Source organism: Triticum dicoccoides, chromosome 1B (genome assembly GCF_002162155.2).
Source record: "Triticum dicoccoides isolate Atlit2015 ecotype Zavitan chromosome 1B, WEW_v2.0, whole genome shotgun sequence".
Taxonomy (NCBI): domain Eukaryota; kingdom Viridiplantae; phylum Streptophyta; class Magnoliopsida; order Poales; family Poaceae; genus Triticum; species Triticum dicoccoides.
In genome coordinates this window covers 710,954,020-711,026,108 of record NC_041381.1, presented here as the reverse complement: position 1 = coordinate 711,026,108, position 72,089 = coordinate 710,954,020, and the positions used below count along the sequence as shown (strand labels likewise).

At 44.3% G+C, this 72,089-nt stretch overlaps 2 protein-coding genes across 4 annotated transcripts; both read left to right on the top strand.

Moving 5' to 3' along the window:
- Positions 1–30,670: 30,670 nt before the first annotated feature.
- LOC119349892 (rho GDP-dissociation inhibitor 1-like) lies at positions 30,671–35,009 on the top strand. 3 transcript variants are annotated; one of them, XR_005169570.1, is made up of 6 exons: positions 30,671–31,092; positions 31,273–31,375; positions 31,773–31,991; positions 34,170–34,294; positions 34,453–34,585; positions 34,707–35,009. XR_005169570.1 is itself a non-coding variant. In XM_037617995.1 (6 exons), the coding sequence occupies exons 1-5, from the start codon at positions 30,673–30,675 to the stop codon at positions 34,525–34,527; spliced, it is 942 nt and encodes a 313-aa protein (XP_037473892.1). In that variant the 5' UTR covers positions 30,671–30,672; the 3' UTR covers positions 34,528–34,561; positions 34,707–35,009. The 3 variants fall into 3 exon arrangements, 2 of the variants coding, with proteins under 2 accessions (XP_037473892.1, XP_037473891.1); XM_037617995.1 differs by having other exon boundaries at positions 34,453–34,561; XM_037617994.1 differs by having other exon boundaries at positions 34,453–35,009.
- Positions 35,010–37,724: 2,715 nt separating this feature from the next.
- LOC119349891 (histone deacetylase HDT2-like) lies at positions 37,725–40,494 on the top strand. The gene is made up of 9 exons (XM_037617993.1): positions 37,725–37,838; positions 38,298–38,368; positions 38,507–38,721; positions 38,823–38,896; positions 39,025–39,221; positions 39,555–39,632; positions 39,714–39,813; positions 39,930–40,053; positions 40,141–40,494. The coding sequence occupies exons 1-9, from the start codon at positions 37,826–37,828 to the stop codon at positions 40,199–40,201; spliced, it is 933 nt and encodes a 310-aa protein (XP_037473890.1). The 5' UTR covers positions 37,725–37,825; the 3' UTR covers positions 40,202–40,494.
- Positions 40,495–72,089: the final 31,595 nt, after the last annotated feature.

The window sequence follows — 72,089 nt, the reverse complement described above, 5'->3', positions numbered from 1 at the left end:
TTGCTACTAAATACTTTGCTGCAGATACTAAGTTATCCAGGTGTGATTGAATTGACAACTCAACTGCTAATACTTCAGAATATTCTTTGGCTCTCCTTGTGTCGAATCAATGAATTTGGGTTGAATACTCTACCCTCTAAAATTGTTGTGATCCCCTATACTTTTGGGTTATCAAGACTATTTTCTGGCACTGTTGCCAGGGAGCATAGCTCTATTCTTTGAGTCACTTGGGATTTATATCTTTTGATCACTATGAATAACTTGAAAGATCAAAGAACTAATATTTTTCCTCAACTACGAGGGGAGGTAAGGAACTGCCATCTAGCTCTACACTAGGCTCTCCTTCAGTTTTGAGTAAGCTTGCGACACCTAAACCTGCTACTGCTATGAATTCTGATATGTCGCATGTTATTGATGATGTCACTTCTGTTATGCATGATACTTATGATGAAACTACTTCTGTGCTTGATACTACCGTGCCATTAGGTGAATTTCTTGATGAACAACTTGCTAGAGCTAGGGAGAATGAAATTATTGAAACTGATAATATTGATGATAGTGATGATGAAGGTTCTCCCCCTAAATATGAATTGACTATTGTTCTTGAGGGTTATGTTATGGACGAAGAAACTGCTAGAGATTTTCTTGCTTGCAATGATAGATCAGATCTTAAGAAATTATTAGCTATAAACTGAAACAAAAGACTCTGAATGCTAGAATGAAATATGACCCTGCTTTTTCTACTTCACCTATCTTTGTTACTGATAAGAATTATGAATTCTCTGTTGATCCTGAGATAAATACTTTAGTTGAATCTGATCCTTTCTATGGCACTGAATCTAAAACTGTTGTGGCACATCTTACCAAGTCGAATGATATAGCCACCCTGTTTACTAATGATGAGAAGTCCCGTTATTATTATATCCTTAAGATATTTCCGTTCTCATTAAAGGGTGATGCTAAAACTTGGTTTAATTCTCTTGATCCTGGTTGTGTGCGTAGTCCCCAGGATATGATCTATTACTTCTCTGCTAAATATTTCCCTGCTCATAAGAAACAAGCTGCCTTGCGGGAAATATATAATTTTGTGCAAATCGAAGAAGAGAGTCTCCCACAAGCTTGGGGAGGCTTCTCCGATTACTTAATGCTTTGCCTGATCATCCTCTTAAGAAAAATGAAATACTTGATATGTTTTATAATGGACTAACCGATGCTTCCAAGGACCACTTGGATAGTTGTGTTGGTTGTGTTTTCAGGGAAAGAACAGTCGACCAAGCTGAATTGTTATTGAATAATATGTTGACTAATGAAAATAATTGGACTCTTCCTGAGCCAGTTCCTGAGCCAATTGAGCCAACTCCTGAGCCTATTCCTAAACCAACTCCGAAGAAGAGGGGTGTTCTATTTCTCAGTCCTGAAGATATGCAAGAGGCAAAGAAATCAATGAAAGAAAAAGGTATTAAAGTTGAAGATGTTAAAAATTTACCTCCTATTGAAGAAATACATGGTCTTAATATACCGCCTGTTGAACAAACACATCGTCTTGATAACCCGACACGGGTAGTGAAGGTAAATTCTCTCTATAGATATGATAAAGTTGAAATTTCGTCTACTAAGTTTCATAGCCAATGTTTGGATGAATTTGATGACTTTATGGATAAACAAGCAAATTTCAATGATTATGTTAGTAGACAGTTGAAAAATAATGCTTATATGATTGGACGCTTGAGTGATTATATGTCTAGAGTTAAGGGTGAACTTAAACTCACTAGTAAACATGTCTCTATGGTTACCACTCAAGCCGAACAAGTACTTAAGGCTCAGAATGAATTGCTTGATGAACTAAATAATAAACCTGACTTTGCTATTAGAGTGGCTACTAGAACTGGTAAAATGACTCAGGAACCTTTGTATCCTGAAGGCCACCCTAAGAGAATTGAACAAGATTCTCAGAAAAATAACCTAGATGCTCCTAGTTCTTCTAAAAGGAAGAAAAAGAAAAATGATAGGACTTTGCATGCTTCTAGTGATCCTAATGTAGAAACACATGAGAATCCTAATGATACTTCTATATCCGATGCTGAAACACAATCTGGAGATGAACATGAACCTAATGATAATGCTAATAATGATGTTCATGAAGATGCTCAACCTAGCAATAACAACGATATAGAAATTGAACCTGCTGTTGATCTTGATAACCCACAATCAAGAAATCAACGATATGATAAGAGAGACTTTGTTGCTAGGAAACATGGTAGGGAAAGAGAACCATGGGTTCAGAAACCCATGCCTTTTCCTCCTAACCCATCCAAGAAAAAGGATGATGAGGACTTTGAGCGCTTTGCTGAAATGATTAGACCTATTTTCTTACGCATGCGCTTGACTGATATGCTTAAAACAAACCCTTATGCTAAATACATGAAAGATATCATTACAAATAAAAGAAAAATACCTCAAGCTGAAATCTCCACCATGCTTGCCAACTATACCTTTAAGGGTGGAATACCTAAGAAACTTGGTGATCCTGGAGTACCCACTATATCATGCTCCATCAAAAGAAATTATGTTAAAACTGCCTTATGTAATCTAGGAGCCGGTGTCAGTGTTATGCCTCTTTCCTTATGCCGTAGACTTGAATTAAGTAAGTTGACACCTACTGAGATATCCTTGCAAATGGCTGATAAATCAACTGCTATACCTATCGGCATTTGTGAGGACGTGCCTGTTGTTGTTGCGAATGTTACTATCTTAACAGACTTTGTCATTCTTGATATTCCTGAGGACGACAGTATGTCGATTATCCTTGGTAGACCCTTTTTTAACACTGCAGGTGCTGTTATTGATTGCAACAAAGGCAATGTCACCTTTCATGTTAATGGAAATGAGCATACGGTACACTTTCCGAGGAAACAACCTCAAGTTCACAACATAAATTCTATTGGGAAAATTCCATTAATTATATTTGGAGGTTTTGAATTTCCTCTTCCTATTGCAAAGAAAAAGTATGATATTCTTATTATTGGGGATGTTCATATCCCCGTTGAGGTAACCTAGTGTCAACTCGAAATTTCTCCAGTTCCATGTTATTCGGAATGAGTTTATTAACAAGACTTGATCAACCTTGTTAGTGGATTCCTTTTGATGATCATGAGATGGATGAAACTAGAAGGCACAACCTTCTGTACCCTCTCTTTACTTCCTGTTACTTAGAATAAATAAAGTAGAAATAGTATATTTTGCCTATTTTCTGAATTATCTATGCAATAAAAAATATCCCGAAAATAAAAGTTCTCCAAATGCCATGCCAATTCAATATGATTTTTTCTGGAATATTTGAGAATATTTGGCACTAAGAACACAGCAGGGGGAGCAAGCACCTGGCCACGAGGGTCCAGGGCGCGCCCCCTGCCTCGTGGGCCCATGGTGGCTCCCCTCCACTTATTTCTGCACCCACACACTCCTTCTTCCTCCCAAAAAATCCCCATCCAGCTCAAGCACGAGTTCTAGCTCGTTTTGCTGCGATTTCTGATCTCCTTGCTCAAAGCTCCATTCACAAAACTGCTTTGGGAGATTGTTGCTTGGTATGTGACTCCTCCAATGATCTAATTAGTTTTTGTTCTAGTGCTTTATTCATTGCAAATTCTTGTTGCCTTGGTGACCCTGTTCTTGAGCTTGCATGTTAAATTTATGAGGTCCCAAGTAATACTAATGCATGATATAGGCTCTAAGCACTTATGGGAGTGGTTGCTATCAATTATATTGAGTTTGTTTCAGGTTTATTTTGAAGTTACTAAAAATTTCAGAAAATAATGAGGAGATTATTGAGGGGCTCTTCTAGCCAAGGCTCCAAGGATAAACAAGCTAAGGAGAAAGAAAAGGCCAAGTATAATCTTCCTCGCGTAGCGGAAGTAAGGCCTTGTGAGTGGCCATGTGATGATTTCGTGCGAGCAGTCTGGATTTATGGAGACTTTTATTCTTTGGCTGAAAATGCTGGCCTCACCGACTTCCTCCACGACCAGATCAAACAGTATCTCTTACTTACCAATACTTTCATGCAAAACTTTTATTATTATCCTAAGAATTCACCTCCTTCAGTATCTTTTCATTTATATGATGAGGCTAAGGAAATGTCATTATGTAATTTTTGCGCGGTTTGTAGAATACCCTTTGAGGATAGCTTAGATGAACCACATCATAAAGATGTGGATGGTTTTATTGACACTATTACTGTAGGGGAGTCGAGGAAAGGTTCCGATGCGAGAATCACTAGCATACACTTTCCTGTTTTATGCTACTTCTCCATATTTGCTAGTCGATGCTTAATTGGTCGTGGAAATAGTGGAAACTTCAATGTTCCTGACATTATTATTCTGCTCCATGCCTTATTCGGTGATAGCACTTTTAGTATGGGGGCCATTATTGCTAAACGGTTAAGACTAAACCGTACAAAGGGCCCCATCTTTGGAGGTATCTATGCTGCACGCCTTGCTAAACATTTCGAGATACCTATCAGGCATGTTGAGAAAGAGGAGACACTGCTGCCTCTTACCTTTTTAGATTATAGGAGCATGGTAGCGCATTGGTTTATTGTTTACAACGATGATAAGATGCTTCTGTATAACCTGAGATTTAATAAGAAACACAATGAGATTATTACCCTACCTGCACCTTCTTTGTTTGATTTAACTGCGGGTCATTACCTTGTCTTGTCTAAGGCAGTGTACGCGCATCAAGGCCAGACATCTGCTCCAGAGCCTGGGCCGGAACCACCACTGGACCCCTATTGTCCATCATCTTATCAGTGGGATCCGGAGGAGATCGCCAGCCAGTGGCAGTACGATGACACTCCTCAGTACACCGGGGAGAGTAGCCGTGATCCCTGGCCATAGACCAACTTAGGCCAAAAGCCTAAGCTTGGGGGAGTACATATTCCTCACCGACTTTACATTCATGTTTACACACTCATTCTAGTGTCGGTGCTCATACTCTTTCATTGTACTACCCATGCTAGTTCAATTTCTTTTTCTAGTTTTCTTCTCGTGTGTTAGATAAACCTTAAAGAAAACTCAAAAAAAGTTAGTTTAATTTCCATGCTTGTATAAATAATTTAAAATAAAACCCCAAAAGATTTCTCGTTCTTCTTTTGCTTGTTAGGAGCTTTCCTGTGTAAATAGTTTTATTTCTTTTCTTTCCTTTGGGGGTCAAGAGTAGAAGACCATAATGAAAATGTTTAGTGGTTCTCATATGCATGTTTGTTGATTTAACCAAGAGCCCATATTACCTTGTCTTCTATCTTGAATTGAATGCTTGCAGATTCCAGCTTAGTCCAATGCACATGCACTGTTATTAGTATACACACCGTTCGGTCGTGCAAGTGAAAGGCAATAATGATGATATATGATGGGCTGATTGAGATGAGAGAAGCTGGTATGAACTCAACCTCTCTTGTTTTTGTAAATATGATGAGTTCATCGTTCCTGATTCAGTCTATTATGAATAAACATGTTTGCAATGACAATTAGAGATTATAGTTGCTTATGCCATGCTTAATTAGCTAAGAGCTTATAATGGTTTACCTTGCGTGCCAACATGCTATTAAAATGGTTGTGATGTGGTATAATAGGGTGGTATCCTCCTTTAAATGAATTGAGTGACTCGACTTGGCACATGTTCACGCATGTAGTTGAAACAAAAATCAACATAGCCTTCACGATATTTATGTTCATGGTGGATTATATCCTACTCATGCTTGCATTCGGTGTTGATTAATTTTAATGCATGTTCATGACTGTTGTCGCTCTCTCAGTTGGTCGCTTCCCAGTCTTTTGCTAGCCTTCACTTGTACTAAGCGGGAATACTGCTTGTGCATCCAAACTCCATAAACCCCAAAGTTATTCCATATGAGTCCACCATACCTTTCTATATGCGATATTTACCTGCCGTTCCAAGTAAATTTGCATGTGCCAAACTCCAAACCTTCAAATGAAATTCTGTTTTGTATGCTCGAGCAGCTCATGTATCAACTAGGGTTGTCTGTATCTTCCATGCTAGGTGGGTTATTCTCAAGAGGACTGGACTCCGCTCCTCATTCACGAGAAAATGGCTGGTAACTGGGTTGCCCAGTCCCATGATAAAAAAGATCAAAGCAAATCAAAATAATTAAACAAAACTCATTGTTGTTAGTTGGAGGCACTCGTTGTTTCGAGCAAGCCATGGATCGATGCTTAGTGGTGGTGGGGGAGTATAAACTTTACCATTCTATTTGGGAACTGCCTATAATGTATGTAGCATGGAAGATATGGAGATCTCATAGTTGTTATGTTGACAGTGAAAGTATACCGCTCAAAATGTTATTTATCTCTCTATTTGAAAATCGAGCTCTGGCACCTCTACAAATCCCTGCTTCCCTCTGCGAAGGGCCTATCTATTTACTTTTATGTTGAGTCATCACCCTCTTATTAAAAAGCACCCGCTAGAGAGCACACTATCATTTGCATGCATTACTATTAGTTTATATCGAGTATGACTTGACTGGATCTCTTTTACCATGAATTACAATGTTTAGTCAGTCCTTGATCTTTAAAGGTGCTCTGCATTTATGTTTTGCAATCTCAGAAAGGGCTAGCGAGATACCATCTTGCTATACCATCTTGCTATATCATATTATGATTGTTTTGAGAAAGTGTTGTCACCCGAGTTGTATTATTATTGCTTGCTAGCTGATTATGCCATTGATATGAGTAAACATGAGACCTAAGTGTTATTGTGAATGTGGTTAGTTATAACCTTCGCTGAAAATTTGAATGTTGGCTTTACATATTTACAACAACAAGAGCAAAATAGAGTTTGTAAAAGTTTTTCTTTATCACTTTCAGTTTGTCAACTGAATTGCTTGAGGACGATCAAAGGTTTAAGCTTGGGGGAGTTGATACGTCTCCAACGTATCTACTTTTCCAAACACTTTTGCCCTTGTTTTGGACTCTAATTTGCATGATTTGGATGGAACTAACCTGGACTCACACTGTTTTCAACAGAACTGCCATGGTGTTATTTTTGTACAGAAATAAAAGTTCTCGGAATGACCTGCAAATCCACGGAGATAACTTTTGGAAAATGTAAAAAATATTGGCGGAAGAATCAAGGCCAGGGGGCCCACACCCTGTCCACAAGGGTGGGGGATGCGCCCCCTGTCTCGTGGGCCCCATGATGCTCCACCGACCTCAACTCCAACTCCATATATGCCATTTCACGAAGAAAACAAATCAAAGAGGAAGTTTAATCGTGTTTTACGATACGGAGCCGCCGCCAAGCCCTAAAACCTCTTGGAAGGGCTGATCTGGAGTCCGTTCGGGGCTCTCGAGAGGGGGATTCATCGCCGTCGTCATCATCAACCATCCCCCATCACCAATTTCATGATGCTCACCGCCGTGCGTGAGTAATTCCATCGTAGGCTTGCTGGACAGTGATGGTTGGATGAGATTTACCATGTAATCAAGTTAGTTTTGTTAGGGTTTGATCCCTAGTATCCACTATGTTCTGAGATTGATGTTGCTATGACTTTGCTATGCTTAATGCTTGTCACTAGGGCCCGAGTGCCATGATTTCAGATCTGAACCTATTATGTTTTCATGAAGATATGTGAGTTCTTGATCCTATCTTGCAAGTCTATAGTCACCTGTTATGTGTTATGATCTGACAACCCCGAAGTGACAATAATCGGGATACTTCTCGGTGATGACCGTAGTTTGAGGAGTTCATGTATTCACCATGTGTTAATGCTTTGGTCCAGTAGTCTATTAAAAGAAGGCCTTAATATCCCTTAGTTTCCATTAGGACCCCGCTGCCACGGGAGGGTAGGACAAAAGATGTCGTGCAAGTTCTTTTCCATAAGCATGTATGACTATATTCGGAATACATGCCTACATTACATTGATGAACTGAAGCTAGTTCTGTGTCACCCTATGTTATAACTATTACATGATGAATTGCATCCGACATAATTATTCATCACTGATCCAATGCCTACGAGCTTTTCACATATTGTGCTTGGCTTATTTACTTTTCCGTTACTACTGTTACAATTACTGCAAAGCTGCTATCGTTACTTTTGTCACTATTACCATTACTATCATAATACTTTGCTACTAAATACTTTGCTGCAGATACTAAGTTATCCAGGTGTGGTTGAATTGACAACTCAACTGCTAATACTTTAGAATATTCTTTGGCTCCCCTTGTGTCGAATCAATAAATTTGGGTTGAATACTCTACCCTCGAAAACTGTTGCGATCCCCTATACTTGTGGGTTATCAGGATGCAAGTTTTAGATTGTGGAGACAAGCAGATCCCTATGTTGTGAGGAGAAGAACTGATGTGGACTACAGGTTTCACACCAAGGAACAACAGGACTTCTATGAGACTGTGGTCCTAGATAAGAAGCCCATTGTGTGTGACATGAAGTGGGTGGACTCGAAATACATTGATGCCAATGAAGACCATTTTCCAGGAGTGCATGAGAGCTTCAGACTCAATGGAGTTGACACATTTGTGGGTCAGAAATTGACCAAGTGGAATGATGAGCTTATCATGTATTTCCATTCAACAGCTCACTTCTACCCTGATGGCAAGATTGTTTGGATGTCTAAAGGTACTAGGTACCAGTCTTCTATTGCTGAGTGGGTGTTGACACACGAACACGTCACGTGTACCCTCGATGCTGGGGGTGATGCACCGCAGCTCACGTCGAAGGAGACCCGACCGACAGCGCGATATGCAAGACAGTCGACGAGCGCTTTTGCAGACCCGAAAACCCTACACTCCCCGGAGGGACCCCGTCAGGGAGCACAGCGGCTATGGGCTGCCCTAGGTCGATTCGCTCGCCCCTAGAGCCTCGAGATTCGCAGCTCTCAAACACGAAGAACAGCGAAGAACGAGAGAGAAATACGATGGAGAGATAAAACGTAGACTTGAAAAAAGTAGTATATTGATTTGTTCGATTGTGTGTCCTTCAATCGGCCGTCACCCCCAACATATATAAGAGGCGGCTGGACTTCCCGTACAAGTAAAGGATTCATCTAGGCTTTCCTTACAAGAAAATTTACATCAATTCGCATCCTAGAGTCCTAGTTCTATTCCAACTCAGATTTAGTCTGAATCTGGCCCAAACTCTGTCTTCCTTCTTGCGCGGGCCGCCGAGCTTGCATATGATCTCCGATCAAGACGGCCCAAATATCAAACTTGTGCGCCTCGATGATACGAACAACTCTCATGTTGATTACTTTTTCAAATAAGGCCATCTTGAATACCCTTCAAGGTCATCTTTACCTTCCAGTCGGACTCGGTCTTGCAGTAGACTGGATTATCCGAGTCTCGTAGTGAACTTGTAGGCCATATACTATCTTTGATGATGATGACTTCAAAACCAAAGTTTACCGTCTTGATGATATGCATAACTTCTGTATTGAACACTTCTTCATCCGAGGTCATCTTGATAAACTTTCGGGCACATGTTCAGTTTCACTCGGATTCGAGCTCATCCACTCGGATATTAGAGACTTCCACTCGGACCATCCGACTCGACCTTTTCACTCGGAAAACAATCTTCCACTCAGATGACTATATTTTCACTCGGAAGACAAACTTTTACTCGATCGATAAGTTTTCACTCGACCTTTTACTCGATTGTTAGGTTTTCACTCGACCTTTTACTCGATCGGTAGGTTTTCACTCGACCTTTTACTCGATCGTTAGGTTTTCACTCGACCAAAAACATAGTCTGATCTTGATTTGTCTCCCCAGGTCTCATACGTCCTCGGATTGAGACGAATTATATATGAAAATCGATCGACTCGACGAGACGAAACTTTCTCGTGTTGAAGTTTTTCCAATTCAGGGACTTCTTAAGGACCGAATTGCTCGCGCGACCCATCAGAGAGGGTGTCTGGTACTTCGCGCCATATTTCCATTCTGCTTCGGTCTGCAGTGTATTGCCTCTAACTTTTGCATATGAACTCGGATTGAGATGATTTATATATCAAAATCGATCGCCTCGACGAGACGAAGACAATTCCTTTAGAATACTCCTTCATCCGAGGTCGTCTTGAAGGCACGATCGGCCGAAAACCACTCAGAATATTGAATTATGCCACTCGGATTACAATTTCGGCCCCTAAGATGGAGTCGGACGATGATAACCTAAACATCAAAGTTGTTCCACTCGGTGATGTGAAACTTTTCATGCTGAAAACCCTTTCACTCTGTATCTTGCCAAAATCAGGCGTCAACACATGCCCCCCTGTTTTTCGGCAAAGCTTGCACGCCGAAAAATAATATGCATAGTGTTTGTTCTAAGGACGATGTCAACACTCCGTCGGCCATTTATTTTCCTCAGGGCGATAATTATGTATCAGTCATGTTTGTGCTAAGGGCGATAATCGTATATCGGCCATTGCCTACTCATGCTTCCTGCCATACACTCGGGTGATACTTCTTCAAATATTTTCCGTTGAGAGCTCGGGGTAACAATGCCCCTTGTATTGATTCCACCAAATATGAATTTCCGGGAACAACTCTTGTAATCCTAAAAGGACCTTCCCAAATTGGAGACCACTTCCCGAATTTTCTATCTCTTGAACCAATCGGCAAAACCACTTTCCAGACGAGATCACCAACTTGAAAATTCTTCAACTTAACTTTCTTATTGTAAGCTCTTGCAACCCTCAACTTGTCTCTCTCTATGGACTTCAAAGCAACCAAATGTTTATCGGCAACTTCATCAATATTGTCCATCATCAAGTTATAAAAGTCTACTGCCGACAAATCATTTTGTTTGGCTATTCTCAAAGCATTCAAATTTACTTCCACAGGTAAAACGGCCTCTTGACCATATACTAGCTCATATGGAGTTACCCTCGTAGCACCATGCCTTGAAATTCTATGTGCCCATAAAGCTTCGGACAACAACTCATGCCATCTCCTTGGATTATCCTCAATCTTCTTCTTGATGAGCTTGATTAAAATTTTACTGCTAGACTCAGCTTGTCCATTAGCTTGGGCATAATACGGAGATGAATTGAGCAACTTTATATTATAAGATTCGGCAAACTCTCTGACTTGGTGTGACATAAAAGATGAACCTTGATTTGTAGTTAACGTTTGAGGAATACCGAATCTATGAATAATGTGTTCGGTTACGAATTGAATTACCTCCGTATGTGTCATGTTCTTGAGAGGTACCGCTTCAGACCATTTAGTGAAATAATCAGTTGCCACCAATACGAACCGATGCCCTTTTGAGGAAGACGGGTGGATATGTCCAATGAAATCTAAACCCCATCCTCTGAAAGGCCACGGTTTGATAATAGGATGTAACATAGCAGTAGGAGCCAATTGAATATCACCAAACTTTTGACAAGCTTCACATCCTTTATAATATCTGAAGCAATCATTAATCATAGTCGGCCAATAAAACCCAGCACGTCGCAATAACCATTTCATCTTGGGAGCCGACTGGTGAGTGCCACAAATACCTTCATGTACCTCTCCCATAGCAACTCTTGCCTGGTCCTCATCCAAACACTTTAGAAGAACATCATCGACTGTTCGGCGATAAAGACCATCATCTCTCATTGTATACTTGAAAGCCATACGCCGAACAGCCCTGTCCACCCTTTCACTCGGATTGCACAAGTAATCAACAATGGGCTTTCTCCAGTCGGAATTATCACCTGCACTTGTCTCGGCGTCCAATAAGCGTCTGCTCAAATACGTAATTGCATGCTCTTTTCCTTCGGTATCTTGAGTCAAAACAGCACCAATAACACCTTCCTCGGCTGCGATATAAAGCTTAAAAGGCTCTCTATGTTTGGGTGCTTTCATCACCGGAGGAGTGCACAAATAATTCTTAATCATATCAAAGGCTTCTTGCTGCTTTGCCCCCCAAGTGAAATCAACATCATTCTTTAACCGAAGGATAGGAGTAAATGCATCAACTTTCCCTGACAGATTAGCTATGAACCTTCTCAAATAATTGATCTTGCCAAGGAACTTTTGCATATCTCTCTTGCATGTTGGAGCCTCCACTTTCTGTATGGCCTCTATCTTTTTGGGATCAATTTCAATGCCATCTTCATGAATAATGAAACCCAAAAATTTGCCAGCTGACACGCCGAATGGACACTTCAAAGGATTCATCTTCAGTCCATACTTTTTCATTCTTTCAAAAGCTAAACGCAAATCGGCCAAGTGAGATTCAAAAGCATCTGATTTGACAACAATATCATCAGTATAAACTTCAAGTATGATACCGAGTAAATCATGAAAAATCAAATTCATAGCCCTTTGATATGTGGCTCCAGCATTTTTTAACCCAAATGTCATCACTGTCCACTCGAATAAACCAAGGAAACCAGGACATCGGAAAGCTGTTTTGTACATGTCCTCTTCAGCCATAAAAATTTGATTGTATCCGGCATTACCATCTAGAAAGCTAATAACCTTATGTCCAGAAGCATCATTAATAAGCATATCGGCTATTGGCATGGGATACTCATCTTTGGGTGTAGCCCTATTCAAATTTCTGAAGTCAATGCACACCCTCAACTTGCCGGATCCCTTCTTCTCCACTGGGACAATGTTAGAAATCCACTCGGCATACCTGCAAGGTCGAATGAAATTAGCTTCAAGCAGTCGACCGATCTCTTCCTTGATCCGGTCATATGTTTTCGGATTAAACTTTCTGGCCGACTGTTTATAAGGTCTAAAACCGGCCTTTATAGGCAACCGATGCTCCACTAGCTCTCGGCTCAACCCTGGCATCTCATGATATTCCCATGCAAAGCAACAAACATATTCTTTCAATAGCTCGATTAATTTAGCCTTACAATCGGCTTTCAAATTTTTGTTTATAAATGTCGGTCGAGTGGCTGAACCATCTCCAATATCTATCTCTTCTAATGGATCAGCCGACGTAAAACCTTGTCCAAGTTTATCCATGTCATCCAACTCCTCTATAGACTCATACATATCGTCCTCACTGGACTGATATTTTACAAGACGTTTTTGTAACCACTCGGAATTAGGATCCATTTAAACATATCATACCTTGGAGCCGATTGCATTCAGTCGGCTTTAAAGACACGGGCACAAAACCATTCTTGGTCGCGCTGAGAAAATCAAACTCTGACAAGTCACGTCCCGTCAAGCAAGTAGCATTGGGATGTTGCCAATCCACCGATGCATCGGCCAAAGCAACACAGGCCGAGTTTTTCGCATGAATGACTTCCACTTCATCATCAACCCACTGAATCAAAAACTGGTGCATAGTGGATGGCACGCACTGGTTTGCATGAACCCAATCACGGCCTAGTATAACGTTGTAGTTACCTTGCACCTCAGCGACAAAGAATGCAGTAGCCAAAGTTTTGCTTCCGACTGTAAGCTCCACATACATCACACCTTTGGCTTCAGTTCTCTCTTTGCCTTCAAACCCGTTGAGCACCATATTGGTCTTGATCAATTCTTCATCAGACAAACCCAATTTTCTGAAGACCGAATAGGGCATAAGATTTACCACAGCACCACCATCAACAAGCATTCGACTGAGTGGCGATCCATTGATATGACCTCTGAGATACAATGGTTTCAAATGTGTTACTGGTTCTTTTGGCTTCTCGAATATTGCATTTTTAGGGCCAAAATCCAGTTGAGCCACTTCCCCTTCCTCATCTACAGCACGAAACTCAGCAGGTAAGTAATATACCATATTGATATCCATACCTTCATGGACCGGTGTAGACTCATAGTCCAACATATCAGCCTCTTCTTCAAGTGGATTGACCGATTCTGAAATCTGGTCGAGTGAAGGAGAAGTAAGAAGTGTTGCAGACGATGTAATAGCTGTCGCATCGTCCTCCTTGGGTGGTGTAGGCACTTCTATGATAGATGTAGAAGCTGATGTATCTTGTATTTGTTTAGGCCTCCACACTTGTTTTGCTGGAACCATGGGCCGAGTGTCATTGAACAACTTGTCCCTTTGCTTCTCGGCCTCCTGCTCTGCCATCTCTTGACTCCTTAACCTCTGTAGTTTCCTCTTCTGTGTCTTTGTTAGCACTGGAGGACACCACTTTGGTTGAGTGTATTTAGCATCTCTCACCTTTACTTGGCTGGTGCTTGCTTCATGGTCATTAGCCGAGTGCTTTGGCGCGATAGCAAGTATCGGCTCAGTCGAGTGGTTATGCACAGTCGACTGCTATATGGGGAATGTTTCGGTGCCCAAGATAAGTGAGTCGACATCCATTTTCTCTTTGCCTTTTCCCGATTCAACTGCTGCAACACTTGGTGACTTAACACACCATTCTTTTCGACTTTCCAGATGCATGAAATTCCCACTCGGGCGCACCTTTTTACTCGGATGGAATCCACTCGGATGGACGTCACTCTGATGGAATCCACTCGGATGGAACTCAGTCGGATGGAATCTACTTGGCCACATTTTTTCACTTGGATAGCTTCCACCTGGGTGCATTCTTACACTAGGATAGTTTCCACTCGGTCGCATATGTTGACCAGCCGACCGATAGTCACCAATGTTCAGTCGGACATTATATGAGTAATCAAGTCAATTCCACACAAATTGCCTCTGCTCTTCTGAAAACTGCGCCCTTGGTCCACTCGGTTTCACATACTGACTGAATATATCATCTGATGGTGACCTTGGTCGTTTCAAGTATGATGGCCGGTTAGAGCTGGAACCAGCCGACTGATTAGCATATTTGGACAGCAACATATCAAAAGTTGGCTTGATCCGCTTGTGTTGCACTTTAGCTTCATTCCTCTTCCATTTGCCAACTTCTGGACTCTTGGGCTTGACAAATTTAACTCGAGTGTCCTGCTGCACCTGTGTTTGCCCCCCGAGTGTAGGATTCTTGATGGTGATCTTGATCACTTCCTTGCCATCGGGTTGCTTATCAAGCACAACATGTCTCCCCAAAACCTTGTCGCCCTCCTTGTCTTTCCTGGGCTCACCAACAATGACATTAGCTTTATTAGCAGATTCGGCTACCTCCGGCCGAATGAGCAGCTTCTTCCCTTCTAAATCCATGGTGTTCATTGGAAAGGGCTGTTTATCAACTTGCATCTCAGAAAAGTTCAATCGTCCGTCATTAATGGCCGATTGTATCTGTCGTCGAAAAACATTGCAATCCTTAGTAGCATGAGAAAAAGAATTATGATACTTGCAATAAGCACGCCGTTTCAGCTCTTCAAACGGCGGTAAAGTATGAGATATTCTAATAATCTTAGCCTGCAGCAAAGCATCAAATATTCTATCACACTTAGCAATGTTAAAAGTAAACTTCATCTCTTCATCACGATTCTTATGAATCGGTTTCAGATCATTGCAAGTAAAGGGTTTGGCCTTAGATGGCCAAACAAATTCAGTAGCAAAAACATCACCCTCATCGTCCGAGTGATCACTATCATATTCCACCATATTCATCTTTGGACGATCGGCTTTGTATCTATGCACTTCTTTGAGATCTTTGCTTCGGCTTTCCTGAGCCAAAGCCCTTTGTAAGACTTGGTTAATATTTAAGAACTCATAGCCTTCTAGCTTTTCTCTAATGGGAGTTCTCAAACCACTCAGCACTAGGTCTGCCAAGTCTCTCTCGGTTATCACCAAACTAAAACACCGGTTTTTCGTTTCTCTAAATCTCTTGACGTAATCGGAGACCGATTCATCATGCTTCTGTTTAAGCGATGTTAGATGTGACAACTTGAGTTCATTGTCGCCGCTGTAAAAGTGATCATGAAATTTCTGCTCTAGCTGCGACCAAACTCGAATGGAACCATGTGGTAAAGAAGAAAACCATGAAAATGCGGTACCAGTTAATGATAAAGGAAATAAACGCACTTTCAACTCATTTAGTGAACCTGCTTCACCTAATTGTGCCAAGTATTGACTAACATGCTCCCATGTGGTTTTTGTGCCCTCTCCATTGAACTTAACAAAATCTGGAATTTTATATCCTGGAGGGCACTGGATGGCATCAAAGTACTCGGGGTACGGCTTTTGGTAAATCCGATTCCGAGGTAACTCAACCCCAAAATTCTCTCGAAGCATCTTAGCCATCTCCTCTCTAAGATTAGCTAGACCATCATCCATAGTGGACGATGAAGCTTGTGGCAGTGGCATAGGAGGAGTATGATTACTAGCTGTAGGTAGGAATTGTGGCAGGTATGTCGACCCATAATTTGCTAGTGGTCGAGTGGTTGTAGCTGTAGGTAAGGTTGGGTTCGGCGTTGCCACCGAACCTGGCATGCTCATAATAGGATTAATGGGTGCAGCCACAATCTGATTTGTTTGGGTAGGATAATAAGCCATCGGCACGGGAGGCGCCGATGCAATAGGTAAAGCCTGATTAGGGTTTTGCACACTAGCAACTACACCATCATTACCACTAGTCGATTGAGATGTATTCTTTTGAGCATTAGTATTTTCTATGAAAGTTTGATAGACTAGATTGTTACCATCAGCAATACGACTTTCAGTTTCAGCCCACTGCTCAGGAGAAAAGGTAGTACTCACAGAAGGTTTAACCTGCTCGGCTTGAAGAGGAGGGAACTTGATTTCTTCAATCGGAGTGATGTTGCCTTGGCGATCCTTCTTGAACTTTGCAAGGAACTCCTGCAAATCCTTCTCTTCGCGCGCCTTCTTGTACTCCTCATAGACTTGGCGATGATCAGCCGATATCTCATCAAGACTGGGCTTAATGATGTTATCGGCGTCTACCTCGGATGGCTTGGGAAGATCGAACATGGTGGATGATGATGATTGATCTTCGATTCCCCAGCGGAGTCGCCAAAAAGTGTGTTGACACACGAACACGTCACGTGTACCCTCGACGCCGGGGGTGATGCACCGCAGCTCACGTCGAAGGAGACCCGACCGACATCGCGATACGCAAGACAGTCGACGGGCGCTTTTGCAGACTCAAAAACCCTACACTCCCGGGAGGAACCCCGTCAGGGAGCACAGCGGCTATGGGCTGCCCTAGGTTGATTCGCTCGCCCCTAGAGCCTCAAGATTCGCAGCTCTCAAACACGAAGAACAGCGAAGAACGAGAGAGAAATACGATGGAGAGATAAAACGTAGACTTGAAAAAAGTAGTATATTGATTTGTTCGATTGTGTGTCCTTCAATCGGCCGTCACCCCCAACATATATAAGAGGCGGCTGGACTTCCCGTACAAGTAAAGGATTCATCTAGGCTTTCCTTACAAGAAAAATTACATCAATTCGCGTCCTAGAGTCCTAGTTCTATTCCAACTCAGATTTAGTCTGAATCTGGCCCAAACTCTGTCTTCCTTCTTGCGCGGGCCGCCGAGCTTGCATATGATCTCCGATCAAGACGGCCCAAATATCAAACTTGTGTGCCTCGATGATACGAACAACTCTCATGTTGATTACTTTTTCAAATAAGGCCATCTTGAATACCCTTCGAGGTCATCTTTACCTTCCAGTCAGACTCAGTCTTGCAGTAGACTGGATTATCCGAGTCTCGTAGTGAACTTGTAGGCCATATACTATCTTTGATGATGATGACTCCAAAACCAAAGTTTACTGTCTTGATGATATGCATAACTTCTGTATTGAACACTTCTTCATCCGAGGTCATCTTGATAAACTTTCGGGCACATGTTCAGTTTCACTCGGATTCGAGCTCATCCACTCGGATATTAGAGACTTCCACTCGGACCATCCGACTCGACCTTTTCACTCGGAAAACAATCTTTCACTCGGATGACTATATTTTCACTTGGAAGACAAACTTTTACTCGATCGATAAGTTTTCACTCGATCTTTTACTCGATTGTTAGGTTTTCACTCGACCTTTTACTCGATCGGTAGGTTTTCACTCGACCTTTTACTCGATCGTTAGGTTTTCACTCGACCAAAAACATAGTCTGATCTTGATTTGTCTCCCCAGGTCTCATACGTCCTCGGATTGAGACGAATTATATATGAAAATCGATCGGCTCGACGAGACGAAACTTTCTCGTGTTGAAGTTTTTCCGATTCAAGGACTTCTTAAGGACCGAATTGCTCGCGCGACCCATCAGACAGGGTGTCTGGTACTTCGCGCCATATTTCCATTCTGCTTCGGTCTGCAGTGTATTGCCTCTAACTTTTGCATATGAACTCGGATTGAGATGATTTATATATCAAAATCGATCGCCTCGACGAGACGAAGACAATTCCTTTAGAATACTCCTTCATCCGAGGTCGTCTTGAAGGCACGATCGGCCGAAAACCACTCGGAATATTGAATTATGCCACTCGGAATACAATTTCGGCCCCTAAGATGGAGTCGGACGATGATAACCTAAACATCAAAGTTGTTCCACTCGGTGATGTGAAACTTTTCATGCTGAAAACCCTTTCACTCTGCATCTTGCCAAAATCAGGCGTCAACAGTGGGCCAAGCTCATTAATGCCCCTGAAGAAGCTGAGGAAGACATTGATGTCTATGCGGCGCAAGAAGGACCACAACTCCATGGCCAACATGTACAAGGAGATACCTAACAAAGCCTTGGAGACACACAAGCTAGGCTTAGTGTACTATCTGATGTCAAGATTGGCCACCATGAACGCCATTTTGAGGCACACCTTGTTGCCCAAATTAGGAGATCACGGGATGATCAGAGGCCACTCCATCAACTTGCTTCAGCTATTTGATTTGCCCCAGAAGTTTAAAGTGATGAGTTTGATTGTTGAGACCATCAAAAGAACAACTGCTGACTAGAAAAGATCATGTGGGTATGCTCCACACATCCAGATGCTGATTAACTCCAAAATGAGCAAAGGTGTATATCTGTTTGACAAAGAGCACCTTCCCTTGAGGACTGACTTTGAGGAAAACATAGTTGTCATGAATGCCGAAGATCCCACATCAGTAGAGGCTCAAGAGAAGAGACAGAAAGCAAAAGCTGAGAAGGCATCCAAGATGCCAAGTGTTGAAGAGGCTTCACAGGTTTTCCTCAAGTCAAAGCAAGATCAACTTGGATATCTTATTCAAGCCACTTTGAGGATTGAGAAAGGATTGGCCACCCTGACTCGGAATCAAGAGAGCCTGGAAAGGATCATTGAAACAAAGTTTTATGATCTTGACTTGAAGGTGACAGAAATGCAAACAACAGTTGAGCAGCTCCAAGAAGAAGCTGAAGAGAGGAAAGGGAAAGCAACCACAAAAGTGTTTCAGAGAGTGCCTAGGGCAAAGAGATCTGCAACAGTGCCAGTGACAGACACAAGAGCTACTGCGTCAGCACCTGCATCCATAGCTTCAGTTGCCCCTCCGGTTGCAATTCCATCAACTTCAACAGATGCATTCGTCCTTGGAGTCCTCTGAACGCCACGTCCTAAAAATCAAGCTTAGGGAGTTGCTAGCACTATGCACCAGTTGGGCTTGTCCTCCACTTCAACCACAGCAACAACAATAGGGAAAATACAATCATTTGAGTCAATTACCACATCAGTTAGGAGTTGTCCTCTATACCTAGTCTTAATATGACATCCATCAATGAATATCATTGGCCTACACCCCTGAAGAAAACCTCTTTTGCAAGCATCTAGGCACATATATGCTTTGCTGAACCTTGCTTGATCATCAAGTTGGACAAAAAATGAGCTGCCTGGGTTACTTCTCCTAAGTTCATTTCCATAGTCCCACAGCAAATTGTACTGGGCCTCTTCATCACCATATATAATCTTCATTGCTAGCCTTCTAGCTCTTTGCAACTTGATCCTAGATGGTGTCATATGCCATTCCTTCTGAACTACTCTTGAAAAGTTCCTCAGATTCATATATTGGTCAGCTCTAAAGCTCTCAAGGTACTTGTGTGCTAAGAAAGGAGCAGTGAAAGCCTTGATCTTCCACTTCTTGGTACATGTGTGTTCATGTACATATTTCTTGACCATGAAACACTTTGTCCTACTATCATAAGAGGCCCAAAGGTACCAAGTACAATCCTCATCACAAGTTGCATTCACCCTTTTCTTGTCATTTACAGGGAGCTTCACATCAACTCTGTTCTTGCAACTGTATTCCTTGATTGCTTTCCTGAGTAACTCAACAGCCTAGAAGACTTGCCCAACATGAAATTTGGGGCAGTGTAGGTCCTCAGCTCTAAATGCCTTGAACTTCATGTAAATTTCTTCATCATCTAAGTCAGGGGCCCATAAGTCATCCCCTTCTGACTCATACAACTCATCTTCAGGATCATGTGCTACTGGCTCATGTGCTTCCTTCTCATTTCTTTTAACAGACACTTTCTTTTTTTGTTCCTTCTGCTTCTCTTTCAACTTTATGTCTTCAGGCTCATCCATATCCACATTATCAGCATACAAATCATCATCACCATCACTAATATAATAATTGTTGGAAATATGCCCTAGAGGCAATAATAAAATGGTTGTTATTGTATTTCCTTGTTCATGATAATTGTCTATTGTTCATGCTATAATTGTATTGACCGGAAACCACAATACATGTGTGAATACATAGACCACAACATGTCCCTAGTGAGCCTCTAGTTGACTAGCTCGTTGATCAACAGATGGTCATGGTTTCCTGACAATGGACATTGGATGTCATTGATAACGGGATCACATCATTAGGAGAATGATGTGATGGACGAGACCCAATCCTAAGCATAGCACAAGATCGTGTAGTTTGTTTGCTAAAGCTTTTCTAATGTCAAGTATCATTCCTTAGACCATGAGATTGTGTAACTCCATGATACCGTAGGAGTGCTTTGGGTGTACCAAACGTCACAACGTAACTGGGTGGCTATAAAGGTGCACTACATGTATCTCCGAAAGTGTCTGTTGAGTTGGCACGAATCGAGACTGGGATTTGTCACTCCGTATGACGGAGAGGTATCTCTAGGACCACTCGGTGATGCATCATCATAATGAGCTCAATGTGACTAAGTAGTTAGTCACGGAATCATGCATTACGGAACAAGTAAAGTGACTTGCCGGTAACGAGATTGAATGAGGTATTGGGATACCGGCGATCAAATCTCGGGCAAGTAACGTACCGATTGACAAAGGGAATTGCATACGAGATTGCTTGAATCCTTGACATCGTGGTTCATCCGATGAGATCATCGTGGAACATGTGGGAGCCAACATGGGTATCCAGATCCCGATGTTGGTTATTGGCTAGAGAGCTATCTCGGTCATGTCTGCATGATAACCCGTAGGGTCTACACACTTAAGGTTCGATGATGCTAGGGTTATAAGGGAAGTTTGTATGTGGTTACCGAATGTTGTTCGGAGTCCCGGATGATATCCCGGATGTCACGAGGAGTTCCGGAATGGTCCGGAGGTAAAGAATAATATATAGGAAGTGAGGTTTTGGCCACCGGAAGTATTTCGAGGGTCATCGGTAATGTACCGGGACCACCGAAAGGGTTCCGGGGGTCCACCGAGAGGGGCCACCAGCCCTGGAGGCTTGCATGGGCCTAGAGTGGAAAGGGACCAGCCCTAGAGTGGGCTAGTGCGCCTCCCACCAAGGCCCAAGGCGCAGCTATGAGGGAAGAGGGGAAACCCTAGGGCGCACCCCCTCTCTACCCCTCTTGGCCGCCCCCCTCTATCCCATCTAGGGCTACCGCCCCCTAGGGGTGGGAACCCTAGAGGGGGCGCACCCTCCTACCCTCCTCCTATAAATAGTGGGGGTTTTGGGGCTACCAGACACATGAGTTTCCACCTCTCCTGGCGCAGCCCTACCCCTCTCCCTCCTCGTCTCTCGCAGTGCTTGGCGAAGCCCTGCTGGAGTGCCACGCTCCTCCATCACCACCACGCCATTGTGCTGCTACTGGACGGATTCTTCCCCAACCTCTCCCTCTCTCCTTGCTGGATCAAGGCACAGGAGACGTCACCGGGTTGCACGTGTGTTGAAGGCGGAGGCACCATTCTTCGGTGCTTAGATCGGATTCGGCCGCGATCTGAATCACTTCGTGAACGACTCCACCGATTGCGTTCTTGTAACGCTTCCGCATCGCGATCTTCAAGGGTATGAAGATACACTTTCCTCTCTCTTGTTGCTAGAATCTCCATAGATTGATCTTGGTGATGGGTAGAAATTTTTGAATTTCTGCTACGTTCCCCAACAATGGCATCATGAGCTAGGTCTATTGCGTAGATTCTATGCACAAGTAGAACACAAGTGGTTGTGGGCATTGGTTTTGTTCAACATGCTTACCGTTACTAGTCCTATCTTGTTTCGACGGTATTGTGGGATGAAGCGGCCTGGACCGACCTTACACGTACACTTACGTTAGACAGGTTCCACCGACTGACATGCACTTGTTGCATAAGGTGGCTAGCGGGTGCCAGTCTCTCCCACTTTAGTCGGATCGGATTCGATGAAAAGGGTCCTTATTAAGGGTAAATAGCAATTAGCATATCACCATTGTGGCTTTGCGTATGTAAGAAGTGTTCTTGCTAGAAACCCGCAGCAGCCACGTAAAACATGCAACAACAATTAGAGGACGTCTAACTTGTTTTTGTAGGGTATGCTATGTGATGTGATATGGCCAAAAGAATGTGATGAATGATATGTGATGTATGAGATTGATCATGTTCTTGTAATAGGAATCACGACTTGCATGTCGATGAGTATGACAACCGGCAGGAGCCATAGGACTTGTCTTTATTTATTGTATGACCTGCGTGTCACTGAATAACGCCTTGTAATTACTTTACTTCATTGCTAAACCGTTAGCTATAGTAGTAGAAGTAATAAGTTGGCGAGACAACTTCATGGAGACACGATGATGGAGATCATGGTGCCATGCCGGTGACGATGATGATCATGGAGCCCCGAAGATGGAGATCAAAAGGAGCAAAATGATATTGGCCATATAATGTCACTATTTGATTGCATGTGATGTTTATCATGTTTATTCATCTTATTTGCTTAGGACAACAATAGTAAATAAGATGATCCCTCATAATAATTTCAAGAAAGTGTTCCCCCTGACTGTGCACCGTTGCGAAAGTTCGTTGTTTCGAAGCACCATGTGATGATCGGGTGTGATAGATTCTAACATTCGCATACAACGGGTGTAGGACAGATTTACACACGCGAAACACTTAGGTTGACTTGACGAGCCTAGCATGTACAAACATGGCCTCGGAACACAAGAGAACGAAAGGTCGAACATGAGTCGTATAGTAGATACGATCAACATGAAGATGTTCACCGATGATGACTAATCCGTCTCACGTGATGATCGGACACGGCCTAGTTGACTCGGATCATGTATCACTTAGATGACTAGAGGGATGTCTATCTGAGTGGGAGTTCATTAGATGAACTTAATTATCCTAAACATAGTCAAAAGGCCTTTGCAAATTATGTCGTAGCTCGCGTTTCAGTTCTATTGTTTTAGATATGTTCCTAGAGAAAATTTAGTTGAAAGTTGATAGTAGCAATTATGCGGACTGGGTCCGTAAACTGAGGATTGTCCTCATTGCTGCGCAAAAGGCTTATGTCCTTAATGCACCGCTCGGTGTGCTGAACCTCGAACATCGTCTGTGGATGTTGCGAACATCTCACATACACGTTTTGATGACTACGTGATAGTTCAGTGCAAACGGTTTAGAATTGAGGCGCCGAAGACGATTTTGAAATGTCGCGGAGCATATGAGATGTTCCAAGGGCTAAAATTGGGATTTCAAGCTCGTGCCCACGTCAAGAGGTGAGACCTCCGACGAATTTTTCTAGCCTACAAACTAAGGGAGAAGATCTCAATCGTTGAGCATGTGCTCCGATTGTCTGGGTACTACAATCACTTGAATCGAATGGGAGTTAATCTTCTAGATGAGATAGTGATGTTTCTCCAAAGTCATTGCCACCAAGCTACTAGAGCTTCGTGATGAACTATAACCTATCAGGGATAGATATGATGATCCTTGAAATATTCGCAATGTTTGACACTGCGAAAGTAGAAATCAAGAAGGAGCATCAATTGTCGATGGTTAGTGAAACCACTAGTTTCAAGAAGGGCAAGGGCGAGAAGGGATACTTCATGAAATGGCAGATCAGTTGCTGCTCTAGTGAAGAAACCCAAGGTTGAACCCAAACCTGAGACTAAGTGCTTCTGTAATGAGGGGAACAGTCACTGAAGCAGAACTACCCTAGATACTTGGTAGATGAGAAGGCTGGCACGGTCGACAGAAATATATTGGATATACATTGTATTAAATGTGTACTTTACTAGTACTCCTAGTAGCACCAGGGTATTAAGATACCGGTTCGGTTGCTAAGTGTTAGTAACTCGAAATAAAAGAGCTATGGAATAAATAGAGACTAGCTAAAGGTGAGATGACGATGTGTGTTGTAAGTGTTTCCAAGGTTGATGTGATCAAGCATCGCCTGCTCCCTCTACCATCAAGATTGGTGTTAAACCTAAATAATTGTTATTTGGTGTTTGCGTTGAGCATAGACATGATTGGATTATGTCTATCACAATACAGTTATTCATTTAAGGAGAATAATGGTTACTCTGTTTATTTGAATAATACCTTCAATGGTCTTGCACCTAAAATGAATGGTTTATTGAATCTCGATCGTAGTGATACACATGTTCATGCCAAAAGATATAAGATAGTAATGATAATACCACATACTTGTGGCACTGCCATTTGAGTCATATTGGTATAAAACGCATGAAGAAGCTCCATGTTGATGGATCTTTGGACTCACTCGTTTTTGAAAAGTTTGAGACATGCGAACCATGTCTATTGGTATGTGCGCATGAAGAAACTCCATGCAGATGGATCATTTGGACTCACTTGATTCTAAATCACTTGAGACATGCAAATCATACCACATGGGCAAGATGACTGAAAAGCCTCGTTTTCAGTAAGACGGATCAAGAGAGCAACTTGTTGGAAGTAATACATTTTGATGTGTGCTGTCCAATGAGTGCCGGGGCACGCAATGGATATTATTATGTTCTTACTTCACAGATGATTTGAGTAGATGCTGAGTATATTTACTTGATGAAACACAAGTCTGAATTATTGAAAGGTTCAAGTAATTTCAGAGTGAAGTTGAAGATCATCGTGACAAGAGGATAAAATGTCTATGATATGATCATAGAGATGAATATCTGAGTTACAAGTTTGGTACACAATTAAGACCTTGTGGAAATTGTTTCACAACTAATACCGCCTGGAACACCATAGTGTGACGGTGTGTCCGAACATCATAGCTGCACCCTATTGGATATGGTGCATACCATGATGTCTCTTATCAAATTACCACTATCGTTTATGGGTTAGGCATTAGAGACAACCGCATTCACTTCAAATAGGGCACCACGTAATTCCGTTGAGATGAGAGCGTATGAACTATGGTTTAGAGAAACCTAAGCTATCGTTTCTTGAAAGTTTGGGGCTGCGATGCTTATGTGAAAAAAGTTTCATCCTGATAAGCTCAAACCCAAAGCGGATAAATACATCTTCATAGGACACCCAAAACAGTTGGGTGTACCTCCTAATTCAGACCCGGAAGCAAAAGTGATTGTTTCTAGAAGCGGGTCCTTTCTCGAGGAAAAGTTTCTCTCAAAAGAATTGAGTGGGAGGATGGTGGAGACTTGATGAGGTTATTGAACCATCACTTCAACCAGTGTGTAGCAGGGCACAGGAAGTTGTTCCTATGGCACCTATACCAATTGAAGTGGAAGTTGATGATAATGATCATGAAACTTCGGATCAAGTCAATACCAAACCTCATAGGACGACAAGGACGCGTACTGCTTCAGAGTGGTACGGTAATCCTGTCTTGGAGGTCATGTTGCTAGACAACAATGAACCTACGAGCTATGGAGAAGCAATGGTGGGCCCGGATTCTGACAAATGTCTCGAGGCCATAAAATCCGAGAGAGGATCCATGTATGAAAACAAAGTGTACACTTTGGAAGAACTACTTGATGGTCGTAAGGCTGTTGGGTATAGATGGATTTTAAAAGGAAGACGGACAATGATGGTAAGTATCACCATTAAGAAAGCTCAACTTGTCGTTAAGATGTTTTCCGACAAGTTCAAGGAGTTGACTACGATGAGACTTTCTCACTCGTAGCGATGCTAAGATCTGTTGGCAATTACTGCATGATTTATGAAATCTTGCAGATAGGATGTCAAAACATTGTTTCCTTGACAATATTCTTGAGGAAAGGTTGTATGTGATACAACCAGAAGGTTTTGTCAATCCTAAAAGATGCTAACAAGTACGCAAAGCTCCAGCAATCCTTCTAAGGACTGGAGTAAGCATCTCGGAGTTGGAATATACTCTTTGATGAGATGATCAAAGATTTTGGATTTATACAAAGTTTATGAGAAACTTGTATTTCCAAAGAAGTGGGAGCACCATAGAATTTCTGATGAGTATATGTTGTTGACGCACTGTTGATCAGAAATGATATAGAATTTCTAGAAAGCATATAGGGTATTTGAAAAGTGTTTTTCAATGGAAAACCTAGATTAAGCTACTTGAACATTGAGCATCAAGATCTATAAGGATAGATCAAAACGCTTAATAGTACTTTCAAATAAATACATACCATGACAAGATTTTGAAGGGGTTCAAAATAGATCGGCACAGAAGGAGTTCTTGGCTTTGTTATAAGGTGTGAGTAAGACTCAAGACCTGACCATGGCATAAGAGAGAGAATGGACGACGGTCGTCCCCTATGCTTCAGACATAGGCTCTACAGTATGCTATGCTGTGTACCGCACCTAAAGTGTGCCTTTCCATGAGTCAGTCAAGGGGTACAAGAATGATCGGAATGGATCACAAGACAACGGTCAAACATATCCTTAGTAACTAGTGGACTAAGGAATTTTATCGATTATGGAGGTGGTAAAAGAGTTCGTCGTAAAGGGTTACGCCGATGCAAACTTTGACACTAATCCGGATTATTCTGAGTAGTAAACCAGATTCGTATAGTAGAACAGTTATTTGGAATAGCTCCAAATAGAGCGTGGTAGCTGCATCTAGGAGATGACATAGAGATCTGTAAAGCACACATGGATCTGAAAGATTCAGACCCATTGACGAATAACCTCTCTCACAAGCGAGATATGATCAAACCCAATGGGTGTTGGACTCGTTACAATCACATAGTGATGTGAACTAGATTATTGACTCTAGTGCAAGTGGGAGACTGTTGGAAATATGCCCTAGAGGCAATAATAAAATGGTTGTTATTGTATTTCCTTGTTCATGATAATTGTCTACTGTTCATGCTATAATTGTATTGACCGGAAACCGCAATACATGTGTGAATACATAGACCACAACATGTCCCTAGTGAGCCTCTAGTTGACTAGCTCGTTGATCAACAGATGGTCATGGTTTCCTGACCATGGACATTGGATGTCATTGATAACGGGATCACATCATTAGGAGAATGATGTGATGGACGAGACCCAATCCTAAGCATAGCACAAGATCATGTAGTTCGTTTGCTAAAGCTTTTCTAATGTCAAGTATCATTTCCTTAGACCATGAGATTCTGTAACTCCCTAATACCGTAGGAGTGCTTTGGGTGTACCAAACGTCACAATGTAACTGGGTGGCTATAAAGGTGCACTACAGGTATCTCCGAAAGTGTCTGTTGGGTTGGCACGAATCGAGACTGGGATTTGTCACTCCGTATGACGGAGAGGTATCTCTGGGCCAACTCGGTGATGCATCATCATAATGAGCTCAATGTGACTAAGTAGTTAGTCATGGGATCATGCATTACAGAACGAGTAAAGTGACTTGCCGGTAACGAGATTGAACGAGGTATTGGGATACCGACGATCGAATCTCGGGCAAGTAACGTACCAATTGACAAAGAGAATTGCATACGGGATTGCTTGAATCCTTGACATCGTGGTTCATCCGATGAGATCATCGTGGAACATGTGGGAGCCAACATGGGTATCCAGATCCTGTTGTTGGTTATTGGCCAGAGAGCTGTCTCGGTCATGTCTGCATGACTCCCGAACCCGTAGGGTCTACACACTTAAGGTTCGATGACGCTAGGGTTATAAGGGAAGTTTGTATGTGGTTAGTGAATGTTGTTCGGAGTCCCGGATGAGATCCCGGACGTCACGAGGAGTTCTGGAATGGTCCGGAGGTAAAGAATAATATATAGGAAGTGAGGTTTTGGCCACCGAAAGTATTTCGGGGGTCACCGGTAATGTAGCGGGACCACCGGAAGGGTTCCGGGGGTCCACCGGGAGGGGCCACCAGCCCCAGAGGCTTGCATGGTCCTAGAGTGGAAAGGGACCAGCCCCAGAGTGGGCTGGTGCGCCTCCCACCAAGGCCCAAGGTGCAGCTATGAGGGGAGAGGGGAAACCCTAGGCGCAGATGGGCCTAAAGGCCCATCCTAGGGCGCACCCCCCTCTCTCCCCCTCTTGGCCGCTCCCCTCTATCCCATCTAGGGCTGCCGCCCCCTTAGGGGTGGGAACCCTAGAGGGGCGCACCCTCCTCCCCTCCTCCTATAAATAGTGGGGTTTTTGGAGCTGCCAGACACATGAGTTTCCACCTCTCCTGGCGTAGCCCTACCCCTCTCCCTCCTCATCTCTCGCAGTGCTTGGCGAAGCCCTGCTGGAATGCCATGCTCCTCCATCACCACCATGTCGTTGTGCTGCTACTGGACGGATTCTTCCCCAACCTCTCCCTCTCTCCTTGCTGGATCAAGGCACGGGAGACGTCACCGGACTGCACGTGTGTTGAACGCGGAGGCACCGTTCTTCAGTGCTTAGATCGGATTCGGCCGCGATCTGAATCGCTTCGTGAACGACTCCACCGACCGCGTTCTTGTAACGCTTCCGCATCACGATCTTCAAGGGTATGAAGATACACTCCCCTCTCTCTTGTTGCTATAATCTCCATAGATTGATCTTGGTGATGTGTAGAAAATTTTGAATTTCTGCTACGTTCCCCAACAATAATCACTGTCCACTATGGCCCCAGGATCAAAGTTAGAGTCATCTGAATCACTCTCATTTGTTTCCATTTCATAACTAGTTGTTCCAGATGAGTTGCACTGTTTGTTTTTCCTTTTGCAATATCTTCCTCTAACACCTCCACCTTGACCTTCAACATCATCATCTTAACCATTTCTTGCTGTCTAAATCACAACTAGCTCCTCCACACTTACATCTTCACTGACATAATATGCTTTCCTTTTTGCAAACACATAGTTGCTTACACCATCATCTTCTACATGCTCTGGAGGATACACTACCTGTATAGGAATTGGGTGTGGCACATTTGCATCTTCACGCTCAACATCAATATGTGCAATTTCTGGCTCATTTGGTTTACTCTTGCAAGGACTAAGCACTTGAGGTAGCTGCCTTATTGGGAAATTGACCACATCATCTTCTGTCAAGTTTGCATTCAAACTGTCCTCATGGTCAAAGTACAAACTAAATGAGTAATGCCCAATTGACACAAATGTGAGCATCTGATCTGTGTCACTATCTCCTCTGATTTCCCTCAAACCATTCCTGTTGATTGACAGAATGGGAATGCGATAATATACCTTCAGCCTGCCTGCCATCTCCCATCCTATCTCTTTAACAAGGTTTTCAACCATGATTGGAGACCAAGTATCTGCATCTACTTCATCGTACCACAGTTGATGACCATTGACATATGAATGATTGCTACCTTGCCCAAGGAAATAACCACCATGGTTAAACTGAACTAAAAACTTCCTGCTGCGCTTATCTGCATACATCAAAACAGAGCACAACAGAGTTTCAGAATTTATGTTCCACATAATTTGCAAGAAATAGATGTAAGAAACCACCTTTGAGTATCTAATTCACCTATACAACCAACATCTTCAACATGCAGCAAAATATAGCACTTTTCAGCACCAAATAACCTACAAACAACCACCTTCTCCAAACCCAAAACCCTATAGGCTGAAACCCCCAAATCATGGTTGAAAACCCTAGGCAAATCTCCAAAATACAGATGGGCATATCTGACTAACAAACACACCATCCACAATGCCCACCTCTAAGTTTCGACCCTATAGCTTACAACACAAGAACCATGGCGGGGCGAGGTGAGGGCTTATTGTAGTTGGGCGGCGGAGCGCCATTGGCGCGACGAACATGCGACATTGCGACGAAACAGCTCCAGCGATGAGATGCGACGCGCCTGCGCGGCGGCTCTCGCCCTTCTGCGGTGACTCCGCCGGTGGTGGTGCGGTGCCGCCGATGATCGCCCTCCCCTCCTCCCCTTTTACCTCCTCCCCTTTCGTTATGATCGAAGCCGAATGGACAAGGACCTGGAGGAATTACAGAGCCGGTCAAGGGTTTCCTTGTAAAAAGCCCAGGAGACCCCTCGCGAACGCCAGATGTCGCCTCGGATTGGTCAGCAAGTGGTCAAATGGAGCGGCGACGAGTGGCGTACGGTGAACAGTGACCGTATAATCATGTGTAGGCGTATTGAGTGACCGTATTGGTCGTATTTTAAAGTACAGTGACCAAAGCGTGTTTTCTTTGCAAGTTCAAATACCGGCTGTGCATTTTACTCTAACTAAGTTTTATTTATTTCTATCCCATCCATCCATCCATCCACCCATGGGCTTCCCTCTCACAAAAGTTGAGCTAAAATCTCACTCGCGCAACAACCCCAACCCCAACCCTGCTGCTGCCGAGCAAAAATCCCCATCCCCTTCCCTTTTCCTTCCCCACAAATCAATCAAACCCTCCATCAATCACGCGGCGCGCCTCCAAGTCCAAGATTCGATTTTGCTTCTGTGTAGGGGAGGGGAGGGGAGGGAAGAGGAGGCGATCCAGGGAGGGAACATGGATCAGCAGGAGGAGGAAGCGTCCGTCTCCGTCAGCGTCAGCGTTCCTTCCTCGTTGCATCTGGAGGAGGAGGAGGAGGAGGAGGAGGAGGAGCAGGATGAAGAAGAGGAAGACCAACAAGACATGGCTCCGGTGAAGATGGCGCTGGGCCCTCAGGTTCCCCTCAAGGACCTCCTCCACCTCCACAAGGCAAGCATTCTTTCTTTCTTTCTTTCTTTTTCATAAGGATAAGGAAGGAATACTAATGTAATGTAATGTAGAACAAGGATGGATCTGCATCTGCATCTGCATCTTTCTTTGTAATACTCAAACTCAAACTCAAAGTGAAACTGAACAAGGATGGATCTATGCAATGTAATGTAACTGTAGGAGGAGGAGGAGGGGGAGGATGAGAGCCTCCGTAGATGGAAGGAGCAGCTCCTCGGACCAGATGCTGTCCACACCACAAACCTCCTCCATGCCCTTGGAGCAGGTAACTCACACTCACTCACCACTCCACTACTGCTACCTCTACCTGTATCCAGTATGTCTTGTCTCCCAATGCCTGCCTGTCTGCAATGCAAATGCACGCTTCTTTCTCTTCTTCCACTATAAGTATTACACTAAACTTCTTTCTCTTCTTCCACTATAAGTATTACACTAAATTATAAAACACTGTCACACAATTCTTCCCTGCTACTACTTGTTACCAGCTTTTCCTTCTCAAGAGCAGCACAGCACTTGGCAGGGATGATGTATCTCATCTCTGCTGCCTGTCTCTAATTTATCTTTTTATTATCACACTACTAGAGTAGACACACTGTTTGTGAGACTGACTGACTCACTGACTCACTGTTCCGTTCCTACGTGCTGCGGGCGGCTATGTCCAGAGACCGTCGAACCGGAGGTGACCATACTCAACCTCACCATCCTCGCACCAGGGAGGCCTGACCTGCTTCTGCCGATACCCTTCGTGCCCGATGACAAGGGCCACGCCTTCGCGCTCAAGGACGGCTGCGCATACAGCTTCCGCTTCTCCTTCGCCGTCTCCAACAACATCGTGTCCGGTCTCAAGTACTCACACACCGTCTGGAAGACCGGAGTTAAAGGTGACCACTTCCTTCCTTTCCTTTCCTTTCCTTTCCTTTCCTTTCCTTTCCATGTAAACAACTCCTTAAATTAAACACAAATAAACACACCTCTAGTATACAGTATCTATCTATGTACGTGCTCTGCTGCATGGTATTATATCCATCCATCCATCCATCCTCTTCGTTGCTTGCTCATATATGTAAATTATAATTTGTTTGGAAAAGGAGGACAGCTCCTTGAGATATACCAGATCTGAATCTGGGTTACAGTTTACTGCTTATTTGTATAAAGTACCATGGCGCCACACCATCTGTCTATCACTGAATTGAATACACACCTTATCAATTACATCTAGGCATGTGATGTATGTAGTCGCAAGTAATATTTTCCTGCTATTCCGTTTCATCAAAGATTTACTCCCGTGTTTGTCTCTTCAACATCTTATGAGACAACATAATTGTTCCACTCACGATACAAAATGAATCTACTGGTTTTAACTTTCGATTCCATCTTAGGCTGCTACATCTCTAGCAGGTTTTGGTTACACAGCATATATTCTTTCGACATTATATGTATGTAAATTATAATTTGTTTGAAAAATGAGGACAGCTCCTTGAGATATTCTACTAGTATACTTGTTTTTTTCACAGATCTGAACCTGGGTTACAGTTTACTGCTTATTTCTACACCTTATCCATTTATTTAAACAGACCGACAGACACACCTCTAATGTATCTATCTATGCGCATTGTTATATCTATCTATCCATCCTCTTTGTTGCTTATATATGCTCTGCAGCTGTGCCTCCATAATACGAGAGTTGTTTGAAGATGGACAGCTCCTTCCGATATACCACTATACTTGTTTTGATCTGAACCTGCTTTGCATTTTCCTGCTTATTTCTCACTGAATTGAATTCACACCTTATCCAATTACACCTAGGCATGTATGTAGTCGCAAGTAATATTTTCATCAAAGATTTACTCCCGTATTTGTCTGTTCAACATCTTATGAGACAACATAATTGTTCCACTCACGATACAAAATGAATCCACTGGTTTTAACTTTCAATTCCGTCTTAGGCTGCTGCATCTCTAGCAGGTTTCGGTTACATTGCGTATATTCTTTTGACATTATGATGAAGACAACAAGAAGAGTAGCATAGGTGAAAATAAACACGCCTGCTGTCGCTCAAGACATGCTGGGTTTCAACATTGTGGATTTTGTCTCATTTCCATTGTTGGGAAATAAATAATCCTTAAGAGAATTATATATCCCTGCAAAAATAGGAAGACACCCCAAGAATATAACATTAGCAAATGTTGAGCTGAATATGAGAATTTGTTGTATATGCTCTGCAACTGTGCCTCCATAAAACGAGAATTTGATTGAACAATGCCAGCTCCTCCCGATAGTGATATACTATACTTGCTTTGATCTGAATCTGCTCCTCAATTCACTGCTTATTTGTCACTGAGTTGAATTCACATCTTATCTGATTTGACTTTGGGCATGCTTGGTGTCGTTTATATATTTTAGTTATCCCAAGTCATATGTTCCTGCTGTTCTGTTCCATCAAAGCTTTATTTCCATATTTGTTCACCATCTTATGAGAGACCGTATTTTGTTCCACTCACGAGTCACGACACTAAACGAATCCACCCGCTGGTTTTAACCTTTTTTAATTCCATCTTAGCCTTTGCTGCTGCATCTCTAGCAGGTTTTGATTGCACTGCATATGTAATATGTTGTCATTAGGAAACAGTCACATGGGTGAAATAAACACCTGCTGTCTCTCTCTCTCTCTCTCTCTCTCTCTCTCTCTCTCTCGACATGCTGGGTTTAAACACTGTGGATTTGGTTTGATCTCATTTCCATTGTCAGGAAACAATTCTTAACTGAACTATATGTCTCAACAAAAAAAAATTATGACGGCTGAATGCTGTGTGTGGCAGCAGAATGGTCCATAATTAATAATTCTGAAGGAAGAAGGCGCCCACAGTGTTGTTATATGTTGGATGCATACTGTTTGACTCCATTGATCCATTGTGATGACAGTCATGACTGAATGCTGCACATGATATATATATATATATATCCCCTCTTGAAGCTACATACATGCATGTTGTCCATCATCATAAGTAAATATATAGCTCTAAGTGAGTCCCTGGCTGTTTTGGGTGTTTTGCTTGCAGTGGAGAACCAGAAGGTGATGCTGGGGACATTCAGCCCTCAGCAGGAGCCCTACACGTACAAGGCTGAGGAAGATAGCACCCCGAGCGGCATCTTTGCAAGGGGTTCCTATTCTGCCAGATTAAAGGTACATTTGTGTAGAAGTCTGTATGTAGCAGCTATTTTGTTGCAGTGAATCTATCTATCTATCTATCTATCTATCTTTGTCATACCAACCAGAGTTGGTTAATATGTACGTAGTAAAGATGTGTGGACTCACTAGAATGATTTTGGTTGGTGTTGCAGTTTGTGGATGATGATGGGAAGGTGTACCTGGACATGAGGTACAGCTTTGAGATCAGGAAGGACTGGCCTAATTAACAGACAACAAGACCGACTCAGTCAGCCAGTAGAAGTGAGACCACCTAACCTACCCAGGGTTCGTCGCAAAGATGAGATGAGATGAGATGGGATGAATGAATGTTAGTTTAGGTTCTGCGGTGTCATGGGGATGTTGATAGCTGTTAGGTGATTGATGTTTCTTGTGTGGTATCTTTCAGGGATGTTGATTCACTCGCTCTCTTCGCTTGGCTTGCAATGAAGAAGGTGAAAGACTTGAGTACCTGACCTGGTTTGAAAGTGTGTGTCTGAATTTGCATGCATTAGTTAGTTATTCTTCATGGCCCGTAGATTCCCTCGAACGCTGATAGTGATAGATGGTGGCTGTTTCCTGAATGGAATGTTTGGGTAATGTGAACCAAATTGTTTCCTGAACCACTTAACGTGCAGACTTTTGTAGAGGAGAAGGAATCAGCAATTTTTAGTACAATATAAATTGTAGTAAAAAGTGACTGTTTGTACCATTGTTTGCTGACTGTTTCAGGTCTTGTCTTGTTCTGAATTTGTTAAATATTTGTACAAAAATTAACTTCTTATGAATTTGCAGCAAGATATTTTCTAGTATACTCAAGAGAAATTTGAATATGCAAAAAAATATTAATTGTTCAGTGTATATATCTATAAGTTGCCCACGGGCATGGTAGAATCTAGTTTTCTTGAACAATATTCAGAGACAAAAAAGTATCCGGAAAAACATTGTTTTGCCACAACTAGCAGCAAAAATGGAGTGCATGTTGTAAAAAGAAAATAGTTTCACAAGTGGGCGGATATTCGTTGTCTCTGTTTGCATTTGATATTCCAGTCCACTTGTAAATCTGTTCATCCATCTTTCTCTGAACCTGTAAAAACTATATTTTATGTTAATGTGGTAAAAAAAACATACTCAAGGGCGAAGAAAACACAGTGGCAAAACTAGAGTTCTTGTAATATCAGTGACAGTAGGTTAATGTACCACTAAAGTTGCTGAAATTCCAAGGCAAGAAATTCCTTCTTGAGATTCACTTGAATATGCGGAATCCCTGATGAATATGAAGAAAATAAATAAATTTAGTCCCCAAAATCATAACAGACAGGAAAAAAGTATAATGAAACTAGAACAAGATTTTTGGGGTACAGGGTAAAAAAACTTGGACTAAGAGGAACTAAATATACATCATTGAACAGTTTTGTAAATATACGCTGAACGATATATAAATACACATTGAACATTTTTGTGATATACGCTGAGCAATTTTCAAATACACACTAAACATTTTGTTACATATGGTGAACATTTTTGTAATACACAGGGTGAGCTCTTGTATAATAATACACAAAAGGAGAAAAAAAAACAAAGAAATAAAGAAATCTGAAAAATGCTTCTCTTTCATCACACGGGAATCAAGGCCAATTACATCTAAGGGCATCTTCAGTGGTTGTAAGATAGTTGTTGGTAGACTTTGCCACATAGAATTTTGATGATGTGTCATATAATAAATAAATGAGAAAAAAGAGTAAGGTTGTATGTACATAAACCAACACCCCTTGCACAAGCTCGAACGTAGAATGAGAGAGCACCTTATTTATTATCTCACATCCTATTGGGCAAACTAGATACAACCTATTGGAGTAGTTGTATATTAAGACGTTGGTTGATGACATGCCATATTTTACCAACAAGCTAATAAACAAACTGCTGGAGATGCCCTAACACATGGCGTCCTCACTTTCTACATGCACTCAGCTCAATGAAGGTGGGGTAATTAAAGAGGAGACTGATGGTGGCTTACATCTTCCCAATACATTTTTACTCCATTCCATACTTTGTTTTACATTTCTATTTGTACACTTGTTTGAGGGTGGAATGAGTATGTGGCAATTCTAACGCTAAAGAAAAATAGCAGCGCAATCCTAGTCCCGTTTTCTATCGTTTTCCTATTCGGCTAGTTTTTTTTTTGTTTTCTTTCTTTTCTTTTCATAATTCGCAAACTTTATTCAAAAGCACGAACATTTGTTCAAATTCACGATCTTCTCTCAAATTCGTGAACTTTAGACTCGAAGAGGCGCTCCCCGATCCAAGTGCTCAATTGGAGGGTCGGCGGATAGCGAGCAATCAGATACCTTCACCCCACGTGAGCACTTTGGGCCGGCGCCCTTGTTTTTCTTTCTTTTTTGTTCATCGTTTTTATTTTTGTTTAATGATTATTTCAAAAATGTTTGGGACAAAAAATAAGTTCCAAATTTCAAGAAAGATTCATGATTTTAAGAAAAACCCTGGATTAAAATATTGCTCACAAAGTTGAAAAATGTTCTTAGATTTTTCCAAAATGTTCAGGAATTTGGAAAACATGTTCATTAATTGGAAAATTGTACTCTAATTTGAAAAAATGTACAGGGATTCAAATAATGTGTGGAGGTGTGTCTCCGGCGGATCTGTCCTTGATGAATTTGCTCGGATCTGGTCGTAGTTCATCTACGTTATGTGTTTTCAGGTTGGATCCTTTCGATCTACGCTACACTTTATCCGCAACAGTTGTTGTTCTGCTGTGCTGGTCGTATGAGGTCTTAGCATGATGACTTTTCGACTGTCTATTACAACAAGTTTTGTTCAACTCCGGATAGGGAGGAGCAATGACGGCGGCGCGCCTTCGGCTCGCCTCAGTGCTTGTAGTTGTTGCTAGGTGGTCTACAGATCTGGATGTAATTTTTATTATTTACAGTATTCATTGTATCATGATGATTTAAGATGAATAGATCGGAAATTTTCTCGCATAAAAAATAATGCAAAAACTATTCGTGGATTCAAAAAAGTGTTTGCAAATTTGTAAAAAGGTTCGTGAGTTCAAAAACTTGTGCGTGAATTTTAAAAAATGTTGGAAATTTAAAAAACAATAACCCTACACCTACCTAGGTAAAGAAGGTGGTACGTACGTAATATTACTTTAGCTTTCATCTGGTACTGGGATAAGATTAGGTACGTGTAGCAGTGGTCGGTGATAAAATTGATTGATGCTCCAAGGAGTAGTAGGGCCACGCAGTGCAGTGCAGCCCATGCAGTCGGCCCACCTATAGAGTCCAGTCCAGTCGAGTCGCGTCTAGGTTAGGGAGGGAGGAACGGCCAGGATGGCGCGGAGCGCATGATCGGACGGCGATGGGCCCGCACTGGGCCTTTTAAAAGGGTACGCTCCACCACCCAGCCCCAGTCAGCCATTCCCCAAATCCATCCGTCCGTCCGTCCGTCCGTCGGCTTAAACCCTAGACGAGCCGCCCCTCCTCCGACTCGCCGCCGCCGCCGGTTGCCATGGAGTTCTGGGGTAAGCATTCCTTGAACGCCCTCCCTCTCTGCCATGATTAGGGGTTGTTCCGTCTTTGGATTGGATTGGATAATCGACCCTTCCTTCGCTCGTTCGTGTTCTGCTGTATATCATCCTACTAGTAGCCTAGATTAGATTAGACTCTGGTGACGATTAGTTTAGCGGATGGATGGATGGGGCCATGGTCAAACCCTAGCTAGCTACCTAGGCTTTCTTCTCTATGTATGCATGTGCTTGGCTACTTGTTGTTGTTGTATGGATGGATGGATTCTGCTTGCACAGCCCACCCCAAGTCCTTTATTTTTGTAATCAATCTATCTAGTCGTCTTGATCCATCCCTCTATTTAAAATTGCATCACCTTTCTCACCTCATGGAAAAATAGCTCACATTGGCTATGTATGCATGTATGTATGTATGTATGTATGTATGTAATTGACCCTTTGTACTGTGCTGTGCAGGCCTTGAGGTTAAGCCTAACCAGTCCGTCAAGGTTTCACCTGATGATGACCACTTCCTCCATCTCTCCCAGGTATGTTGCTGCTCAACATTTTCTATTCACTCTCTTCTCTACCTATTCTATTATAGTATTGCTTCATGATTGAAATATTTTGTTGGTCATTATTAATCTCTTCTGTTCCTCTTATATATGTGTGTGTTCTCATGGCAGGGTGCCCTTGGCGAAGTCAAGAAGGATGACAAGGCAACCATGTTCGTCAAGATCGGCGACCAGAAGCTGGCCATCGGGACCCTCTCTACCGACAAGTTCCCTCAGATCCAGTTTGACCTCGTCTTCGAGAAGGAGTTTGAGCTGTCACACAATTCCAAGACATCCAGCGTCTTCTTCTCTGGCTACAAGGTTTTCCAGCCTGCCGAGGGAGATGAATATCCTTTTTTATACTCGTCTAGTACACATATACATGTTTAATATGATGCTATGCTACTTGAGTCTTGTTTCCTTGACCTGCCTTTTCCCCTGCTTCCACGATGGATTTTGATTCTGAGGATGACTCTGAGGAGGAGGAAGAGAAGATCATTCCAGCACTCACCAAGGAAAATGGTATGCACATTTCTCCTTTGCTTCTAGTTCGTGCTTCCTTAATTCATTTGCAAACCTCTCTTGGATGGAACATCAGGGGAAATTGAGAGTTGACCCTTGCCAATGCATTTTTGTTCTTCCTTTTCAAGGCAAACCTGAAGCCAAGGAGCAGAAGAAGCAGGTTAAGATTGACACTGCTGCGCCTTCAAAGTCAAAGGCCGCTGCCAAGGATGTGGGAAAATCTAAGAAGGATGATGACAGCGATGATGATGATGACAGTGATGAGGATGACAGCGAAGATGACTCTGGTGATGATGGAGCATTGATTCCCATGGAGGATGATTCTGTGAGTTAATTGACTGACACCCCATACTTTGTTTATGTTAATTATATGGCCTGTTCTGGATTTGTGTAGATTTATTTATGCTTGACTGAAATTGTTTTTCACCTATTGTGGTAGATATGCATATAGATTGATGCTTGACTGAAATTGTTAATCACCTATTATGGTCGATATGCATATGAATTGATGCTTGGCTGAAATTGTTAATCTACCTATTATGGTACACACACATGCATATGAATTGATGCTTGGCTGAAATTGTTAATCTACCTATTATTATTGTAGATTTGTATTGATTTATGGTTGACTGAAGCTGTTTGTCACATATTATTGTAGGATGACAGTGAGGATGGTGATGACTCCTCTGATGATAGCGAGGATAGCTCTGATGAGGAGGAAGAAGAAACACCCAAGGTAGTATGTTTGTTCTTATTTTTCTTTTTTCCTCCTGATGCTAGTTTTGTTACCTGACACAATGCTGCTATATATATTCAGAAGCAAGAGACTGGGAAGAAGAGGGTGGCTGGAAGCGTGTTGAAGACCCCTGTTACTGACAAGAAGGCCAAGATTGCAACACCGTCAGGCCAGAAGACAGGTGAGAGCTCTAACATGCATGTGGGCTTGGAACGAATATAATGTAACCAACCAGTTATGCTAGCTGTGGCCTTTGTTTGTTGTTTGCTAATGATGATGGCCTTTGTTTGTTTGCAGGTGACAAGAAGGGAGCTGTCCATGTGGCGACTCCGCACCCGGCCAAGAAGGCAGGCAAGACCCCAGCAACCAGTGAGAAGTCGCCCAAGTCTGGAGGGTCGGTCGCGTGCAAGTCGTGCAGCAAGTAGGTTGCTTCTCTTGTGCTATTTTTCTGTTTGGACAGTTATATTAGATGATTTGCTGTGTTGCTAACTAGATTGATTTTGCGCAGGACATTCAACAGTGAGGGCGCTCTAGCTTCGCACTCCAAGGCCAAGCATGAGGCCAAGTAGATTAAAAGAGGAGGATGCTGGCTGGCTGCCTCCTATGAGATTATCGTTATGCTCCTGTCCTGTGTTAGGCTATCTACTATATCCTTATGTTGTCGTGCGTGTTCCCTACCCTACCTTTCCTTACCTAGCCTCATCCTTATCCTTTTGGAAGGGAAGGGAAGGCAAGGCAAGTTTAGGGAGAAACCGTTGAGCTGTTAGTGATGATGAGTTGTTGCCGTGATTCGGAATTGGAATTGGTTGGTGGAATGCTATGGTTGCTCGTTTTGAACGAATGATTCCTCTGTGGTTTGGGATGCAAATGCTTTATTTTTGGCTTGTTTCTTGGTGTGTTTGAACTTGATTGCTCTTGTTTCCTGTTGAGGTCATCTTTTTTTGCAGCTTTGCTCCACAGAAAAATGCAAACAAGTTATATATAATAGATTTAGCATACTTTTTATAAGCAAACACTGAATGCATTTTTTTTTCAAATTATAATTATAATAGTACATTTGATATTTACAATGTGCAGTAGTGGGCATTGAGATCAGGGATTGCTTCAAAATTAAGGCCATGGATAGATGTAGCACTAGTAGTTGATCTTGTCTCTCGGGACTGGAATGGAGTCCCTCCCTTGCATCAACTAGTAACAAATCCTGGGTGACATTTCTGGCAGCCAGAGCCAGCTTGTGTGACTGACATTTGAATTGATGCATGCATGGTAACAAAAATATATAATTTGAAATAAACAAACCATATGTACTACCTCCTGTCTCTAACACAATATTGCTACAAACACTTTGTGCATAATAAACTTATAAAGGACAACAAATTTGTACCAATACCATATTACTCTATTAAACAAAATGTAATCTGTACCATGAACACGTCAGCATGAAATTTGTACAAGCTGAACAAACACTACATATCTTTCTTTATAGCATAGCAGCAAACTCTGAAACTTTGTACAAGCTGAACAAACACTATATTTCTTTCATTAATCTTTATAGCATGCATGCATGTACCAGCTGACTAACCATACAACAAACTCTGAAACTCTGTTCCAAATCTCAAACCCTGAAACAAGTCTGAATTTGTTATTTTCTGAACCTTTATAACAGCCAACAGATGTTCTCTGTTTCTCGCACTCATAACTAGTGATGTGGATCTTCAACTAGAATCAAGAGGGAGCATTCAATCTGCACCAAAACAAAAACATTTTTTTTTGAATTTAATTCGCATCATGGGCAGACAGGCAAATCAAAACAAACTAGAGCTGTACATATGAATATAGCACAAAGATCATAACAGATTGTGAACCATACGCACGCCCCCCAAAGGCAGACATTTAATCTCACTTTCACAAGGATCAAAACCCTAGGCGGAGACAGTGACCAAATCAATGCATCAAGGGCGGCAATGCACAGCAAGTTCAGTGGTCTGTTTGAGTCATTCTGCAAGTTTGTGCATGAAACTGTACCCGCAACAGACTCAACATGTAATTAACTCATTACCACATCTCAAGTAGTAGTAGTAGCAGCAGGCCTGAGACAAAAGCCATTAGGTCAGGTAAAAGTTCGAACACTTGAGCGCACTCATTCTTGAGAAACTGTTTTTGCCCAAATACAACAAAAAAGAAATGTCTTGACATAGCACAATGAACAGATGAGCGGGGGCATGTGCAATTCACAATTTATTATTATCTACTTGTATGAATTGCAAACGTTTTCAATAAAACTTTTATGAAGATACTTCCACAAAGTTCTTGATAATTAATATTGTTATAACTTATAAATCATGCTAAACTGAATGTCGATGGTGCTTTGTGAAGGAAAATGGTACGGCTTGGGCTGGGATGATCTTGTGGAATCATGAGGGTGGTGTCATCTTTGCCGCGACACAGGCGCTATTTAATTGTTTGCCTCTCTGGTCTGTGTGAATCTCTACAATATATTGTCATTAGACTGGATCTATAGTTGCATATGCTCTAGTTTTGTTCTGTTCACTAAAATTGTTGAGATTGTTGATCTTCTTAGTTACATATGGTGTAAATTGTTGTATATCTAGTTCTATCTCTGTTCTGTACAAATACTTACTGAAAGTGCTAGTATTCGACTAGAGGGGGGTGAATAGGTGATTTTTATGAAAGTCTTCAAAACATGAGTGCTTTGAAGACAAACAATAGAAATGAACCTGTTGATATGCAGCAGAAGGTAGACTACACTAGACAGGCTATAGTCAAGTAAGCAATGTAGTGAAAGCACGAAGACTATCAACAGCTAGGTAGTATGGATCAGGATGGAAGATAGTATGAAGCCAAACGGTACACAGTCTTCACACTGTGAAGTCAATCAGATCAGACAAGAGGGCAAAGACTTCACGAAGACAAACTGTAAGTAAAGAGAGAGGAAGGATAGAACCAGTTGCTCGGAGAGGACAAAAGATTTGTTGGACCAGTTCCAGTTGTTGTGACAACTGTACGTCTGGTTAGGGAGGCTGAGATTCAACTCTGAAGACCGCGTCTTCACCTTATTCCCCTTGATCTAAGAACACTTAATCCTCGCCCAATCACTCTGGTAAGTCTTCAAGGGAGACTTCCAAACCTTCACAGACTTCATTCACTGGCAATCCACAATGACTCTCGGATGCTCAGAACGCGACGCATAACCGGCTGGAGGATTCACAGTCCTCAAGTGTAATAAGTCTTCAGATCACGCGGACAGAAAAGACTTCAGTGATGCCTAACACTCTTTGGCTCTGCGTGTTTTGGGCTTTGTCCTCGCAAGGATTACTCTCTTAAATGCTTCGGAGGTGGGTTGCTCTCAAACAAAAAAAGTCGTGCACTAAATCTGAGCAACCACCAACTTATGGTGTAGGGGGTGGGCTATTTATAGCCAGGAGGCAACCCGACCCGATTTGTCCAAAATGACCCTGGGTCACTAAGGAACTGACATGTGTCCAACGGTCAGATTTCAAACACACGCGGCAACATAGCTTGGGCTACAAGCAAAGCTAACTCATCCAGCTCTAGATAAGATTTGCACTCATTGTCTTCGCTCGAAGACATAGGATTTGGTTGAGCATCACTTCAGTCACTCTGACTTTGTTCACATGGACCCCACTTAACAGTACGGTGGTTCCTATGACTCAACAAAGAAGAAAAAGAAACTACGAAACAACTATGTCTTCACACTGCATAGTCTTCATGCGATGTCTTCTCTTGTCATAGTCTTCAATGTGAATATCTTCGCAGACCACCATTGTCTTCAATGTCTTCACACATTTTTAGGGGTCATCTCTGATAGGTAAACCAAATCAATATGGGACTACTACCTGTGTTATCCTGCAATTCTCACAAACACATTAGTCCCTCAACCAAGTTTGTCGTCAATACTCCAAAACCAACTAGGGGTGGCACTAGATGCACTTACAATCTCCCCCTTTTTGGTGATTGATGACAAACTAGTTGAAGTTTTCAATGGGGATAAAAGTATGTGAAAGTTTAGTGTTGTGAGTATTGTCTACATACATATGACGAGGCTCCCCCCGAAGATGTGCATATAAACGATTTTCTTTTGAATGCAAATGCACATGGCAGGTTTTGCTTTGTGGAGGCCAACTTCAAAGTGTGAAGACAATACATTATGCATATAGAAAGATAATGATATGCATAATGACAAATGGACGTCTGCAGAATGACTTCATGCGGAATTTATCATCACAACACAGAATAGCAGAAAAAGTAGCAGACGACCATCAAGTTTAAGTGTTACAACTCAAAGAACCAAATGTATCAAAAGACGAGAGTTGTAAAACTTGGCTAAATAATGCAACCACCCATAAGGACCCGCTTGAAGACTATCAACTCATATGATTCTCCCCCTTTTGTCAGTAATGACCAAAAAGGTTTGAAGACATAGAGCGTCTACTCGTTTCTAGAAGGACCAGGGTCGGTGTTGTAGTTTGGTGGTGCAGAGGGGCCTGGTGTAGAGTCGAGATGCAGTGTAGCCATGGTCGACAAAGTGGTATCATCTTCTTCGTCGACGACATTCGCAACAACAGTTGCAGCTGAAGATGAATACTCAGAATCTTCAAGTGAGGGAGTTCGGTGCCAGCTTGCATTTGGTGGAGGCCTGGAATCAAACTTGAAGCTCTTGGTGAAGCCATTGATACATCTCCAACATATCTATATTTTTTTATTGTTCCATGCTATTATATTATCTGTTTTGGATGTTTAATGGGATTTACTATGCACTTTTATATTATTTTTAGGACTAACCTATTAACTGGAGGCCCAGTGCAAATTGCTGTTTTTTTTGCCTATTTCAGTGTTTGCAGAAAAGGAATATCAAACGGAGTCTAAACGGAATGAAACCTTCGGGAGAATCGTTTTTGGAACAAACGCAATCCAGGAGACTTGGAGTGGACATCAAGGAAGCACAAGGCGGCCATGAGGTAGGAGGGCGCGCCTAGGGGGGTAGGCGCGCCCCCAACCTCATGGGCCCCTCGTGGCTCCACCGACCTACTTCTTTCGCCTATATATACTCATATACCCTGAAAACATCCAGGAGCACCACAAAACCCTATTTCCACCGCCGCAACCTTCTGTACCTGTGAGATCCCATCTTGGGGCTTTTCCGGCGCTCCGCCGGAGGGGAATCGATCACGGAGGGCTTCTACATCAACACCATAGCCTCTCCGATGATGTGTGAGTAGTTTACCATAGACCTTCGGGTCCATAGTTATTAGCTAGATGGCTTCTTCTCTCTCTTTGATTCTCAATACAAAGTTCTCCTCGATCTTCTTAGAGATCTGTTCGATGTAATACTTTTTGCGGTGTGTTTGTCGAGATCCGATGAATTGTGGTTTTATGATCAAGTTTATCTATGAACAATATTTGATTCTTCTCTGAATTCTTATATGTATGATTTGATACCTTTGCAAGTCTCTTCAAATTATCAGTTTGGTTTAGCATTGATCTTTCTTGCAATGGGAGAAGTGCTTAGCTTTGGGTTCAATCTTGCGGTGTCCTTTCCTAGTGATAGCAGGGACAGCAAGGCACGTATTGTATTGTTGCCATCGAGGATAAAAAGATGGGGTTTATATCATATTGCTTGAGTTTATCCCTCTACATCATGTCATCTTTCTTAATGCGTTTCTCTGTTCTTATGAACTTAATACTCTAGATGCATGTTGGATAGCGGTCGATGTGTGGAGTAATAGTAGTAGATGCAGAATCGTTTCGATCTACTTGTCACGGACGTGATGCCTATATACATGATCATGCCTAGATATTCTCATAACTATGCACTTTTCTATCAATTGCTCAACAGTAATTTGTTCACCCACCGTAAGATATGCTATCTTGAGAGAAGCCATTAGTGAAACCTATGGCCCCCGGGTCTCTTTTCCATTGTATTATACTCCCTCCGTTCCTTGATATAAGGTGTATAGATTTTTGAGAAAAAACCCGAAATGTAAGGTGTATTGCATTGCACCACTCGTTTGGATAATTTTTTTAGGGGTTTGATTACATTTCCTTATATTAGGCAAGCTCCTCTATTTTATCATGTCAATTAGTTAGGTGTAATCTCGGCCAAAACTTGTGAAATTATCTCTCCATGTGCGTTCTTTAATATCCGTGCCAAAAACTATACACCCTATATCTAGGAACAGAGGGAGTATCTCTTTTATTTACATTGCATGTCGTTTACTATTTTGCAATCTTTACTTTTCAATCTATACAACAAAAATACCAAAAATATTTATCTTTATTATCTCTACCAGATCTCACTTTTGCAAGTGGCCGTGAAGGGATTGACAACCCCTTTATCGCATTGGTTGCAAGGTTCTTATTTGTTTGTGCAGGTACAAGGCGACTTGCATGTAACCTCCTACTGGATTGATACCTTGGTTCTCAAAAACTAAGGGAAATACTTATGCTACTTGCTGGATCACCCTTTCCTCTTCAAGGGAAAACCAACGCATGCTCAAGAGGTAGCAAGAAGGATTTCTGGCGTCGTTGCCGGGGAGGCTTACGCCAAGTCAAGTGAAGATTTGATCTCTCGACAACTCGCCGATTTCTGGCATCGTTGCCGGAAAGATCCATGCACAAGTCAAGACATACCAAGTACCCATCACAAACTCTTATCCCTTGCATTACATCATTTGCCATTTGCCTCTTGTTTTCCTCTCCCCCACTTCACGCTTGCCGTTTTATTCGCCCTTTTTTTGTTCGTCTCTTTTTGCTTGTTTCTTGTGTGCTTGTATGTTGGATTGTTTACTAAACTGTGTGATTTTTCCAATACCAACAACAATGATTTTCTTAGCACTCCGATTGCTCCTATTACCGATGCTGAATCTTGCGAAATTAATGCTGCTTTACTGAATCTTGTCATGAAAGATCAGTTCTTTGACCTTCTTAGTGAAGATGCCGGTACACATCTAAACAACTTTGTTGATTTGTGCGATATGCAAAAGAAGAGAGATGTGGATAATGATATTGTTAAATTGAAGTTATTTCCGTTTTTGCTTAGAGATCGTGCTAAAATTGGTTCTCTTCTTTGCCTAAAAATAGTATTGATTCATGGAATAAGTGCAAAGATGCTTTTATCTCTAAGTATTTTCCTCCCACTAAGATCATCTCTCTTAGAAACGATATTATGAATTTTAAGCAACTTGATCATGAGTATGTTGCACAAGCTTGGGAGAGGATGAAACTAATGATACGTAATTGCCCTACACATGGTTTGAATTTATGGATGATTATACAAAATTTTTATGCCGGATTGAATTTTGCTTCTAGAAATCTTTTAGATTCGGCCGCGGGAGGCACTTTTATGGAAATCACTTTAGGAGAAGCTACTAAACTCCTAGATCATATTATGGTTAATTATTCTCAATGGCGCACCGAAAGATCTACTAGTAAAAAGGTTCATGCAATTGAAGAGATTAATGTTTTGAGTGGAAAGATGGATGAATTATGAAATTGATTGCTAATAAGAGTGTTTCCTCTGATCCTAATGATATGCCCTTATCCACTTTGATTGAGAATAATAATGAATCTATGGATGTGAATTTTGTTGGTAGGTACAATTTTGGTAACAACGCGTATAGAGGAAACTTTAATTCTAGGCCGTTCCCTAGTAATTCCTCTAATAATTATGGTAATTCATACAACAATTCTTATGGAAATTTCAATAAGATGCCCTCTGATTTTGAGGCTAGTGTAAAAGAACTTATGATTTCGCAAAATAATTTCCATGCTTTGCTTGAAGAAATTTTGCCTAAGATTGATGAGTTGGCTAGGAACGTGGATAGAATTTCTCTTGAAGTTGATTCTTTGAAACTTAGATCTATTCCACCTAAGCATGATATCAATGAGTCTTTCAAAGCCATGAGAATTTCTATTGATGAGTGCAAAGAAAGAACCGCTAGGATGCGTGCTAAAAATGATTGCTTTGTGAAAGCATGCTCTCCTAGTTTTCATGATAATAAGGATGAAGATCTGAAAGTGATTGATGTGTCTCCTATTAAATCTTTGTTTTCCAATATGAATCTTGATAAAGATGGGACTGGAGATGAGTCAACTTTAGCTAAAAGGCATCCCAATGATTTGGAGTTTTTAGATCTTGATGCAAAAATTGGTAAAAGTGGGATTGAAGAGGTCAAAACTTTACATAGCAATGAACCCACCACTACAAAAAAAATACACTTCTGTGATGATACGTGTTTATCACAGTAGGTCGCATTTTCTGTCATGCATGTACATCCATGACAATTTTATGACAGAATCAAGATAGTCATACCTGTGCCGTCGTAGAAGTGTTCCATGACATTACCAAAATTATCATCACGGAAGTGTCCACTTCCATGACGATAAATCGCGCGTCACAGAAGTGCTTTCATCAAGGGTGACTGACACGTGGCATCCACCGTAACGGAACGCCGTTAAGCTATCGGGTCGGGTTTTGGATCCGATAACCCGTTAATAGCCCGGACCAATGGGGATTTTCCACGTGTAAAATCATCATTGGCTGGAGGAAACACGTGTCGGCTCATCGTTGGGACAGATGTCATCCACTCATTGGACAAAAGGCGCCTATGATACGTCGACACGTGGCACGACCCAACAGAGGCCCATTCCTGTGAAAAGGCCGGCCCGTTTGACTTGGTCAAAAGGTGGCGGCCCGGCCCATGGAAAGCCTGTTAACGGCCTGTTTGCATATAGCCCATTTACAGCCCGCTAACCCAAGGCCCGTTACGCCCTATCCAAATTAGGCCCAGTAGCGTCATTTGGGCCATCCAATATGATTCCAGCCCGTTTTCACTTTTGGCCCATGTATGACCCATGACGTCTTACGGCCCATATGAGGCCCTTTCTAACTCTTGGCCCATTAACGACCCGTGGTGAAACTGGCCCGCAATAAACAGTGTATCACTTTATACCCATTAATGGCCCGTGGTGAAAAACTGGCCCGTAATGAACAGTGTATCACTTTATACCCATTAACAGCCCATTATTTCGTTGGGCCGTTTCCAGCCCATGTTATCTTTCGGCCTTCTCAGAGCCCATTCATTTCCAGCATTCGTTTACTTACGGTCTGTTACTGTCATTTTCTGCTTGTGGGCTAAATTCAGCCCGAGGTTAAAGTCGCCCCGTTTGTGGCCCGTTAATACGTTGGACCATTTTTATAGCATCATCAAATACGACTGATTAACGACGACCCGTTATGGTCAGCCCATGAGCAAACCCCAACTCTAGCCCATTTACGGCCATAATGCGGTCTATTATTGGCCCATGTTTGGCCAACCAATCATACGACCTGTACAAGGCCCATTGATGATACGACCCATAGAAGGCCCATTGTGTCTACGACCCATATAAGGCCCATTGTTTCTACGACACGTAGAAGGCCCATTACTTCTACGACCTGCAGGAGGGAAATGGTAACTACAGTAAATATGTAGCCCATGGTTATTGTGGCCTAGTTTTAAAAAATAGGTTATTGCAGCCACTAGCAAACCGCGGAAAAAGAACTGCACTGACTATAAGCAAACAAATAAACAAGACAATAAGGAAATAAATAAGCAAGCAACTTACGCTAGGCTATCACGGCTGTTACACATATTACATCCACTGGGCATCAAAGTTCGCCACCAGTGCAAATATAGGGAACACAACATCATATAAATGCCGCAGCAAAACAAGTCCAGAACCGAAACCACTTTAGAAGAGCTCAAGAAACAATATCCTGGGTACCCATAATGCTGGCAAGATGCTTAGCAAGCTTATTAACTTTTTCTTGTTTGGCGCTTAAGTCCTTCAGCACTTGCTGTTGCACCAGAAAGTATGCATCTGAATTCTGCAGGGACTTCCTTAGTCCTTCGGCTTCCTGTCGCATAACATCTGATCGATGTCTTTCAACTTGAAGTTGAGACTCAAGAAGCCGAACTAATTCAGGCAACGAGTTCGAAGAGCTGGTGCCAGCAGTAGTAGCCAGTAACTCGAACACTACATCAAGACAGGACTTTGGGGTTGTCTCAGTGTCTTCAATATAGTTTTTATCAGCTTGCTTGGAGACCAACAGGGATGTCTCACTATCTTGAACCTTATCTGCATTACTTCCTTTACCATTGCATAACGGGGTACTCTTCTCCAATATTTTATCCGCGTTCTAAAAGAGAAACAAACAAGCACATCACATGTTTACAATGTAGTATATGAAACTCATTTAGTAAACTAGTTTAGTAGTAAGGTGGACAGGATAACAACATGAAACAAACATATATCTATGTAGTATGGTCACTTTATGCTTTATATCATTCTAGTTTATGTTGCCAAATCAAGATAGATACAGTTCGAATCATATGTATTTAAGACAAAGCAGCATAGACAGAATATAAGTGTGGGAAACTACAAAGCAATAACAACACTTGTAATGTGCATGGCATGAGAACATAACTGTTTATTCAATTGAAACTGAAATCAACATAGAGCAAGTTACAACAGCAACCAACCAACCACGTTAAAGAAACAGGTTTAAAACTTACCTGTTGCGCCATTGGAGTTTCAATTGCATCCTTCAAATTTGAAATTAGTTGGTGTGAGTAAATACAATGATGCAAGAGCAAAGTAGTATGAACCATAGCTACAGAACCTGACTTGAGAACAATTCTTCTTCTGCTTTAAGCGTTGACTTGGGGTTCATAGTGGTGGTCCTCGTGCTTTGGGCACTGCAGTTGCCTTACTAACTGCTCGTGTTTGGGTGCTCTATGGTGGAGACGGTGCTGTGTCAACGGGAACTGGGTTACTATCTGCTGGGGTTGGGGTTAGAAGGGGTGTAGCTGGTTCTCTGTCCAACTGAGCAGGGGTACAATCTGCATGAGTCTGGGTTATGTGTGGTGGGGCTGGTTCTTGGGCAAGTACAACCATGGTTCTATCTGCATCGGCATGTAGCACGATCTTTTCTGAAGACCGTGTTTTTACTCCCACAGATACTGCCATCACTCCCTCCAATTGAAATGGCTGATAAACAAGAAAAGTAATTGAATGTACAGACATTGTAAGATAGACATGTGTAATGGATAGTAGGGAAGAAAACATGGCATGAAATAATTCACATTAATGTTGTCTAACCAAACAGAATAGCAGGACATAATTTCACATATATGATGGCTAATTAAACAGGATAGCATGACACAATTTCACATGTATGATGGCTAACTAAACATGATAGAATGACATACTTCAAAATATGGTGACTATGTAAACATGATGACATGATATAACTATACAATGTGTCTATTAAAGTGGTTGGCATGCCATAAATCACAAACATGCCGTCGATGGAAACGTGATGGCATGATATAATTCACGGATAGAATGACATAATTTAAAATATGATGACTATGTAAACAGGATGAGATGATATAACTATATTATGTCTTTAGAAAATGGGTTGGCATGCCATAATTCAGATACATGCTGTCTATGTAAACATCATGGCATGACATAATTCAAATATATGATTTATATACTAAGGAAGTGAGCAGAGGGCAATCGCATATATGATGTATCAACTAAGGAGATGGCATTCAATATTGTGTATATGATGTAAAAAACTAAGCATTGCAATACAACATATGCATGATATGAGTAATATAACCCTGCCAAGTTTGAGCATACACCTCAGTGGGATAATAGGACTGGTCATATGCCTCTGAATCCTCCTTTGAAGAGCTATCTGTAACCAACAAGATATCTGCTTTAGCAGGTAGCATTGTCTGCTCTGAAGACCTTGTTTTCACTCCAGATTTCTCCATCACCAATTCAAATGGCCGATGCACAGGAAGAGCAGTTGAATATACAAACATTGTCTATAAAAGCAATGAGAAATACAAAAAAAGGACGACATGATATAATTCACATATATGACGCTTGCCTAAACAACATGGCATTGCATAATTCACATATATAATGCCTTGCAACAAGATAACATTGCATAATTCACATATATAATGTCTTGCAACAAGCTGGCATTGCATAATTCACATATATGGTAATTAGACACTAAACATGCGGCATTCACACAAAGCATGTCTAAACTAAGAAAATGACATAGCAATGCAAGATACCATACGCACGATATGAACAACATAACCCTGCCAAGTTAGAGCATGCACCTCGGGGGGGGGGGGGATATGACTGGTCATCTGTCTCTGAATCCTCTTCTGAGGAGCTATCGGTAACCAGAAGACATGCGCTTCGTCAGATAGCATTGTCTGCTCTGAAGACCTTGTTCCCACTCCAGAATTTTCCATGACTGTGCCAAATGGCTGATGCACAGGAAGAGTAATTGAATGTACTAAAATTGTTGAAAAATTTAACACGTAATAAAAAAATGATGGCATGATATAATTCACATATAAGATGACTGGCTAACCAGGGTGGCATTGCAAAATTCACATATATGATGCCTGACTAAACAAGATGGCATTGCATGATTCACATATACGATAAAGAAACTAAACAGATGGCATTGACACAAAGCATGTCTAAACTAAGCAGATGACATCTTTAATGTATACAATAAGCAATGCAAGGCACCATATGCATGATATTACCAACATCAGCATGATCCTTCTGAATCCCCATCAGAATAGTTATCTTCCTCTTGATTACGATCCGAAATGGGTGGAGGGGGGGGCCTGCCTTTGCGCCCAACATGGAGCAACGTCTGCATGAAATTTTATTGCCACACAAGGCTCGTCTCTTTTGCTCTACATGATCAGTTCCATTGTGTACAATAACTGGCATGCATAGGAATAAAACATAGTGAGATTATGTAAGGAGTGCATGCACAAATCCAGAGTGATGGTAGCAAACTGTGGATAGACCCAAAACCAATGATAGCAGGCAGATAATAGCTTTAGTTAAAAAATACAGATAATGGCTCCTTTAATGTTTGTTTTCACCCAACATGAAACTCATAGTAGAGATTAACCAGATAGTAGACAGATAGTACTGATTGCTGCCCCAATATGTACCCCACAACCATTCAAAAACTCAAGTTTCAGCATTAGTTTGGACCTGACTCAGAGTCTAATAGGTGAACACGATGATAATGTAGCATGTCATCATATTAAGCGACGCATAACGTAAGCAGACACGGAAGAGTGCGACCTCTCTTGCGGACCCGTGTAGTCCTCAAGGTCATCTGCTCAGTTGTTGATAGTAATGCAGTTGTCGTGGCTGCCGGCGGCGGGGAAGAGGATCTTGGTGCGCCTTGACCAGGGGTGTGGGGACTTTCCCCCACTACCCACGTTCATGTGGGCCCCCCATGCAGGTGGGCCTCACTCCGGAACCTTCTAGAACCTTTCCGGTACAATACCGAAAAACCCCGAACATTTTCTGGTGGCCAAAATAGGACTTCCCATATATAAATCTTTACCTCCGGACCATTCCGGAACTCCTCGTGACGTCTGGGATCTCATCCGGGACTCCAAACAACATTTGGTAACTACACACTAATTCCCATAACAACTCTAGCATCACCGAACCTTAAGTGTATAGACCCTATGGGTTCGAGAATCATGCAGACATGACCGAGACAACTCTCTGGCCAATAACCAACAGTGGGATCTGGATACCCTTGTTGGCTCCCATATGTTCCACGATGATCTCATCGGATCAACCACGATGTCGGGGATTCAATCAATCCCGTATACAATTCCCTTTGTCAATCGATACGTTACTTGCCTGAGATTCGATCGTCGGTATCCCAATACCTCGTTCAATCTCGTTACCGGCAAGTCACTTTACTCATTCCGTAATGCATGATCTCGCGACTAACTACTTAGTCACATTGAGCTCATTATGATGATGCATTACTGAGTGGGCCCAGGGATACCTCTCCATCATACGGAGTGACAAATCCCAGTCTCGATTGGTGCCAACCCAATAGACACTTTCGGAGATACCTGTAGTGTACCTTTATAGTCACCCAGTTACGTTGTGAGGTTTGGTACACCCAAAGCATTCCTACGGTATCTGGGAGTTGCACAATCTCATGGTCTAAGGAAATGATACTTGACATTAGAAAAGCTTTTAGCAAACGAACTACATGATCTTGTGCTATGCTTAGGATTGGGTCTTGTCCATCACATCATTCTGCTAATGATGTGATCCCGTTATCAATGACATCCAATGTCCATGGTCAGGAAACCATGACCATCTGTTGATCAACGAGCTAGTCAACTAGAGGCTCACTAGGGACATGTTGTGGTCTATGTGTTCACACATGTATTACGGTTTCCAGTTAATACAATTATAGCATGAACAATATACAATTATCATGAACAAGGAAATACAATAATAACCATTTTATTATTGCCTCTAGGGCATATTTCCAACAGTCTCCCACTTGCACTAGAGTCAATAATCTAGTTCACATCACTATGTGATTGTAATGAATCCAACACCCATGGGGTTTGATCATATCTCGCTTGTGAGAGAGGTTATTAGTCAACGGGTCTGAACTTTTCAGATCCTGTGTGCTTTACAAATCTCCATGTCATCTTATAGATGTAGCTAGCATGCGCTAGTTGGAGCTATTCCAAATAACTATTCTACTATACCAATCCAGTTTACTACTCAGAGTCATCTGGATTAGTGTCAAAGTTTGCATCGACGTAACCCTTTATGACGAACTCTTTACCACCTCCATAATCGAGAAAATTCCTTAGTACACTAGTTACTAAGGATAACCTTGACCGCTGTCCTGTGATCCATTCCTGGATCACACTTGTACCCCTTGACTAACTCATGGCAAGGCACACTTTAGGTGCGGTACACAGCATAGCATACTGTGGAGCCTACGTCTAAAGCATAGGGGACGACCTTCGTCCTTTCTCTCTCTTCTGCCGTGGTCAGGACTTGAGTCTTACTCAATACTCACACCTTATAACACAGCCAAGAACTCCTTCTTTGCCGATCTATTTTAAACTCCTTCAAAATCTTGTCACGGTGCGTACTCATTTGAAAGTACTATCAAGCGATTTTGATCTATCCTTATAGATCTTGATGCTCAATGTTCAAGTAGCTTAATACATGTTTTCCATTGAAAAACACTTTTCAAACAACCCTATATGCTTTCCAGAAATTCTACATCATTTCCGATCAACAATATGTCAACAACATATACTCATTAGAAATACTATAGTGCTCCCACTCACTTCTTTGGAAATACAAGTTTCTCATGAACTTTGTATAAACCCGAAATCTTTGATCATCTCATCAAAGCGTATATTCCAACTCCGAGATGCTTACTCCAGTCCTTAGAAGGATTGTTGGATCTTTGCATACTTGTTAGCATCTTTTAGGATTGACAAAATCTTCTAGTTGTATCACTTACAACCTTTCCTCAAGAAAATCATTGATGAAACAATGTTTTGACATCCTATCCGTAAGATTTCGTAAATAATGTAGGAACTGCTAATATAATTTCAACAGACTCTTAGCATCGCTATGAGTGAGAAAGTCTCATCGTAGTCAACTCCTTGAACTTGTCAGAAAACATCTTAGCAACAAGTCGAGCTTTCTTAATGGTGACACTTACCATCATTGTCCGTCTTCCCTTTTAAAATCCATCTGTACCCAATAGCCTTACGACCATCAAGTAGTTCTTCCAAAGTCTAGACTTTGTTTTATACATGGATCCTCTCTCGGATTTTATGGCCTCGAGCCATTTGTCGGAATCCGGGCCCACCATCGCTTCTCCACAGCTCGTAGGTTCATTGTTGTCTAGCAACATGACCTACAAGACAGGATTACCGTACCACTCCGAAGCAGTACGCGTCCTTGTCGACCTACGAGGTTTGGTTGTGACTTGATCCGAAGTTTCATGATCACTATCATCAGCTTCCCTTTCAACTGGTGTAGGCGCCACAGGAACAACTTCCCGTGCCCTGCTACAGATTGGTTGAAGTGATGGTTCAATGACCTCATCAAGTCTCCACCATCCTCCCACTCAATTCTTACAAGAGAACCTTTTCCTCGAGAAAGGACCCGTTTCTAGAAACAATCACTTTTACTTCCGGATCTGAAATAGGTGGTATACTCAACTGTTTTGGGTGTCCTAGGAAGATGCATTTATCCGCTTTGGGTTTGAGCTTATCAGGAAAAAACTTTTCCACATAAGCTTGGTAGCCCCAAACTTTTAAGAAATGACAGCTTAGGTTTCTCTAAACCATAGTTCATACATTCTCATCTTAACAGAATTACGTCGTGCCCTATTTGACGTGAATGCGGTTGTCTCTAATGCCTAACCCATAAACGATAGTGGTAATTCGACAAGAGACATCATGGTATGCTCCATATCCAATAGGGTGCACCTAGTTGTTCGTACACACCATCACACTATGGTGTTCCAGGCGGTATTAGTTGTGAAACAATTTCCACAATGTCTTAATTGTATACCAAACTCATAACTCGATACTCATCTCTATGATCATATCATTGTAGCAACCAGACCTCAAACAGTCTGATCTCTGTGCATCAATGTCATCCCTGGATCAGTAATGCCGACACACACAGTACTTGAAGAATTTATAACAGAGTGGCAATCACACACTTATTACATCGAATGTCTCAAAAGAGAGCTTATTACAATAAATATGGCTTAAGGCCATCTAATAACAATAACAGCGGAAGGCTTGGAAGATAAGTGAGTCCATCAACTCCAACGACATCACCGAGTATAGGACCACGATCCTAAGGCATCTTACTCGTCGTCTGAAAAGTCTGCAACATGAATGTTGCAGCCTGAAAACGGATCAGCACATGGAATATGCTAGCAATGTAACACATAGAGAGTAATGAAATGACATGGCTATACTACATGCATATATGGCTGGTGGAAAGCTCTATGGTTACAGTTTTGCATAAAGCCAATTTTTCCCTACTGCAAAGGAATAAATTTTATTAACTATCATGGTAGTTGTTAAACATTGAGAATGGTTGACAGCATTCTCAATCCCAATTAAGCATCATCATTAAAACCCAACAACATTAATTAAAGCAACATGATGAGATTCACATGATAATCCAAGTACTAGATACTCAAAACGTCCATAACTGGGGACACGACTAATCATGATTAGTTTGTACACTCTGCAGAGGTTGCGCACTTTTCCCCACAAGACTCGATCGCCTCCGTTTGTTTTCTCGCACTGCATGGTGTTTGATAAATGGATGACCGAGACATAGTCTTTCAGAAGCGCTAGCACCTTACGATTGGGTAGACCGTACCACCTACATCTGCTAGTCTACCACTATAAGAGTTCGCACGACTTACTCAGCTATGCTAGAGCCCATAATAGCATGTGGCTGCACACAGAAGTTTCTAGCATGAATAATCTTATGATCCCTTTGAGCCTGGGTGGTGGTCCAAAAACAAACATGCAATCCTGGAATACCCAATTGCCTCAATCCACCCAGATGTGTATTAAAATTGCCACCTTAAATAAACCATTAATTAACAATCTCACATCTGTCATGGATACACTCACCCAATCCACGTCTACTAGCATAGCATGGCAATAAGGAAACGTAGAAGTAACTCCCAAGGGTTTGATAATAAAACAGGTAATAGGTACTACCTCATCTACTACCCAAAACCCACATATTAATCAGATCCTAATCATGCAATTGTTTGAGGATTGATCTAATGCATAGAAATTGGGTATGAAAGGGATATAATCAAAGTGTTACTTGCCTTGCTGATGATCCGTGAAACCTAGGGATTCGAAGTAGCAAGTGGTGCAATTCGGGTACTCTATCGTAAACAAACAAACAAACAAGCATACAATAAGTACTCATCTAATGCACAGGTAAAACTCAAATAAGAGATCTAACCAGAAAGTTCAACGTAAGAACTCCGGTTGGCAAAAAGAATCAAATCGAACAAAGCAACGAAGATCAAACTGCGAAAGAAACAAACTTCATTTACTAATCTAGACCTAAGTCAAATTTTACAGTAGAAAAAACTTTTTTGAGTTGATTAAACGAAAAGAGGGTTTCGAGACGAAACTCTAGGCGCTTGAATCGCCTGATTCCGATAAACGAGCGAAAAGTTATACTAAAACAAAAATCGGATTAGAAATCGCGATCAGAAAAATCGCGGAATAAATCCAAGAAAAAGAAAATGACAAACAGATTAACGAACGAACGTTCGTTATCTGGATCTAAACGATGAACGCGTTCTTAAAACGAACGAACGAGCGAACGTTTGCTAATTAACCTAAACCGAAAAAACCGAACTAATAATAAAAAACGGATCTAAAAAAAACCGACAAAAACCGACGGAAAAACCGAACGGTTTTTCTAAAAAAAATGGCGGCGGCAGGGTCAACCTCGTCGTGCGGGTCCGGCGGCGGCTCCGACGGTGGTGGCGCGGGGCGGCGGCGGCGGCGACGACGGCTAGGGTTTGGGGCGGCGGTGGCTCGGGTGGGCTGAGGCTGGCGGCGGCCCGGGGTGGCGCTATATAAAGGCCCCGGCCAGAGGAGTCCTGGCCGATCCCGACCCATAGCCGATTCGGTTTTTTTAAATCAATTTCGCGCAGAAAATCTAACGAAAGAATTACTAAGCGGACTCCAAAAATCCCGAAATAAATTTTCCCCGACTTCTAAAATCAAGCCGGACAAGATGAACATTTATTTGGGGCCTAAATGCAATTGTGAAAAACGCACATTTTTCCTAAATTCAAATAAAATAGCAATTAAATCCAAAATATAAACTTATTTGATTTTTTATTAAATCCTCAATATTTATTTATTTTGGGAAAGTCATTTTATTCCCTCTCTCATATTTTTGTAATTGAAATAATTGAAGATAAAATAAATAAAATCAAATGATCCTATTTCCAAAATTTGAGAAACTCAAATATGAAATTTCAAAATTCCCAACTCTCTCCGTGGGTCCTTGAGTTGCGTAGAATTTCTAGGATCGAACCAAAATGCAATAAAATATGATATGCAATGATGATCTATGTATAACATTCCAAATTGAAAATTTGGGATGTTACAAACCAACCCCCCTTAAGATGAATCTCGCCCTCGAGATTCGGGTTGGCTAGAAAATAGGTGAGGGTGGTCCTTTAGCAGATCTTCCTCTCGCTCCCAGGTGGCTTCTTCTTTGGTGTGGTGGCTCCACTGAACTTTGCAAAATTTGATAACCTTGTTGCGGGTGACTCGGCTGGCATACTTAAGAATCTTGACTGGTTTCTCCTCATAGGTCAAATCATTGTCCAACTGAATCGCCTCTAGTGGCACTGTATCTCTCAACGGTATATCCGCCATCTCTGCGTGGCACTTCTTCAACTGGGACACGTGGAATACGTCATGAACTGCCGACAATCCTTCGGGTAATTCCAACTTGTAGGCAACTTCTCCCACACGCTCCAAAACTTTGTATGGTCCCACAACACGTGGCGCTAATTTACCCTTAACACCAAAATGCTTAACTCCTCGAAGTGGAGATACTCGAAGATAAACTCTGTCTCCGACTTTGTAAACTGTCTCCAAGGCTCCCCCATGAATATATTGGGAAGAACCGAATCTGGTGGCAGCCTGAGAACTCACCTGACTAGGAGGCCGCGCGGCATGGAGCCCACGGTCCTCGGATATGGGAGGAGGTACTTTGGAGGCCTTGAACAACGCCTTCCACGCGTTTTTGTGCTTCATGCCGTAGAGCCTCTGAAGCGTCTGGTGTTCGGCCGGGACGAACTCCCATAGATTGAATGCCCGCCTTTGGCACGGCAGAATCCGGCGAACAAGCATGACCTGGATCACGTTGACAAGCTTGATGTTCTTGTCCTTCATGCCCTTGATGCAGTTTTGGAGTCCGGTCAGCTCTGTAGATTCGCCCCAGGACAGGCCCTTCTGTTCCCAGGAGGTGAGCCGCATGGGGGTTCCGGATCGGAACTCGGGGGCCGCTGCCCAGTTGGCGTCACGCGGCTCGGTGATGTAGAACCACCCCGACTGCCACCCCTTCACGGTTTCCGCAAAGGAGCCATCAAGGCAGGTGACGTTAGGCATCTTGCCCACCATGGCTCCTCCGCACTCCGCTTGCTGGCCACTCACGATCTTCGGCTTCACGTAGAAGATTTGCAGCCACAAGCCGGAATGAGGCTTGATGCGGAGGAAGGCCTCGCATACGACGATGAACGCCGAGATGTTGAGGACGAAGTTCGGGGATAGATCATGGAAATCTAGCCCGTAGTAGAACATGAGCCCGCGGATGAAGGGGTGAAGTGGAAACCCCAGTCCATGGACGAAGTGGGCGAGAAACACGACCCTCTCATGGGGTCCTGGAGTTGGAATGACCTGCCCGTCATCTGGTAGCCGGCGCTATGTCTACGGCCAAGTATCCAGCCGCCCGAAGAATCGCGATATTCTTCTCCTTCACGGTGGAAGCCACCTACTTACCTCGTGCTCCGGACATGTTTAACTATGCGGAGAAGACTTGGACTAGGGCGCTGGAGCTCGAGGGTGCAAGAGTGGGCAAAGGAGGAAGAAGGCGTGCGTAAAAATGGGGAACTCTTATCCCTTTATAGAGGCGACGGAAGCGGTGCGCCTCCCCACTTTCCCGTTGGGAATCGCTTACTTCCCAAGCGCCACGATTGATGGCATGGTGGGATTACCCATACTCGTATTGATGAGAATACCATGATAAGGGGACACGATCTCTGCTTTGACAAGATGTGTCAAGGAAACCACCTCGCAATACGTGTTGTGGCTGGTTGTGGGAAAACGGTTCGAATAATGACCTGACCGTAATGACATATCACGTCGTCTAAAAAGTTGTCAGCTGAAGTATAATTCTCTCTATGGTGGTATGTGAAGATCATTTTGCAGATCCGGACACGGTCTACGTGTTCGATAATTATCTTGGAGTATTCGGAGAAGGAACCCGCCTTGCAATGCCGAAGACAAGACTACGCGCGGGACTCATTGTCATTGAAGCCTGGTTCAGGGGCTACTAAGGGAGTCCTGGATTAGGGGGTATCCGGACAGCCGGACTATGTACATCATCCGGACTATTGAAGCGTGAAGATACAAGACACAAGACTCCGGCCCGTGTCTGGATGGGACTCTCCTTTGCGTGGGAGACAAGCTTGGCGATCCGAATATTATATTTCCTTCCTTGTAACCAACTCCATCTAAACCCTAGCCCTCTCCGATGTCTATATAAACCAGAGAGGATGGTCCTTAGAAGGCCGATCACAATTACAATCATACCATCATAGGCTAGCTCCTAGGGTTTAGCCTCTACGATCCCGTGGTATATCTACTCTTGTACTACTCATATCTTCAATATTAATCAAGCAGGAAGTAGGGTTTTACCTCCATTGAGAGGGCCCGAACCTGCGTAAACATTGTGTCCCTTGCTTCCTGTTACCATCAGCCTAAGACGCACAGATCGGGACCCCCCTACCTGAGATCCGCCGGTTTTGACACCGACAGCCGCGGAGTGCTCTCTTTCACTTGTTATTCGAGGCAAAAGTCTCGAAGACTGTCAACAATGTATTGTTGTTTTCTGCGGGATGATGCTCTACGGTATTGTTAATGAGGAGATCCTCGCCGCTCTTGGCCACCTGCCGAAGTATCCAACATGCTCTAAGGCTATATGTTGGTATGGTATCCGGTGTGGCGTGAATTTTGCATGGCCTATTGAGCCATCCCTCCAATACGGTTCCACGCGCTGTAGTGGGCTTTGGTTTCTTTGTGATTGGAGCGGGTGACCTATGAGAGTGCACCCTTTTGGTTCGGACAAGGGGTTTAGTGAGAGCCGAAAGATCCCAGAATTTTGCCTGGGTTTCCAGGCGCTTTCCGTCGCACAGTACTTATGTACTATGGCCGCCAAGTCAGCGAAGTGTGATATGTCACGGCGACTTATGGCGTTAAGGATTCCCTTGTCCATGCAATTTTTGCAAAAGAATGAGATTGCGTCGTCCTCGCGACAATCCTTGACCTTGCTCATTACAAGGAGGAATCTGGCCCAAAAGTGATGTACTGTCTCTTGGAATTGTTGTCTAATGTGGGAAAGATCACTTGTATCTGGGTGGGTGGGTGGACTTAAGTCCGAACCTAGACCCAATCCGAGACCCAGGGGCAGAGGAACTTCCGAACTTGGTAGCTCGGGTTCCGGGATGTTGCCCAATTTTTTTGGCCCGCTGTCCGATTCTAAGTTCAGAGTTTGGGTCATGTCCTCCCGCGAGCGGGTATCCGGCTCAGAGAGCTCGGGAATATGGACAAATTTCATCCTCAAAATAGGGTAAGAATCGCTGCATTGTTCCTCCACCATCGCTATTTGATGGGTGACCGGCGGAGAGTTAATCTCTCTTTGATCGGGTTTAAGCCCAATCCGATCATAGTCCATAGCGACTCCCAGGGTGGTGATGCAAACCAAGAGCTCGTTTAAGGACGAAAGTTCCATTGGATCCATCCGCTCGGCATATTCCGAGCTGACGTGGAGGCTGTTTTCGATGACCCAAGAAGTCATCGTCAGCGCGGCAGCCGAACGGGCGGTCATGACGAAGCCGCCTAGTCGGAGGGTTTGGCCTGAAGCCAGGGCTCCCCCAGAGGCGATGTTGTCCTTGAAAACAAGGCGAGCCATCAAACCTTTTTTCGACGTCATAGTGGAACTCTCAATGAAAGCACCAATGTCGGTGTCAAAACCGGTGGATCTCGGGTAGGGGGTCCCGAACTGTGCGTCTAAGGCTAATGGTAACAGGAGGCGGGGGACACGATGTTTACCCAGGTTCGGGCCCTCTCTATGGAGGTAATACCCTACTTCCTACTTGATTGATCTTGATGATATGAGTATTACAAGAATTGATCTACCACGAGATCGTAGAGGCTAAACCCTAGAAGCTAGAGTATGATTATGATTGTTCTTGTCCTACGGACTAAACCCTCCGGTTTATATAGACACCGGAGGGGGCTAGGGTTACACAGAGTCGGTTACAGAGAAGGGGATCTACATATCTGAATTGCCAAGCTTGCCTTCCACGCAAAGGAGAGTCCCACCTGGACACGGGACGAAGTCTTCAATCTTGTACCTTCATAGTCCAACAGTCCGGCATAAGTATATAGTCCAGCTATCCGAGGACCCCCTAATCCAGGACTCCCTCAAGGCTACCTCATGTATTAAGGGAGATCGATCTACCTCATGTATTAAGGGAGATCGATCGGCATCCATGCATATGTGTAGGAGAGGAATAAGGTTGGGAGAGAGACAGAGCTAGAGCGTTGGGGGGGGGGGTAGTGGAGTTGCTTCTAACAAATGGTGGGAGAGGCTTGCTAGACAAACGGAGGGCATGCCTACAATATTAATAAGAGAGGGGATGGCTGCCTGTCTGTGCACGTGCATGTGAGAGACGGTCAGAAGGCATGCACGAATGATGAGGGGGCGATATGGCTGTGGTAAGCAGATGTAACTACATAGGAAGATCAATCATCCTTTGTCAGAGAAAGGAGAGACATAACTTGTGAGGTACGTCGATCGATGGGTGGGGGGAAATAGTTAAAGTCGACCTAGGTATATGTTGGGAGATCGATCGGTATACATGCATATGTGTGTTAGAAGAAAATAAGGCACGAGGAGAAGGATAGAGAGAGAGAGGTATGCATCTAGGAGGTGGTGCGACAGGCATACCATATCAAGGGGGAAGGAGTGTGCGAGTATGAGATCGATGAAAAGAGTGGTGGGAGTGAGGCATGGATGATGATAAGAGAAGAGGGGAAGCTTGTGTTTGTGCTAGGCACACCTGGCTAGAGAGGCATATCGATCGATGTGTGTCGTAAATAAGGAGCTGGGGGGGCCTACACACACTATGGGTGAACGACCTAAAGTGAAAAAGGCGAATTTGCGTGATGGAGCTAGAGAATGCTGAGGGAGGGTGAGAGGGATGCGGGCGTATGCATGCATAAGAGAAAGTTAGTGCTAGCTACAAAGATAAGAGGATTGTGTGGGTGTAAAAGACGAATAGAGATCATACTTCATTATAAAAAGTGAATTCAGATATTTGAAGAATTTATCATAGTGTTTTAAACCAACGCATGTGTGAATATATATATAACGGTGATACACATGGTGTGGTTATGAACATGTTATACTACATATAATATATTTTATCTCTACTCTTATAAAAAACAGAGTTGTTGATGATAGTGTGCCTGCCATCCTGAAATATAGGCCGTCCAATTTATATCTGACGGATAGGAAGGAAACTATGGCAATTTTGAAAAAAGATACCCATACCCCTCTCCATATTTGCAAATTAGGCCTCCCCTTGATCATGTTGATGTTCTGTGGAACGCATGGGCATCTTGCTAGTACTACGTATAATATATAGAACACTGATTATAATTTGGGCTAATGTGTGGCTTTTGTAGCTCAGGTCTAAATACTTGTCACAATGTAAGGGGCGGGGCACTATACTTTGTGCGATAAACACGGTGTACGTATGGAACATGGTTTAGATTATGAATATATAGTTAGTACATCAAATGTACTATTATTTGGATTCAACATCAAGTGTATTCAAAAAATAGAATTCGAGTTCATGTAGTACACATAGTTGATATCTATCTCTATAGTAATCATGTGGTGTTTTACTAAGGTAATACACGAATGATGGTTGAAGTTGGCAACAATCATGATTGTAGATTCTTATTGAAATAGAGAAACGAATTCAAATTCAGTTCGAATTGCAGCGGTAGTATAGACATTTGGAATGCACTAAAATGTTGGTATGAGTAGGTTACATGCATTATACAGCCAGCAAAAAAATTTAATTGGACATAACATGGATTCATACTCCCTCCTTCCATCTATATAGGGTGTAATGCATTTTTTAAGACCGCCTTTGACTATTGACAAGATTAATAGTACATCACATGCACAATGTGAAAGTTATATCATTGAAAGCTCCTTTCGCACACGAATTAACGGTGTGCTTTGTGTAAGTTGCATGTCATATATTATTGCTCTAATATTTGGTCAAAGTTAGCATCGAAAAACGCATTAGGCCCTATATAGATGGAAGGAGGGAGTAGCTTTGAATAGCATTTGTATAGTAAAATGGGGCAAGACCCTCTCTTTATGTGGTGTGAATAGTTTTTTTTTCTTTTTGGTTAAGGGAAGTGCGAATTGATTTGGTATGTACAAGTACAATATTACACGTTAGGCTTGTCCCTAAAATTCAACCCACGCCTTGTTATATCCCGAAAATTCAGATATCGCGCTCCCAAAACTGGCACCTTCACAATGCGCGTGAAAACTCCCTCCAGCTGCCAAATGCCGACCGTGAAATCCCCCTTCTAACCCTGAGCTGAAAGGGACGCTAGTTCAAATCGGTGGGGGTACTTTTGTAACACACCTTACATTTTGGACAAGCGCGTCCCTAAGTCATGGTGCACCCCCTCCCATCGCCTCCTTTTCTCCATTCGAAATCCCAGGCCGCCATTGTTGGGGATCGTTGCAGAAAATAAATTTTTTTCTACGCATCACTAAGATCAATCTATGGAGTCATCTAGCAATGAGAGAGATAGGAGTGCATCTACATACCCTTGTAGATCGCAAGCGGAAGTGTTCAAGAGAACGGGGTTGATGGAGTCGTACTCGTCGTGATCCAAATCACCGAAGATCCTAGTGCCGAACGGACGGCACCTCCACGTTCAACACACATACGGAGCGGAGATGCTCCCGCGCCTTGATCCAGCAAGGAGGAGGGAGAGGTTGAGGAAGAGAGCTCCAGCAGCAGTACGACGGCGTGGTGGTTGTGGAGAGGCAGTACTCTGGCAGGGCTTCGCCAAGCTCTTAACGGAGGAGGAGAGGTTTTGGGGAGGGGAGGGGCTGCGCCTTGGATGTGGTGTGCAGCCCTCCCCTCGCCCCTCTATTTATAGGGGAAGGGGGCAGGGGGGCGGCCCCCTCTAGATGAGATCTAGAGGGGGGGCGGCGGCCAAGGGGAGGGGGCTTGCCCCACAAGCAAGGGGGCGCCCCCTCTAGGGTTCCCCCCAAACCCTAGGCGCATGGGCCCAAGGGGGGGTGCGCCAAGCCCTCCAGGGGCTGGTTCCCTGCCCACTATGGCCCATGAGGCCCTCCGAGAGAGGTGGCCCCACCCGGTGGACCCCTGGAACCCCTCCGGTGGCCCCGGTAAGATTCCGATAAGCCCCCGAACTTTTCCGGTGACCGTATGACAACTTCCCATATATAAATCTTCACCTCTGGACCATTCTGGAACTCCTCGTGATGTCCGGGATCTCATCCGGGACTCCGAGCAACATTCGGTAATCACTTACAAGTCTTCCTAATAACCCTAGCGTCACCGAACCTTAAGTGTGTAGACCCTATGGGTTCAAGAATCATGTAGACATGACCGAGACAGCTCTCCGGCCAATAACCAACAGCGGGATCTGGATACCCATGTTGGCTCCCAAATATTCCACGGTAATCTCATCGGATGAACCACTATGTCAAGGATTCAAGCAATCCCGTATACAATTCCCTTTGTCAATCGGTATGTTACTTACCCGAGATTCGATCGTCGGTATCCCAATACCTCGTTCAATCTCGTTACCGGCAAGTCACTTTACTCGTACCATAAAGCATGATCCCGTGACCAACCATTGAGCTCAATATGATGATGCATTACCGAGTGGGCCCAGAGATACCTCTCCGTCATACGGAGTGACAAATCCCAGTCTCGGTTCGTGCCAACCATGTCGGGGGGATGAACCCCAGGCAGGCAATGGAACCCGGATCTATTTCAAAAACAGCGGGGCCCGCATGGCCCTGCAAACCGGCGTGCGCTAGGCCGGGTCGCTCGACCCGGCAAGGCGCGCAACTCGGCCCAGACCCTCGACTCGGCAAGGTACGTCGACCCGGCCGCAGTGGCCGGCGCAAGGCAACTCAACCCGGTGCAACCTTGGCTTCCCCAGCAAGCCAGCCCACCCATGGCGTCCACGGCAACCCAGCCATGGGTCAGCTTCCGTCCCATCCAGGTCGTACGATGGGACAAGACCGCAATCACCGATGACCAAGACTACAGTGCCCCTGCCCATGCCCGTGGTCAGCCAGAGCGTGGAAACAGTGCCCCTTACCTACCCGCTGACCAGGGCTGGCACGGCAACAGTGTCCCCGCCCTCACCGCTGACGACAACAAGCGGCGGCCTGACGGAGAACACTATCCGCGGCTCGACTCGGCCACGCCATGACGATCGACAAGACGGCGCACAATCCCCCTAGGCACGCGGGGCCCGCACCAAGGGGAATCCGGCGAACCACAAGCCCCCAAGCGGGACCCAGCCCGGTGTCTCGGACGCCGACAATACGGACCCACCGACTCGGCATATTACCATTGTAACCCTGGGTGGGTTGATCTATAAAACCCCCCAGGAGTCCACGCCAACAGGGGCACGGCATGATACGTGAGATCCCCGGCATGCAAAGCCACTCAAGATAAAGCAAGCAAGATAGGACTAGCCACTACCTAGCAGCACCAGGGAGAAGGAGGAGCCCGAGCCTCGGCCAGCCTCCTTCCTTCTTGATACAGCTCCAGGAGCGAATTGTACTATCTACCATCCAACTAAACTCGGCGGGACTAGGGGTGTTATCTCTCCAGAGAGCCCCGAACCTGGGTATGTCCGGCGTCCCGCGCCCGCGCATATCAACCTCGCCTCCCAAGCCCACTAGTGCCCTCGAGCCTCCTCCTCTCTTTAGCCATCCCTTGGCATCTGTCGTGCGCCCACCATGGGGTAGCTCGAGGAGCTGGCTGGAAGCATGCTTCGGACGACGCCCTTCTCCTACACTGACGAGTCCGTCACTCTGGCGGACGACGTCATCGGCGCGCTCGCCGCCTCCTTCACTGTGCTGCGCATCTCCGACGCGCTCACGGCTGACGAGTACCCCAGTGAGGTGCTCAGCTAATCCGACTCCCCGCTCCTTCTCAACGGCGGATTCACTGCCGGGGCGATGGACACCCACATGGAGGTCTTCGTCACCGGCGATGGCACCTCTTCCTCATCGAGCAAGGCGAGAGGAGTCGCTGAAGCCGCGGCCGCCACGGCACGGACGGAGCCGTCTGACCCGCTGCGCGTCGCGATGCAGAGCCTCCGCATCCCTATCGGCACCAACGTCGATGCCACCAACATCGCTGAAGCCCGAACCCAACTCGAGGACAGGTGCCAGCAGATCCTGGACCTGTCCAAGACGCTGGCCGCCACCAGGCGCCGCCTGGAAGCTGCTCAGATAGAGCACGACGCCGCCCACAGATTCACGCCCGCCACGGCCGAGCCAAGCCGGGTCGATACTCGCGCCCGGGGAGGAGCGATCGGCCGGGCCTTCGGCGCTGTCCGGACCTTCTACGAAACCCCAGTCAAGAAGATGCGTGCTGCGGAGGCAGCCGCGGTCGGCCTCGACCAACTTGCGCGCGAGGAGCTCAAGGAGCGCATTGGGCGGATGCGCGAGCTCCACCACGCCGCCAACACCCAGCAGGATCGCCTCAACCAGCTTGCCAAGCCGGTGGGGTCCGGCTCCGCCCGCCTTGGCGAACCCGGCGAACTCCTGCACACGGCCTCCTCGCCGCCCGGCGAGGCGCACTCCGGCCAAGCCCGGACCCGGCGCAACCCGGCCGGGACCGCCGACGACGCTCTGGGCAACGAGCCCGCCCCAGAGACCCAGCACGGACCCGGCCAGCCTGGCCAGCGTCCGGCTCCAGCCGACCCGGCCCCTTGGGGCCCGGCCGCCAGTCGACTCGGCCCGCGCATCCGGGAGGAGCCCTTCCCCAAGGGGTTCGTCCGCGACACCCCCTAGTACAATGGGACTATGAAGCCAGAAGACTGGCTCACCGACTACACCACGGCCATTGGCATCACCGGTGCCAATCGTTGTCTCGTTGTGCGCTACGCACCGCTCATGCTCCAAGGATTGGCCCGCACATGGTTGACCAGCCTGCCGATGGGCAGCATCAACGCATGTGTCGATTTCGAGGAAGTGTTTGTCCGCAACTTCACGGGGACGTACAGACAGCCCGGTCGCCCCAGCCAGCTCGCCATGTGCGTGCAAGGGCCGACAAAGACCGGCCGCGAGTACCTCGCACGCTGGACCGAGCTCCAGAATAGCTGCGAGGGTGTCCATGAAGTCCAGGAGATCCAATACTTTGTCAGCGGGTGCCGAGACGGCACCCTCCTCAAGCACAAGCTTCTACGCTCCGAGCCGGCTAACATGGCCGCGCTCATGGTGATGGCGGACAAGTACGCCAACGCCGACTCCGCCATGAAGATCCAAGTGGCGCTGGATGAGGCCGGCAAGGCGAAGCCGGTCCCTCCTTAGAAGCCGGCCGGCGAAAGCAGCCGGCAGCAACACCACCAGAACAACGAGCGCAAGGCCGAGCAGCCGGCGCAACGTCACGAGAACCGGCTCGTCGCGGCTGCCGAGCCTGCAGCGGACCCAGCAGCGAAGCACCGGCAAACCGGCAAGATGGCGTGGCAACCTGCCATGAGCTTTGAAGAGATGCTCGATGCCCCATGCAAGCATCACAGCGGCGCAAGACCCTCCACGCACACGCTTCGACAGTGCGCCATCACCAAGCGCATCATGAGGGGCGATGTTCCACCTCCTCCGGCTCCGGCTCCGACTCCGGGCGCGGGGCAGCCGCCTCCGCCTCCACCGGCATCTCCCTTCGGCGGGGCGATGCGGAACGACGCCTACCCGGACTAGAACGCGGCCTATGTCATCTTCACCAGCCTCAGCGACGACAAGCGCAGCGAGTGCCTCCTCCGGAAGGAGGTGAACACCGCCGTCCTGGCCAAGATGGATTTCATGCATTGGTCGGATCGCCCGATCACCTGGACCCGGGAGGATCACCCGGCAGTCATGCCGAGTCCGGGTGGATACGCCCTCGTCCTCAAACCTACCATCATCGCGCGGCGCACCTGCAAGTTCTCCCGAGTCCTCATCGACGGCGGCAGCAGCATCAAGATCCTCTACCGCGACACGATGACGAAGCTCGGCCTCAAGGCCAAGGACCTAGAGCCGACCCGGACCGTCTTCCACGGCATCGTACCCGGCCTCTCCTGTTCACCCATTGGCCGGGTCCGGCTCGACGTCCTGTTCGGTGACAGCACCTACTTTCGACGCGAACCAATCTAGTTCAAGGTGGTGGACCTGTCCAGCACGTATCATGCGCTGCTGGGCTGGCCCGCGCTCGCCAAGTTCATGGCGGTCCCCCACTGCGCGTACCTGAAGATGAATATGCCGGATCCCAAGGGAGTCATTACCGTCACCGGCGACTACCGCAAGTCTCTGGAGTGCATCCGAGACGGTGCCAAGCTGGCCGAGTCACTGGTCATTGCCGAGGAGCGGCGCCAGCTCGACCGGATCGTCGCCCTGGCCGGTGAGGCTTCCGACGCGTCGATCCCGACCCTGGATTCGGCACATGAGGCCGCCTTCAAGCCCTCCAAGGAAACCAAGAAAATGAAGCTGAACCAGGAAGACCCCAGCTGCAGCAAGTACGTTGTCGTAGGCGCACACCTCGACAGCAAATAGGAAGGCGAGCTCGTCGACTTCCTCCGTGAGAATCGGGATATCTTCACATGGACCCCCAAAGACATGCCGGGTATCCTGAGGAAGTACGGCGAGCACAAACTCCATGTCCGCAAGGACGCCAAGCCTGTCCGTCAACCCCTCCATCGATTTTCTGAAGAGAAGAGAAGAACCATTGGTGAACAGGTCACCAAGCTCTTGGCGGCCGGCTTCATAATGGAAGTGTTTCACCCTGAGTGGCTGGCCAACCCAGTCCTCGTCCTGAAGAAGAACAGGACCTGGCGCATGTGTATCGACTACACCAGCCTCAACAAGGCCTGTCCCAACAATCCGTTCACCCTCGCGCGGATCGACCAAGTCATCGACTTGACCGTCGGGTGCGAGCTGTTGTTCTTCCTGGACGCCTACTCCGGCTATCATGAGATCAAGCTGGATCTGGCCGATGCTCTGAAGACGTCCTTCATCACGCCCTTCGTGGCTTACTGCTACATCACCATGTCGTTTGGGTTGAAGAACGCTGGCGCCACCTTCCAACACTGCATGCAGAAATGCTTGCTACCGCAACTCGGCAAGAACATCCACGTGTACGTGGACGACATCGTGGTGAAGACCAAGCAGCACCTCACACTCCTCGACAATCTGAACGAAACATTCGCCAACCTCCGCGAATACAAGGTCAAGCTCAACCCGAAAAAGTGTGTCTTCGGCATCCCAGCCGAAAAGCTGCTCGGCTTCCTCGTCTCGGAATGCGGCATCGAGGCGAACCCGGAGAAGATCAAGGCCATCAAGCGCATGCGCAAGCCAGCCCGGCTGCACGATGTCCAGAAGTTCACAGGCTGCCTGGCCTCGGTCAGCCGGTTTCTGAGCCGGCTGGGCGAGAAGGCACTGCCCCTGTACCAGCTGATGAAGAAAACAAGCCCGTTCGAGTGGAACGGCAAGGCGGACAAAGCCTTCCAAGACCTCAAGAGCATGCTCTCCACCGCACCCCTCCTGGCCGCGCCGACCGACAAGGATTCGCTGTTGCTCTACATAGCCGCGACCTCCCGGGCAGTCAGCACGGTGCTGGGGGTCGAGCGACCGGAGAAGGGCAAGATCCAGGCCATCCAGCGACCGGTCTACTACCTGAGCAAAGTGCTCTCCACCTCCAAGAAGAACTACCCGCACTACCAGAAGATGTGTTACAGCGTTTACCTCACCGCCAAGAAGCTGAAGCAGTACTTCCAAGAGCACGTCGTCACCGTCGTCAGCACGGCACCGTTCGGAGAAATCATCGGGTGCCGGGACGCCTCTGGCCAGGTCGCCAAATGGGCGATCCAGCTAGCCGGCCACACCATCCTCTACGAGCCCCGCACCACGATCAAGTCTCAGGCCCTGGCTGATTTCCTCGTCGACTGGACCGAGACCCAGTACCTACCGCCGCCTCCCGACTGGACGCATTGGCGCATGCACTTCGACGGGTCCAAGATGCAACTCGGCTTAGGGGCCGGCATCATCCTGTCATCTCCGAAGGGCTACCAACTCCGCTACGCGCTCCAGATCCACTTCGCCGCCTCCAACAACATCGCCGAATGCGAAGCCCTTGTGCATGGCCTCCGACTCGCCAAGGAACTCGGCATCCGACGCATCCTGTGCTGCAGCGACTCGGACTTGGTGGTGCAGTAGTGCTTAGGCGAGTGGGACGCCCGCGACTCCAACATGGCAAGCTACCGCTTCCTCATCCAGAAGCTGTCCGGATCCTTCGATGGCTATGAGTTCCTCCATGTCCCGCGCGCGGAGAATGAGGCAGCCGACACGCTCGCCAAG

Coding starts and splice junctions, on each gene's coding strand:
- LOC119349892 (XM_037617995.1), top strand. CDS start 30,673: ATGGGCTTCCCTCTCACAAAAGTTGAGCTAAAATCTCACTCGCGCAAC. Junction 31,376..31,772: donor CCTCCATGCCCTTGGAGCAG/GTAACTCACACT, acceptor GGCTATGTCCAG/AGACCGTCGAACCGGAGGTG. Junction 34,295..34,452: donor CCTATTCTGCCAGATTAAAG/GTACATTTGTGT, acceptor TTGGTGTTGCAG/TTTGTGGATGATGATGGGAA.
- LOC119349891 (XM_037617993.1), top strand. Junction 38,897..39,024: donor AGCACTCACCAAGGAAAATG/GTATGCACATTT, acceptor TTCCTTTTCAAG/GCAAACCTGAAGCCAAGGAG. Junction 39,222..39,554: donor TTCCCATGGAGGATGATTCT/GTGAGTTAATTG, acceptor ATATTATTGTAG/GATGACAGTGAGGATGGTGA.